Genomic DNA, 72,089 nt, shown 5'->3' with positions numbered 1-72,089 from the left:
TTTTGATCTATCTGGTATGTTTCGCGTGACATCTTTAGGAGGATATTTACATTGTGTTATCTTTGTCAATGAATTTTATCATAAGACTTGGATTTATTTCTTGAAGAATAAGGACGAAGTGTTCACATGGTTCCGCTCTTTCAAAGCCTTGTTCGAAAATCAAACAAGGAAGAAGATCAAAATATTGAGGACCGATAATGGAAGTGAATATGAATCAAATGAGTTCAATGAATATTTTCGAGAAGTTGGCATTAAGAGGGAGACTACTATTGCATATACTCCTAAGCAAATGGAGTTGTTGAAAGAAATAATTGTTCCATTATAGAAGCCATGTGTGTCATGATTCATGATCAAATCATTTTGAAGTTCCTACGGGGAGAAGCTTCCAACACTACCGTGTATGTTCAAAATAGATGCCCTCATCAAGCATTGGACTCCAAAGCTCTCGAAGAAGTTTTCACGGTAAGAAACCCGATGTTTCTCACTTTAGAATTTTTGGTAGCCTCGTATATTTTCATGTGTCGAAAGAAAAGAGAAGCAAATTGGATGCATCTAGGAAGAAAGGAACATTTGTGGGCTACAGTGAAACCTCAAAGGCATATAGAATTTATGTGCCTGGTCAAAGAGAAATGGAAATAATTCATGATGTCACCTTCGATGAAGATGCTTCCCTTGGGAAGATTAGGAACCTTCCTATTCCAAGGAAGGGCAAAGAAGCAGATATAGGAAAGCAGGGAGAACTGCAAGATGAGCTAGTACACGATGTTGAAGGACCGATGGATCGCATTGATCCATCTCCCCATGAACCCTCCTCCTCAAAAATGAGACCCTCATGGCTTAGGGACACTTTCGAAGATGCTAAGAGACATATTGCACCAAGGGGGACTTCTTTTGAAAGTAAGAAGTTGAATAGGTACCAAGGGTACTTAGCTACCATGTGCACCATTATTTAAACTAAGCCTTGCACATTCAAAGAAGTTGTGAAGCACCAAGTTTGGAAGGATGCTATGAACGAAGAGTATGAGTTGATTATGAATAATGATGTCAGGGATGTGGTCCCTTGACCCAAGGACAAATCTATTGTCACCTCGAAATGGCTCTACAAGATCAAGCATGGAGCTGATGGAAGCGCTGAAAAGTTCAAGGCCAGGTTTGTTGCTTGAGGCTTCTCTCGAAAGGAAGGTTTGAACTATGATGAGATATTTTCAGTTTCTCGATATACCACCATCCATTCGTTCATTTCCCTTGTTGCCTCACAAGGATGGAATTTACATCAAATGGATGTCAAGACCACCTTCTTGCATGGCTCACTTAAGGAGCAAGTCTATGTTGAACAACCCGAGGGATTCAAAGTTCAAGATCGGGAGACACATGTATGCACGTTGAAGAAAGCCCTCTATGGGTTGAAGCAAGCTCCCTAGGCTTGGTATGAGAGGATCAATAACTATCTGATGAAGTTGGGATTTACAAGAAGTGAAGTTTATTTGAACCTTTACTTTAAGGATTAAAATGATAGGCCTCTCATCTTGGTACTTTATGTGGACGATTTGTTTCTAACAGGTGCAGTCATTCTAATTTATCAATGCAAGAGGGAGTTGGATTCCAAATTCAAGATGAAGGACCTAGGATTAACTACTTCATAGGCTTGGTGGTCTAGCAAAAGCTAGGTGATATTTTCCTTTCCCAAGGAAAATACATTGTGAAGCTACTTGAAAGATTTGGGATGGTGGATTGCGAGTCCGTAACTACTCCGATGAAACTTAACTTCAAGAAGCTATGTGGAAGTGTTGATGGGCCCGATTTAGGAAATCCTTTTGAGTATCATCAACTCGTGGGGGTCCTGGTGTTCTTGGTGAAATCGTATTCGGACAGATGCTTTGCAGTGAATACATTGAGTCAATTTATGGTCGAGCCTCATCACATGCATTGGATTGCTGCCAAGAACATCTCGAGATATCTTCGGGGAACAATCACCTATGGACTGAGATACGCTGCCGGAAATTTGAGGCTCCATGGTTATTCTAATATTGACTAGGTTGGCAGTGTGGTGGATCGTAAGAGCACATCAGGATGTTTCTTCTCACTAGGTTCTGCATCAATATCCTAAATGAGCATAAAGCAGAAATCGATTGCTTTGAGCACCATCGAGACCAAATATGTTGCTGCTAGTATGACCTCCTGTGAATTTTTTTGGTTGAGGAAGCTCTTTAGTGAGTTGTTTGGGCATGTTCTGGATACCACCGTGATCTACTGCGGCAACCAAAGTGGGATTCATCTTTCTAAGAATCCCTTGTTTCATGACCGCTCCAAGCATATTGATATTAGGTACCACTTTATCTGATATATGGTACAACGGGGAGCAATAAAACTCCATCACATTGGGACTGATGAACAGGTTGCAAATATTCATACGAAGCCCCCGGGGAAGGTAAAATTATTAACCTTTCGTGAACGACTTGGAGTTGTGGAGAGACCCTCTTATGAGGGTCCCGTTTGAGTTCGATATTGTGCTCTGAGAACTCTCAAGGGCTTGGGGTACTTCTTGGAGCTATGAGCGACCATAGGGTGAGTGGTTCACGTTCCCCTAATGGTGCGTTGTGTACAGGGTGAGTGGCTCACCTTCCCTTGTGATACCCCATGATGGTCGATATATGCATAGGATGAGTGGTTCACCTTCTCCTATGGCATATGAGAAGCATGTGTGGTTCACCTTCTCCTATGGCATATGGGCAAGATGAGTGGTTCACCTTCTCTTGTCAATACATCCTACCCATGTAGTCCGGGACTCATGGGAAGTACCTCTCATATGGCCAATGAGCTGGGAAATGAGGATAGGAACCATAGTACTACCGATGGACGCTTCGTGTACTATCGTACTCCCTATGCTAAGATGTTTAATATTGATCTGGGATCAATGGAGACTGACTTCGAGTCAGTGAAGAGTGGTATGATACACTCTCGATCATTTATTCTTCATTATTTCTCCATGGTTCAGAAGAGAAAAGCGAGGATGACAGGGATGGTACATATTGACAGATGGTTTGACAGGTGTATTTCTCCCTAGTTGAGAGGGAGTGTTAAAATTGGAAACTAGGTCTAAACACCACCTTGGACATCTCATATGGTGGGGATGATATTTTTATTGGATTCCTCTTTTCGAGATGTGTAGGATTAATCTAAAGATCATCTCATTCTGTCAAGTGGAAATGGAATTATGAATTTATTTCTTCTATGGACAAATTTTCAAGGTCAGCGAGAAGTCTAATATAGGCTCATGAAGCCCAACAGACGTGTGTCTTCACCCTCACCGTTGTGTATAAATAGAAGAGGCACTTTCCTCATTTGGACACACATCAACTTGGGTCATACAAATCACAGGAAGCCTGTTCTTCTTGACACGTGCTAAGGTTTTCCTAGGCATTTATGTTTTGTGTTAACAGAGTTGCAGCCATCTTTGACCAACATTGACCAGGGATCGTTTAACTTCATTTGAATATGATTTTTGTGGGAGAATCTTTGTTTGGGCAGTCCACATATTCTGGCATAGATACCAAGATTTTTTGGGCACTTTGACCAGTGTTGACTGTAGCCCTTTGACTGCAGAAGTTGACTATGCATTGACCAGGTTTGGCCATATTTTTTAGGACTATTTTGGGTTGATTTGGACTACCTTTGGAGGCCAAGTTGACTGGGTTTGATTGAACTGTTTTTGAGGAGATTTATTATTGGTTTGACCAGAATTGATTTTCTGGTTAGGGCACCATGTTGACTGCAGTTTGACTAGATTGTTTTACATTGATTGGGCAAGTAAATTTTGTATATTGTACTCTCTCTGTTGAACTTTGGAAGAATAATAAAAATATTTGATCAAAAGGTTTTCCCCACATTGAGGTTTCTCCCTGGCATCCGCCAAATATTGTGTCCTCTTGTCTCAGCTTGTCTTTTGTTTATTGTTTATATTCTATATAAATTTACTATCAGTGTTAATGTGATTGCTAATCTAGAAATTGATATTGGGATAATAACAAAAATTGAAATAAATTTCCCTTAAGCATAGAACATACCATTGTTATCTAAAAGTGACAAGATCTCATCCAAAACCCAACAAACTTAACATTTTTCATGGATCAGGATTTGTGGGATTGCAAAGTTTCCATTTGATTATGTCATGCGTGAGGGTATGAAATTGGCATTTGATCAAGAGTATGAAACCCTTTAAGTACCTTGATGTTGGTGGCATTGATTGTTGAACTTCAGTTGATGTTGTTGGTATTGATTGTTGAACTCCTCTACCATGGCCTTAACAAAAATGTACCCTTCACTCAAAGGAAAATAATTAGTTAAGCATGCGAATCTTCTTCTACCATATTGTAAGGTTGAGGAGATGAACCCTTCACTCATACTAAAACCATTGGTTATGCATGTTAAACATTTTCAGTATCTACCATATTATAAGGTTAAGCAATCCAAGTCTGAAGACTTTGAGCTAGATGATGCTTATGTAGCTCTTGTTAATGATCTCATTTCTAGTGTTGTTTAATCATGATGATTTTGATGAGTGATCATGTTGATCAGTGATTTGTAGTTTTGATGTCTAGCTTTGTTGCTATTACTACTAAGGTTGCAAAGTCTAGGGAGTCAAAATATTAGCCAAATGATGTTTATGTTGCTCATTTTAATGATCCCATGTCTAGTAGTGGTGATGATTTTGATCATCATGAGGAGTGATCATGTTGATCACAAATATGTAGACTTGTAGTAGGCTAGTCGCCCCATATCTTGTAGCATTGTTTTTGTATTCTATAGGCCATTTAGAGTCTCATTGATTATATATTTTGTTTTTGATATGTATTGCACTAGGTGCCATTTTGATATATTCACCTTTACTTGGTACATATTGCATATTTTGTCTCTATTGATTTGGAATTATAGATTTAATGTTAAAAAATGTAACTAGTGTCGATCTTCACAATGCAATAAAATGTAATTTTTATCATTAATATATTTATTATTATTTTATTTTAGTCAAATCATGTTCTTCATGTGTATAGATTCAAAAAAAGTCAAAAAAAATGTTTTTGAGTCTAAAGAAATGTACTTGAGTCAAGTCCAATTTCGAATTTTGTAAGAAAAAAAGAAATATTATTATTTGAGTCCACACCTCAACACGAGACCAAGTCGACCCTCCTTGGACAAGTCAGCCTTAGAGGCATTTATTTGACCCTCCTTGACATGTATATATATGAGTCAAATCGACCTCTTTGAGACACATTCATTCAACTTCACAACACATTGATTTCTATGTCAAGAAGCAAAGAAAAGGTTTGTCAAAATCAAAGGAGAGAAAAGTCAAAAAAGGGAGAAAGGATAAGTTTTCTACCCTAATTATGTTCACATGCATGAAATTCATATGATTTCTAAAGCTATTACATGGCCGAAATTTAGCCTCCACTATAAATCCGAAATGTTTTTATTTTGACCAAATTTTAATGAATTTGACTAGCGTTGGCTTTTGTTGACTTTCACTTGTTGGAGGTGACTTAGAGGGCTCACTTCGCATCTTTGTGGCAGTCTTGGTCTTCATCTTGAGTCTTGGATATTTTATTTTTTATCTAATTCTATAAGAGAAGGATTGGTTGGGTTTTCCCCCTTGTCATGTTTTCCCCTGGCTTGGAGCCCAATTTCTTGTGCTCTTTGTCTCTTTGTGATATTTATGTTTTGAAGTTTTATATAATTACTTGATGAATAAGGGAATATAAGAAATAAGCCAACAAAATTCACAAGTAATTATCAAGTTGAAATCAATTATTATCTTCTAGTAGTTGGATTCTCAATATTTAAATCTTAAAAATAGTTTTCTAAATTAAAAGAATAGTTATTTAATGTATTTTTTTAGGACTAATTCATTGAGATCTGACCAATTTGGTTTTTCTAGATCTTATTCAAAATTTGGTTTGATCAGTGGACCGAGTTAGTCACTGGTCCCAGTTTTAAATACTATGGTTACAAGATAAATAATGAATTCAATCTTGGTTGCCAATTATGTGTTCCATTCTTATCAGTTGTGTTCCATTCCTTTCTCCTTCCCATCTTGAATTAACTCTTGCTTGCTAGTTATGCATTCCATTCATATCATTTTCCCTCCTATGCAGTGTACAATGAGAAAAAGAAGCCTCTACAACATTTTGTTTGGGGATAAGACAAGAAACGAGCTTTGCCTTTGATTTCTTAGGACATTTACACTTTAAAAAGGCTGGATGGTTTGGATTGGCTAATATTTGTGTTCAAGGGTCTATGCTAGCAACCAAGTGGGTTGTCACAATGATGGGAAACAATGCACCTCAACAAATACTTGTGCAACACCACCTTCAAAATGCTACACATTTAAATAACATATATGAACATTTGGTCTTTGTGAAATAATTGATGCAATTTAAGACTAAAATTGTAGGGTCCAATGTTCTCACAACAATATAGCATCTTCAGTTGTTAGTATCCAAATGATTGCATTAAGATTATTTGGACTATCCTCCCAAATGAGATCTTTATTGCATTATCATGTTGCATATTTCCGATGAATAAAGGATATTTTGGATTACTTTCCTCTTTTCGTAGGAAAATTGTTAGCAACTAATGGTATCATACTTGGGATGATCAGTAGGGCAAGAGTATATAATAGTGGTATCCTAGTAGGTCCTTAACTAGCATCCCTGACTTAAGTCATTGACCAATCCACTTCTAATGCATTATGTCCCATGCTTTTAGAAGACTCTTGAGTTAAGCACAATTTGAATGTCCATGAGCTTATGTGGAAGGGTTGGAAATGGTATTATGGAAAACTATTTATTGGTTACTGTTAAAATTTGCAACTAGGGATAAATTCCGCTTTGGACAACTCATTTGATAGAGATGATGATTGCATTGATTTCCTCTTTTCAAGAGGACCAAAATCGACCTAAAGATCATCAAATTTATATAAGTGGGAATGTGCTTTTGAATTGATGCCCACACATGTGCAAATCGTCAAAGTCAGCCACATCATCATGTAGGCTCATGAAGCCCAAGAGACATGTCACTTCATCCTCAATGACTTGTATGAATATAAGTGACCTCCAACCTCATTTTCCATCATCTCATCACTCACACATTCTTCTCTCTTCTTATCTCATTAACTCGTACAACTATTGGTTATATCTTTTCTCTCAAATGTGTGGCATGGAGAACGAATTTTCTGGGCAGATTGCATGGCCGAAATTTCAGAGTTGTTGCAGTGTTTGACCAACGTTGACCAAACACTTTGACTCATCCTATGAGTGATATTTTTGTGGGAAATTTTCATTTTTGGCAGGCCATACTGCTTGGCACTTTTGGGCACTTTGACCTGTGTTGACTGCAAAAGTTTGTTGGCATTATGATAGAAGTGTTGTCCTTGATGGCAACTCACATAGATGAAAGTTCACAGTACAATAGGTTAACAATGAAGGATTACATATCAAACTCCAGAGATTTAAGAAATAGAGTGGTTTAAGAAGTATATGTTGGTTCACTTTGTCCAAGTAGCGTATACACGCGGTCTCACAGAAAAAAAAGAGCACATACGTATGCACGCACTTTCACAGAAGGAAAAGCGCATATGGAATGGAAAATCAAAGTTTTGGTTCGAGGTATTAATCTAAGGTATTTCATCTGAAGTATTGGTCCGAGGTATTTCATCTGAGGTATTGGTCAAGGTATTAGACCGAGGTATTTGGTCTGAGGTATTAGTCCTAAGTGGTTTTGGTCCACGGTATTGAGAAAGGCCTAAAACTATATAAGGAGGAGAAGATCAAAGGGATAGATGTGCAAGTAATGAATATCTTATGAAGAGTGAGATCAAAAGCAAATATTCATGTTATGGGTTTCTGATGCTTTGCTTCATCTAAAACAAGGATGAATCTTAGTGGTTGATCAGAGATGAAATCTAATGATGGATCAGGATCATAAGACCTGAAATGAATTATCATTATTTGGTCTAATCGTGGATAGTCTAGATATGAATGGTGACACATGATTTACATTGTAAATGTTCTGATCTGGGTATGACTAAAGATAGGAATAGTTGTGATGTTTTAAGTTAGTATTTGCAGATTTGTATGCTGGTTCTCTTTGATAAAAGCGCGTATACACATTGGTTCGGCACATCAAAGAAGCATATACATTATGAAATATGATGTTTGAAGTTGCAATTGGTTCTGGTTTTTGATGCAGAGTTATGGGTTCTGCTCTGTGTTCAGGTGATAGTGTTCTGGGTTCAGATCTGAGTACTGGTTACAATGATTTGTTTGTTCCAGTTGATTGGTTGAATTTGATTAAGTTTGAATGAATGGTTGATTCAGTTGTGTCAGAGGTTCAGTGATTGTTTCATTCAGTATGTCAGAGCTTTCAGTGATTGATTGATTCAGTTGTGGTTGATTCAGAGATTGATGATTGAGTTTCAATGATTAGCTGATACAAATGTATTTTATGGTTGTATTGCAGTGGTGATTGATTTTGAGCTTCAATGTTACTGATGGGTCCAATATGAAAATTTGATGAAACGAGACCTTCAAATTGTGATGCTGTGTTCCAGGAGTATCCAATCTGAAAATTTATGAAACGTGGTCCCTAGAGGAAGATAGAAGGTCGTAGCCTTTTGTAGGGCAGAGCCTACGTATTGGTAAACATATCGGTGAGTACAAGAGCCATGAGATTGGAGCTCCCTTCCAGTAGCAACTGGAAAACAATTCAAGGTTCAAGCCTTCTGTAGGCTAGCATCTACGTACTAGTAAATGGATTGGCTAGTACAAAAAAGTGAAGGGGTTGGAGCTCTCTTCCAATAGCAGCTAGAAAATGAGTGAAGGTTGGAGCCTTTTGTAGGCCGATGCCTACATACTAGTAAACGAATCAGCTAGTACAAGAGCTAGGGGGTTGTAGCTCCCTTCCAATAGAAGCTGGAGAATGAGAGAAGATGTATCCTTCTACAGGTGGGTGCCTACATACTGGAATGAGTATGCACTAGTACAAGATTGTAAACAAGTTTTTCTTATATTAAAAGAAGACAGTGGCAGGTGGTTTTTGTCCCACATTGGGTTTCCACCTTAAATCTTGGTTTTCATGTGTGTTGTTTATGTGTGATGGTTTATTCTATTATTACTGCACATGGTTACTATTTATATGGTTAATGAAGTATTGATGCACTAATTAAAGATCAACATATGATGAATTAACTGAATCATAAGTTTGTTGGATATACGCTGATTGTTTTAAAGGCAGTGGTGTGTACACGAGTTACCTTCATTTAAGTAGCGTATATAAATTTGAGTATGAAAATACAAATTTATTGATTTGATAAATATTGATTCACCTCCCCCTCCCCCCCTCTCAATAGTATTTCCAACGATTGGTATCGGAGCAGGTACTTTAGCAGAAGCTTGATCGCTTGAAGGAGATCCGTAGAAACAATGGGAAAGAAGCTAAAGAAGAAAGCGCCTCAAAAGAAGAAGACATCTCAAAGGAACAGTAACAACAGGAGAGACAATGGGCCATCAGGTGGAAGAAAGCATTTAGATTCAGAATCACCTCAGATTGAATATGAACAAGAAAAAGAATATCATGTACAAATTTTTGGTCTTCTGGTGATACTTTTCTCTGTTCATGCAATGTTTAAGATATTGAAATTGATAATGAAAGAAATATAGAGGAAGAAGTTAAAAGACTCACAGATAAAATTAGAGATCATAAAGACTATTTGACAAAAGGGAGTGTGCTTTCAAAGAAGAAGTTACCATATTAAAAGCTCAGTTGGAGGAAGGAAACAAAGTAAGGAAGCAGTACAAGGAAAAGGAAGATCAATGTCAAAAGTTGCAGGATGAAATGACATCATTAAGAAATGAAGTAAATGAAAAGAGCACAACAATCAAGAGACTTAAAGATAGATACAGCTCCTATGAAAGTCTTGAAGCTAAGATCCTTTCTCTAAAAGAAGATCTTGAAAACTCATATAAGCATAATGAAGAAATACCTCAAGCAGATGAAGAACAAGAAAATGAGATTCTCAAATTAAGGCAAAAAGTGGAAGAAGGAAGAAAGGTTGAAGAAATCATGAAGAGGCAATATCTTGAAAATGAAGAACAATATCAGGTTGAGGTAAATATGTTAAAACGTAAAGAAAAGGATAAATTGTTACGATTTAAAGATAGTAATAAGATTTTGGATAATATTCTTAGTAGTCAAAGGTCTCCTACCATCAAAATTGGTCTTGGTTTTCATGAATCTATTGAAGGTGAATCTAGCTCACAAGATGAGGTAAGGAAATCTAATGCAAAATCTCAAATGTTTAGCACCGTTCAACTCAACAATGATGAACCTACTTTTAGCAAGTTCTTTATCCCAAACCCCTATGTCCAGCCCAGTAGTGGAAAAAAGCCAAGGAATTAGTCCCAGGTGAGAGATAAAGGTTGGAACCCCTCGTCCGATAAGTGAAACCCAAGAGGAATAGTAGTAAAATAGAGCAAGCTCGTAACCTCACTTCATAGAATTTCTCACCACTGATAGGAATTTCTTGCTTGTCAGCATCGAGCAAGCGGCTTCCCTCCATAACAAACCAAAAAAGACAAAAAAATTATGATAAACTGCCCTGTATATGCCCAACAGGTGATTAGTATTATTGTAATTTCTCCTGTTATTAATCCTATCTGCCTGCGTGCTTATCCTGTCGATCCGCCTGTAAAGAAATCCTTTTGCCTTTCTCCTTTTTTTTTATTGATGCACGCAACCTCTTTGCTTGTTGTCAACAACGAGATGAGACGTCAACCCCATCAACAACCAAGAAAAGAAAGTCTTCAAAGAAAATCTTTTACTCCTAACTATGGAAGATATATTCGGTTATTCCCTCTAATGAATAATGTTGAATGTTTTATATGTCATAATTTTGGACATGTTGCAACGAGATGCAAAAGTAGAATGGTTCAAGACCGTCACACAGAAAAATCATCCGCTTCCAAGTACTTTAAGGGATATTGTTTTTCTTGCAATATGTTTAGTCACAAAGCCATTGACTGCTATAGAATGAATATGAAACATGTAAGATGTTATGCATGTCCAAGTTTGGACATATAGCAGAGGAATGCAGGAGCAAATTTCGGCCACCATACCAAAAGGAGAAAACGTCATCACACTCGAAGATATGGAAGAAGAAGGAATTGTTGTCAGAAAGATGTGGCATAGCTCAGTCTACAAACATAACAGACCCAGGGGGAGCTAAAAGTGTAAAAATTCAGTATTCCAATTCTCATACGCAATTATCATGAAGATAATTCACGTATATACGCGAGTTAGAAGTTGCACAGTCGTGTATATGCTTTTTTGAGGAAAAAGTTGTGGGGTAGACTTAGGAAAAGGAATCTAATATGGTTCAGTCAATTATCAGTGATCTATTCTGTTTGATGATGATTACAATATGTTGATGATATGTGGAAGTGTTCTTTACCCTCATAAGTTGTTGATAATTTAATGAATAACTGGATGATGATGATGCCTTGATGATTCTCACTGACAAATGCAATGATCATATCTAACAATGAACAAATGGCACAAGTTCAGGGGGAGCATATGCTTCTAATAATGCATTGTTGGCATTATAATAGAATACCTTGGTACATGATGATACTTATACTACTTGATTCACATAGTTGCTTTGATTCAGATTACTCTTTTGATAATGGACATATACAGGTTGTTGATCTTGATGATGATGGTGCAGATCATATATGGTGTGTGATAGTTGCTGATGACTATCATGGTCTTGTTTAGATTGTTGTTCCTTGTTATAAATGTCATGTATATCGTTTGATGTAAAGGTCATGAAAAGACATAATTTGTAACCCCACTATGCATGGGAAGGATGATGTAATAATTGTTATTTCGGTCATGTTTAAACATTTGGTATATCCCCACTTGGTTGGGTGGATGAGTCAAATTCAATGTATCCCCACTTGGTTGGGTGATTGATGTATGTATGATTCATTGGTCTTAGGGAATTCATTCTCAGTTGAGTTATAGAGTCATGTTATTCTGAAAAATATCTTTGTAGACTCTGCCTGTACTCAGGGGGAGCATGAACAGCATAATTTATATCAAAGGGGTAGAAAATATTGGTCCGCCCTTTGCCCTTGATGTCAAAGGGGGAGAGTGTCTTGGCTTTGTTGTTGCCATCAAGTCCAAAGGGGGAGATTGTTGGCATTATGATATAAGTGTTGTCTTTGATGGAAACTCACATAGATGATAGTTCACAGTGCAACAAGTTAACAACAAAGGATTACAGATCAGACTCCAGAGATTTTAGAAAGAGTGGTTTAAGAAATATACGTTGGTTCACTTTGTCCAAGTAGCGTATACATGTGGTCTCATAGAACAAAAAGAGTGTATACGTATGCACACACTTTCATAGAAGGAAAAGCGCGTATGGAATGGAAAATCAAGGTTTTGGTCCGAGGTTTACTCTGAGGTATTTGGTCCAAGGTATTGGACCGAGGTATTTGGTCTAAGATATTGGTCCTAAGTGGTTTTGGTCCAAGGTATTGAGAAAGGCCTAAAACTATATAAGGAGGAGAAGATCAAAGGGATAGGTGTGCAAGTAATGAATATCTTATGAAGAGTGAGATCAAAAGAAAATATGCATGTTATGGGTTTCAAATGCTTTGCTTGATTTCAACTAAGGATGAACCTTAGTGGTTGATGAGAGATGAGATCTAATGATCGATCAGGATCATAAGTCCTGAAATGAATTATCATTATGTGGTTTGATCATGAATATTCTAGATCTGAATGCTAACGAATGATTTACACTGCAAATGTTCTGATCTAGGTATCACTGAAGACTGGAATAGTTTGTGATGTTTTAAGTTAGTATTTGCATACTTGTACGCTAGTTCGCTTTGATAAAAGTTCATATACACATTGGTTCAGCACATCGAAGTAGCGTATACATTATGAAATATGATGTTTGAATTTGCAATTGTTTCTAGTTGTTGATGCAGAGTTCTGGGTTCTGCTCTGTGTTCTGGTGACTATGTTCTAAGTTCAGATCTTAGAACTAGTTACAGTGATTTGTCTGTTCCAGTTGATTGGTTGAATTTGATTAAGTTTGAATGAATGGTTGATTCAGTTGTGTCAGAGGTTCAGTGATTGTTTGATTTAGTATGTCATAGGTTTCAGTGACTGATTGATTCAGTTGTGGTTGATTCAAAGATTGATGATTGAGTTTCATTGGTTGGTTGATGCAAATGTATTTGACGGTTGTATTGCAGTGGTGATTGATTTTGAGCTTCAATGTTACTGATGGGTCCAGTATGAAAATTTGATGAAACGAGGCTTTAAAATTGTGGTGTTGTGTCCCAGGAGTATCCAGTCTGAAAAATTATGAAATGTGGTCCCTGGAGGAAGATAGAAGGTCATAGCCTTCTATAGGTCGGTGCTTATGTACTAGTAAACATATCAGTCAGTACAAGAGCTAGGGGGTTGGAGCTCCCTTCTAGTAGCAAATGGAAAACGAGTGAAGGTTGGAGCCTTCTGTAGGTTGGCACCTATGTACTAGTAAATGGATCGGCTAGTATGCCAGGGGGTTGGAGCTCCCTTCTAGTAGCAACTAGAAAATGAGTGAAGGTTAGAGCCTTCTATAGGTCAGCGCCTACGTACTAGTAAATGGATCGGCTAGTACAAGAGCTAGGGGGTTGTAGCTCCCTTCCAGTAGAAGATGGAGAATGACAGAATGTTGTATCCTTCTACAGGTGCATGCATGCGTACTAGAATGAGTCTTCACTAGTACTAGATTGTAAATAGGTTTTTCTTATATTAAAAGAAGACAAAAGCAGGTGGTTTTTGTGCCGCATTAGGTTTCCACATTAAATCTTGGTGTTCATGTGTGTTGCTTATGTGTGATGGTTTATTATGTTATTACCGCACATGGTTACTATTTATATGGTTAATGAAGTATTGATGCACTGATTAAAGATCAACATATGATGAATTAACTGAATCATAAGTTTGTTGGATATACGCCGGTTGCTTTAAAATAGTTGTGTGTACACATGAGTTACCTTCATTGAAGTAGCATATATAAATTTGAGTATAAAAATAAAAAATTATTAATTTGATAAAAGCTTATTCACCCACCCCCCTCACAATATTATTTCCAACAAAGTTGACTTTCGTTGACCAAGTTTGACTGTTGTTTGGTTGATTGTTTTGACTATTGTTTGGATGATTGTTTTGACTATTGTTCAACCATCTAAGGAGACCGGGTTTGGCCGAGCTCCAAAGAGGATGCTTTTTTGTTACGTTGACCATCTTTGACTTTCTAGTTAGCGCTGAATTTGACTGCAGCTCACTGCAAATTTGACAGGGCTACTTTGACTTTGATTTGACAAGTCAATTTTGACTTTTTGTACTCTCTCTCTCTCTGCTAAAAAATTGATATAATAATAACAATTGATCAAAGGGTTTTCCCCATTTTGGGGTTTTTTTCCCTAGCATCAACCAAATCTGGTTTTCTCTTGTCTTGCCTTTTCTTCTGCATTTTTTTATTTCATGTTCTATCTACATTTATTTTCAATGTGATTAATGGTTAAAGTGATTTGTATTGGAATCTAAATTGGAAATTGTCATTGGGTTGCTAAAGGACATTGATGTAATTGTGCTAAGCATAGAACATACCATTGTTAACTAAAATTAACATGGTATCAGAGCTCAGGTGAAGAAAAATCCCAAGCAAGAGAGATCTATTGGACAAGTTACCATGGAATCTACATATTACTTCAACACTGAGGACAAGCTCAATGAAAAATTTGACTATCATGCATGGAAGATGACTTTGGACTTGACTTTGGAAGGGCATGATGCAATGGACTATGTGCAGGAAAAAGTGGTGGACTTTTTGCTGCGAAGATGAAATATAAGAATTAGGGGATTTTTTAGGTCTAAAATGGGCATCCTAAGGAAAAAATAATAGTGGAAATAATAAAATAAGATTAGATTACATTATCAAATTTTAGAGGTAAAAGAGACAACTATTTTTTCAACTCATATTTTTAATTTATCTTCGTATGGGTTTACTCAAATTTTGAGCGGAAACACTCGTTGTGTTGTGAAACCAGCTCACAAAAAGATAGAAAAGATAAATCAACGCCTTAGAAATAAGCCTCTTCGAGGGGGAAACCTCTTTTACATTACACAAATGAACAATTCTTGGATGATACAAATGACAAGACCTCCTTTCTATATATAGGAGTCTAAGGGTTCATAATATAATCAAAGCCGACATAAAAATAATAATGTAAGGGCACAATAATAAAAATAGTGGGCTTCAATGGGGCACAATAATAAAAATATCGGGACTACATGGTCACAAAAAATAACAAGGGATTTGTACTAATAACAATAATGGATTACACTAGTATTATAGGGACCTAACATGCCCCTCTCCTTCAAAAAGTCTTGTCCTCAATGCTTGAGTAGTTATTGATGCTTCTATATAAATTCTTGTCCTCCCATGTAGAATCTTCAGCGGGTAAGTTCTTACACTTGATGAAATACTATGAAATTGATCTATTTCATAGCTGCCGATTTCTCGGTTCTGTGACTACTTTAGGTTCCAATATGATTTTTCCTTCCTTGTCGTTCTCGCAATACAGTTTGAACTGGGATCTTCTGCAACTTTTGAATGAGTTCCCACTCCTTTGGGCATATGGATATCTGTAAGGCCTGATGTTTGGAGGAACACTTCCTAGAATCAAATGAATAGCACAATCATGATCACAAATAGGTGGGAGGCCTTTGGGAGTCTCAAATACCTTGGAATGATTGTCCAAAACATTTTGGAGATCTAGAGAACTACATGATTTCAATGTGGGATCCTCTAGTGAACATAATTGTGAAATTACGCCCCGTTGTTCTTTATTTAGAAGCTTTGTCACGTTGTTAGAGTTGATTATCTTTCCCGGTTTCCCTTCGATACCCCTCAATTCAACTTCCTTTCCTTCCCAAAAAAATTCAAGAAAATTTCTTGAAAATTAAAAGCTATCATACCCAAAGATTGTAGCCATTGGACACCTAGTAAAACATTAGCACCACCCATTAGAATGGAAATAATTGGGCTATTCAATACATATTCTCCCATGGATAGCTTGATACTATGGAACTTTCTAGAGCAATTTATGGTTCCCCCACTTGCAACCATCACTTGACACTCTGGTGTTGGATATAGAAAGCAATTCAATTCCTTGGCTATCTTACAATGAATAAAATTATGGGTATTGCCCGAATCAATCAACATTATTACCTTTTTCTTCCTAATATGTCCTTCTATCTTGATAGTTTAAGGAGTGGTAATTTCTTCCAATGCATTACAAGATATGGTCAGATTCATTTCTTGATGCTTGATGTGATCTTTCACTTCTTGAACATTTTTCTTCTTGATATGTCCTTCAATATTGATAGTTTGAGGAGTGGTAATTCCTACCAATGCATTACAAGATATGGTTGGATTCATTTCTTATTTCTTGATGTAATCTTTCACTTCTTGAACTTTTTTCTTCTTGATATGTCATTCTATCTTCACAGTTTGAGGAGTGGTAATTATTTCCAATGCTTTACAAGATATGGTCGGATTCATTTCTTCTTTCTCTAAGGTGGGTTCTTGGTGTCTATCCTCTTCTTTTGATATTTCTTGATCCTTTTCTTCCTCCTCTTCATAAACTATGTAAAATAATTTCTTCTCAGCACACTTATGACTAGTGTATTTTCTATCACAATTGTAACAAAGCCCTTTTTCTCTTTTTTCTTCCAATTGTTGTGGTGTAAACCTTGTAGGGTTTGGAAAGCTAGGAGAAAAAACACTTCCATAATTATAGTCTTGAGTGGTGGGATTCCTTGTTTACATAATTTCGCTTTCAATTTTCTTGCCAACCTGAATGCCTTCACCAATGAATCAGGTTCCCAAAGACGAACTTCGTGTTGAATGTTATCATTTAAAGTCCCTATGACTACACCAATCATTTTCTTCTCTGGAATATCATTTACCCTTATATTCAATCTTTGGAAGTCCTCAATGTGCTCTGCCATTGAACCCTTTTGTTTGAGATTTATCAATTAGCTAAAGAAGGTGTTTCTCTTTGTATCCTCATAATGTGCTATCATTTCCTCCGTGAAAATTGACCACGTGACAAATGCTTTACAAGAACAAAGCCCTTTATACCATAAAAATTGATTCGGTTCTAAATAATTAGATGCAATATGTACCTTTTGTAACAGTGGTGCACCACGTAGATCAAAATATTTCTCCATCTGTAGTATCCAATTTACCAGATCCTTTCCATCAAACTTCCTCATCTTCCTTTTCCTTGATTTTAGGAGCTCAATCTTGAAATGACTGTAACTATGTACTTTCGGATCTTTAAGTTCTGAAATTGCGATCTGTGGTAGCTCTCTACGTCCTCTCTCCAATGCCACTCGTTTGATCAAAATTAGATTCTCAAAAAAATATTTATGCACAATCTCCCAAGATAACCTGATTATATACCTTTTCAAAAGAGTGAACTTGTACAAAGTGCCATGTGTCATTGTTTCCACCTACGAACCTGAAATTGATACACAAACCTCTACAGGAAGTCCTCTTTCTATAACTTCTTACGAAACTGCCATCTGATGCTCATATATAAAGTTATGACAATTTTCCCAAGGTTACATGTTTGAGATGTAATTTGGGTGTCTGCCGAAACCCTAAATTTTGTGGACTGTATCTCTGCAAATATAGCGAACCAAGCCCTGAAATTCAGGTCCAAGCTTCAACAAGTTTTCGAATCCAATGGGTTTTAATTTCAGAGGCTAAAACTTTGTAGAAATATAATTATAGCGAAAATTCCACGATGACCTGTTTGAGATGGAATTTTGAAGCTTGCCAAAAACCCTAACTTCCTCGGAACATATTTCTGAAAATATAGCGAGACAAGATCTGAAATTCTGACGCGAGCTTCAGTTTGATTTTGGCTCAAATGGGTTTTCTTTTAGCTTCTAAAACGTCGCCAAACAAAAGTTATATCGAAAATGCCACGATGACCTGTTTGGAGCAGCAAAACCCTAGAATCCAAAGCTTTGATACCAAATGTTATGAAACCAACTCACAAAAAGATAGAAAAGATAAATCAACGCCTTATAAATAATCCTCTTCGAGGGGGAAACCTCCTTTACATTACACAAATGAACAATTCTTGGAGGATACAAATGACGAGACGTCCTTTCTATATATAGGAGTCTAAGAGGTCATAATATAATCAGAGCCGACATAACAATAATAATGTAAGGGCACAATAATAACAATAGTGGGCTTTTATGGGGCACAATAATAACAATATATGGACTACATAGTCACAACAATATAATAAGGGGGTTGTACTATTAACAATAAGGGATTACACTAGTATTATAGGGACCTAACACGTTGGATGCAGAATTTGATTCTTCATCCAAGGAGTACCCATGTTACATATTTTTTATGGACCCTCCTACACGAAAAATGAGAAATACATGAAAAATGTGATTGCAATCACGTTTTTTCATGTATTTCTCATTTTTCATGTAGTAGGATCCATCAAAAGTATGTAACATGGGTTCTCATTGGATGAGGAATTAAATTTTGCATCCAACGAGTACTCCGCTCGAAATTTGAGTAAAACAATAAAGAGATAAGTTCAAAATACGAGTTAGAAAAATAGTTTTATTATTTTATTATTTTTTAATATTTGTACCTTTTTACCCCAAAAATGGTGAATCATCCCCCATGGTTGACATCATCATCTTGAATCTTATTGGTTCTTATAAAGTTTATTTTAGTTGTACATTTTTCATAGGAGGCCCATTTTAGACCTCAAAAATCCCCTAATGAAAGGTGAGGTCAAAGCTAAGAAAATTATCGTAGACTCGATTCAAAATCATTTGGTTGTTTATATTTCTAATTTGGGAACGTCTAAGGAGATGTATGATAAGCTGGTTGGGATGTTCAAAGTGTACAATGCAAATCAAATCCTCTTTCTCAAGAACAAGTTGAAGGACATCAAGATGAATAAAAGGGAATCTATCTAATCATACTTCATGAGAATAACACAAATCAAGAATGACCTACTATCTATTGGAGAAGTTATTGTTGATAGGGAGTTCACTCTCATCGCACTTGGAGCTCCCTCAAGAACATGGAATGTGGTTAACACCACCATTATCAACGGTGACATGATACCTAGTTTCAATGAATTATTGGCTAAATCCACTCTAAAGGAGACAAGGATGATGGAGAGAGACAAGCCCTCAAATGGAAATGAACCTACTACTTTCTCCACTCATGCAAAGAAGAAGAATAATGCTGGTCTAAGGAGACAGGGTCTAGGATTCAAGCAGAGATTCAAAAAAGGAAGAAAAAAAAGGTGTTACAATTGCAACAAGTTCAGCCACTATGATAGAGAGTGTCCTCACAAGAAGAATTCTCCAAGGGATGATGACAACACCAACCACAACAATTTGAAAGATAATGGCAATCAAAGGAACAATGGGTTCAACAACAAAGGAAACAGGTATGCTCCCGCTACTCGAAATGGAAATGTTCGACCTCCCAAAAGGACAAGAAATGTCAGGTATGATGAAAGTAATGTTGTAGAAAATCAAAATGAATTATATCTTATTTCCACTCTATCTACTGCCTCTCCTTCAAATACATTGGATCATTGGTTGATTGATACTTGAGCCTCAAGGCACTTCACTGAGTACATGGAGGCCCTCTCAAAATTGGCTGAAAAAAAGACTAATTTGGAAATCATACTTGGATATAATGCCACCTACCCCATGAAAGGGATAAGTATTGCCACTCTTCACTTGAATCAAAGTCAAACCATTCATCTACAAGAAGTGTTGTATGTGCCCGATTTGAAGAAGAACTTGGTGTCTATTTTTGTGATGGAAAATAAAGGCTTCAAAGTAGCATTCATTGATCGAAAGGTACATATTTAGCAAAGAAACCCTAAAGAAGCATTCTCTTGGATTTAGGGTGGATGGTCTCTATCAAGTTGGATAAAGTCCTTTGGAAGCCTTTGCTAGCGATACTTCTCTCCAGTCTGAGTTATGGCACCAAAGATTTCACCATCTACATTACAAAGTCTTGCCTGGGGTAAGAAATATGGTCACGGGTATGCCCAACTTCAATATGAACCATGAAGGTGTTTGTTAGGGCTGTGCAACTAGGAAACATACAAAGGGACCATTCCCATCTAGTGAAAGCAAGACTACCAATATTCTTCAATTGGTCCATTCTGACCTATCCGGTATGTTTTCTGTAACATCATTGGGAGGATACTTATACTATGCAATATTTGTGGATGAATTCTCACACAAAACATGGATCTATTTCTTAAAGAAGAAGGATGAAGTGTTTAAATGGTTTCTTTCTTTCAAAGCATTAGTGGAAAATCAAATAGGGAAGAACATCAAGATATTGAGGACCAACAATGGAACCGAATATGAATTAAATGACTTTAATGAATTTTGTAAAGAGGTTGGCATTAAGAGGGAAATAACTCTTCCATACACTCTTAATCAAATGGCATTGTTGAAAGGAAGAATCGAACAATCATGGAAGCTACTCGTGGCAAGCTCCGTGATCAAGGTCTACGAAAGTTCTTATGGGGGGGTGTTGCCAACACTGTCGTGTATGTTCAAAATAGGAGCTTGCATCAAGCATTGAATTTCAAAACACCCAATAAGGTTCTATCTAGTAAGAAACATTATGTTTCTCATTTTAGAATATTTGGTTGTCCCGTATATTTTCATGTGCCTAAAGAGAAGAAATAAGTTGGAAGCATCTAAGAAGAAAGATATATGTGTTGGCTACAGCGAAAATTCAAAGACATAGACTCTGTGTATGGTCAAAGAGATGTGGAAGTAAGTTGTGATGTCACCTTTGATGAAGACACTTCCCTTGCGAAAGCTAGAGATCTCCCTCTCCCAAGGGAGAATGATGATGATGTTTCAAAAAAACAAGATAAACCTTTAACGAAGGAGCCTATGCTCAATGTTGAAGGCCCGATGGATCCCATTGATCCACCTCCTGGTGATCCCTCTCCCTCAAGGAAAATACCTTTATGGCTCAAAGATACTCTCGAAGATGTTGAAAATCATACTACTCCAAGAGGGACATTTCGCAAAAGTAAGAAGCCAAACAGGTATCAAGGGTACTTGGTTGTTATGAGTACTATTGTTCAAGTTGAACCATGCATGTTCGAAGAAGTCGTAAAGCACCAAGTATGGAAGGATACAATGAATGAGGAATATGAATCTATCATGAAAAATGATGTCTAGGACGTGGTGCCTAGACCCAAGGACAAGTTTGTGGTCACCTCAAAATGGCTTTACAAAATTAAACATGGATTTGATGGGAGTGTTAAAAAGTATAAGGCCAAGTTCGTTGCTCGAGGCTTCACTCAAAAGGAAGGAGTGGACTATGATGAGATATTTGCATCGGTTGCCCGATATACCACTATCTGATCTATTATCGCCCTCATTGCCACTCAAGGATGGAGCCTACATAAAATGGACATTAAGACTTCCTTCTTGCATGGCTCGCTTAAGGAGCAAGTCTACTTGGAACAACCTCAGGGGTTTGAAGTTCAAGATCGAAGGACACGTATGCAGGTTGAAGAAAGCCCTCTATGGGTTGAAGCAAAACCCCTAGGACTTGGTACAAGAGGATTGATATCTATCTTATGAAGCTAGGATTTACAAGGAGCTATGCTAACCAAAACCTATACTTCAAGGTTGTAAAGGACACGCCTCTCATTTTGGTCCTTTATGTAGATGATCTCTTTCTAACTAATGTCGACCCTCTCATTTATCAATGCAAGAGGGATTGACTTCCGAGTTCAAGATGAACGACCTAGGACTAAAGCACTACTTCCTAAGTTGGGAGGTCTGGCAAACTCTAGGTAAGATTTTCCTTTCTCAAGGAAAATACATTGTGAAGCTGCTCGAGAGATGTGGGATGGTGGATTGCAAGTTTGTGACTACTCCGATGGAACTCAACTTCAAGAAGCTATGTGCAAGTGTTGTTGGGCCTAAATTGGCAAACCCTTCTGAATATAGACAACTTGTGGGGGCCCTAATGTTCTTGGTAATCTCTCGTCCGAACATATTCTTCGGCATGGATACATTGAGTCAATTTATGGTCGAGCCTCATCACATACATTGGATTGTTGTTGAGAATGTCTTGAGATATCTTTGTATCACAATCAACTATGGACTGAGATACACTATCAGGAATTTGAGGCTACATGGATATACTGATTCTAATTGGGTTGGCAGTGTGGTGGATCTTAAGAGCACATCTGGATGTTGCTTCTCACTGGGGTCTCCTTTAATTTCCTGGATGAGCAGGAAGCAGAAATCGCTTGCTCTAAGCACTACCAAGGCCGAATAATTGCAGCTAGTATGCTCTGTTGTGAGGTTGTTTGGTTGAGGAAGCTCGTTAGTGAGTTATCCAAGATATTTTTGCTTATAGATGTGTTAAAGAGTTACATGCATAAATTGTAGCTTAAACATAGAAATTTAATGTGCACATGAGAGAAGAGGAGAAACACATAAAGCACGAAAGAAGACAACAAGAATTGATAATGGAGTTCACCTGACTTGGACTACATCTCCGGGCCCTTCTCAATCAATGGGGAGTGCTTCATTCATTAAGTGGCATGAGAAAAAAGAGTACAAGCATCAATTACAAAAAAAAAAGTCTTATACCTCCCTACTAAAGAATGGCTGAAAAATACAAAACTCTGATGGAGAAACAGACAGCGCCATTGCGTTCATGGCGTCGAGAAATGTTGAAACCATATAAAATTTGTGAAAATCTGACAGTGTGAAAATTCGACCCTCTTGCAAAAATCTGCCTCGAACTGCGTGCATTGCCTCCTCTGCGTGGGCACACCAATAAACTGCGTTTAAATAATAAAAATGTGACAAACTTAACAAAAATTCTATTGTTGAACGTTGGTTGAAGATCCGGTTAATATGGAGGAGGTCGGGCGATCAAACCTCGCCTCCTCCTCTTTTTATATAACAAAATATTTTATTTCTAAAAGGGTCGGGTTGGGCCCGCCTTGGGCAGCGCACTCACCCCACCTGTGTTAGCTCCGTGCATTGCTTTAAGATGATGGTTTCGAGATCGGGTCTGTGCCCCAAGGCCTGGCCCACCCAAAAACTCTGTGTCATTTTAACAGTGTTGTGGTGTGGGTTCCGTGGGATGGGTTGTGGGGTCACAGGATCATTGTCGCCCACCCCGCTTATTTGTTGTTTCAACAGTTCCGTGCGAGGGGTCAGGGCCCACCCCTCCACTAATATATATATTTTTTTATGCAGATAAGAGTTGGGGTGGCAGGGTTGGTGGCCCGCCACCCCTTTTTTATATATTTTTTTTGTTAAAACAAATTGTACATTTTTTAAAATTCAGATTTTGACAGAAGGAGTCATTTTAACTAGGCGACAATTTCGCCCGGAATCTAGCCGGAGTTGGCCGGATTTTGTCTGCTGGAAAAAGTCGAAATTGTCCCTGCATTAATCATGCCCAGTGATCAAAAAGTCAACCCAACTTTGACTACCTCTATCTCCTTCATTCGGACTTGGATTGGAGTGTCATTTGCACCGTTGGAATTAGGGTCACGAATGCTTCGATCTAATGTCAAGTTAATCGCCTTTATGCCACTTTGAATTTTGAGCCTTTTCCATGCCACTGGTGTCTAGAGATCCAACTGAATCAATCCTCCCCATTGAGGAGCTTCTGGACCCCAAAATCATTTACACTTAGCACACTATTTATATCCTTTCAACCCACACTTTCGATCACCTACACGCAAAACTAGTACATTTTTTTTTGCAATCATGCACACCACACATGACTTAACAACCCGTCCTTGCCAAGAGTTTATAGCACACACTCCTTGGCCAAAGATTACATAAAAAGTAATCAATACCTCAACTACTAATAAAGAAAGGCCAAAATATCATCGTTGTGTTTTGAAGTGATAGGAAACACACCACTTTGACATTTACTTGCAACGTATGATTTATAATGGTGGCCATAACAAGCTACTACCTTAGAAAAACCAACTTAATAAAATAGACCACTGTGAATGGGGTGGATTCATTTGTTGAACATGTTCTCCTTTCAGCTCCTCCAGCGATGTTTCCAGAGCATTAGACACTTGGTTTGTTGGTGTCCCTCTTTGTTGCAATGGCTACAATGATTTTTTTCTCCAAACTTTTGGGGCTGCCTTGGGGCATTTTCCCCTAGTGTTCCTCCAGTAATTCTTTATGGGGCCCTCACTATCGCTGGACTGTGAGGAGGGAATTTTATCTTCTTTCGTTGGTTGGTTACTAGCTATATTGGAGCTTTCTCCCATCTCCTTTCTTATGTATCTGAGTCCTGCACGACGCGGCAATTCCTTGACTTCAATGGGGTTTATGATGCCTTGGCCTTTGATGTCAAGGCCCTATCCCTGATACCCCATCTTCTTCAATAGTTTGGATCCAATCCCTGTAGTATGTTTTTCAAAAGCAGCTAATTCATCATCATGAAAATCATATGAAATCGAGGAGTCGTTTTTTACCTCTGGATAGCGATGTTGTAGCTTTTCCAAGGTCTCATTCTTGGTTTGCAACTAGCCTAGTAATCTTTGTTTTCTTCCCTTGCTTCTTGTAAAAGCCTGCTTAGCTCAGCGTTCTCTTCTTGGATGTAGTGGTTGATCTCCTAAAGTTCTTGGAGTCCTGCTGCGCGGAGTGCCTTTTTCATTATTTCTGTTGAAATCCTTGATTCATGGCCGGAATCAGACCCCAAATATATGGGTCCTCCTGCCGTGATCCCAAGGGCTGCAAACTTCGTTTCATCGCCGGAATCGGACCCCAAGTCAATGGCCCTACCTCCTACAAATCCTGCGGTTGCGACCTTCTCATCTTCCTCTGACTTAGAATCTTGGTTTTGTTGCATGGTGTGACGACCTTATGCTTCCCCTTTTTTTCATTCCTTTCAGGTCTTAGCTCAGGGTGCAACTTCCAGCAATTTTCTTCATCATGCCCCTCTTTCTCACAATGTGTACAAAAGGGATTTGCTCCCCTTCTCTTGGCTGTTGTGGCTCTCTTTGGGTGGTCATCTCGTTCAGGTGTTCCCTTGTTTTCCAGATGAATGGCCTTTACACTAGCCGAGTCAATGGTAGTAGGTTCAAACAATAATAATGAATGTCTAATGTAACTATGTAATGATCCAATGTACTTAGTTACTACTTCAAGTGAGTCAAGTGCAATGCCCAAATTAAGTGCGTGTTTTCTAAACTCCTTGGTAAAGCTTTGAACATCCTGACCTCTGCCTTGCCTCAAGTATTGCCAATCCATTAAGGCCTTTTGCTTGTAACCCAAGGGATAAAATTGTTCCATTAATGCAGAAATAAAACTAGGTCATGATGAAAGAAGATTACCCACACTCTTACTGCTTCGCAATTTTCTCTCACACCAGACGAGAGCGGTGCCACTTAGTTGAAGAGAGGCCAACTGAATCTTTTCCCCATCCTCTTCGATCTGTTGAATTATGCAGTAAATCTCAATCTGCCTAATCCAGTTATTAAGCTTTTTTGCATTACTTTCACCATTATAAATGGGAAGATCAAATTTCACATCTAATTTAAAGAAAGGTGTCTTAGATGCAACCCTTGAATTTCTACGATGATGGTGATGAGACGAAGAAGAGCTCTCACTCGTGGAAGCAGAAGGAGGGGGTTCTTCTCCACCATTTCCATGCACCGAACCTTGTTCTTCTATATCTCTCTCTTCTGCTTTCTCCAGCCTTGAAAGCAACTGACCAACATTTTCTACCATTATATAGAAGGTTTTGCAGAAATTGCGCTCCTCTTCATGACAAGCTTCTTCATCTGCCATATTTCTCCTTCGATGTGCACGCCCCGCTTCGGGATCGAAAGACTTTAGTTTCCCTTCACCTCTTCAAAGCCTGTTTCTTGTTAGTATGTAATTCCCATCTAAAAAGACATGCTCTGATACCACTTGATCCAAGATCTTTTGCTTATAGATGTGTTAAAGAGTTACATGCATAAATTGTAGCTTAAACATAGAAATTTAATGTGCACATGAGAGAAAAGGAGAAACACATAAAGCACGAAAGAAGACAACAAAACTTGATAACGAAGTTCGTCTAATTTGGACTACGTCTCTAGGCCCTACTCGATCAATGGGGATGGCTTCATTCATTAAGTGGCATGAGAAAGAAGAGTACAAGCATCAGTTACAAAAAAAGGAGTCTCATACCTCCAAACTGAAAAATGGTCGAAAAATGTAGAACTCTGATGGAGAAACGGACAACGCCATTGCGTTCGTGGCGTCAAGAAATGCTAAAACCATATAAAATTTGTCAAAATCAGACAAAGTGAAAATTCAGCCCTTCTACAAAAATCTGCCTCAAACTGCGTGCACAGCCTCCTCTGCCTGGGCGCACTGATAAATTGTGTTTAAATAATAAAAATGTGACGGAATTAACAAGAAGTCCATTATGGTGCGTTGGTTGAAGATCTGTTTAATATGGAGGAGGTTGGGCAGTCAAACCTCGACTCCTCTTTTTATATAACAAAATCTTTTATTTTAAAAGGGTCAGCTCCGTGCATTGCTTTAAGATGGCGGTTTCGGGATCGGGTCCGTGCCCCAAGGGCTGGCCCACCCAAAAACTCCGCATCATTTTAATAGTCCCGTGGTGTGGGTTATGTGGGATGGGTTGTGGGGTGGCAGGGTCATGGTCGCCCACCCTACTTATTTGTTGTTTCAACAGTGCCATGGGAGGGGCCGGGGGTCATGGCCCACCCCTCCACTCATATATATATTTTGTTATGCGGATAAGAGTTGGGGTGGCAGGGTTGGTGGTCCACCATATATATATATATATATAAAACAAACTGCACATTTTTGAAAATTTGGATTTTGACCGAAGGAGTCGTTTTAACCAGGCAACAATTTCACCCGGAATCCGGCCAGAGTTGGCCGAATTCCGTCCGTCGGAAAAAGTCCAAATTGTGCCTTCATTAATCCTGCCGAGTCATCAAAAAGTCAACCCAACTTTAACTGCCTCTATCTCCTTCATCCGAACTCGGATTGGAGTGTCGTTCGCAACGTTGGAATCAAGGCGACAAGTACTTCGATCTGATGTCAAGTTAATCACCTTCATGCTACTTTGAATTTTGAGCATTTTCCATGCCACTGGTGTCTAGAGATCCACCTAGATCAGTGAGCTATTTGAGCACGTGTTGGATACCACCATGATCTACTGTGACAACCAGAGTGGGATTCGCCTTTTAGAGAACCTTGTGTTCCATTACCACTCCAAGCACATTGATATCAAGTACCACCTTATCCAGGATATGGTACAACGAGGAGCAATAAGGCTCTAACACATCAGGACAAATGAGCAGGTTGTAGACATCCTCACGAAGCCCTTAGGGAAGGTTAAATTCTTAGCCTTCCGAGAGAGACTTGGAGTCGTAGAAGGACCCTCCCATGAGGGTCCCGCTTGAGTTGGACATTGAGCTGTAGGAGCTCTTGGAGGCTTGGGGTGCTTCTTGGAGCTATGAGTGACCACAAGGTTAGTGGTTCACCTTCCCCTATATGTGCATTGTGCACAGGGTGAGTGGTTCACCTTCCCCAGTGATACCCCATGATGGTTGACATGTGTGTAGGGTGAGTGGTTCACCTTCACCTACGATTGATGAGATATGCATAGGATGAGTGGTTCACCTTCCCCTGTGACATATGAGTGGGATGAGTGGTTCACCTTCACCTATGATTGATGAGATATGCATAGGATGAGTGGTTCACCTTCCCCCGTGACATATGAGCGGGATGAGTGGTTCACCTTCTCTTGTGGGTGCCTCGACATACATCCTACCCATGTAGTCTGGGACTCATGGGAAGTATCTCTCATCAGGCCAATGAGTTGGGAAAATTGGATAGGGACCATAGCACTACAAATGAACGCATCATGTACTATCGCACTCCCTATGTCTAAGATGCATGGTGTTCAACAACTTGATCTAGGATCAAGTCTTATTAAGGTTCTACCTCTAGGCTGACTTCTAGGATCAAGTATGATTGAGGTTCTACCTCTACACTGACTTTTGTAAGTGGAGAGTGGTAAGGTCTTGTGACGGACTCTCTATCGATTCTTCTTCATTATCTATATCAGTGTTCAGCAAAACATAGATGAGATACAAAGATGGTACATGACAACAAGGTGGCATGATGATCAATGATGATGGATGAATTGGTAGGTGTAATTCTCCCTAGTTGAGAGGGAGTGTTTAAATTAACAACTAGGGCCAAATTCCACTTTGGATAGCGCATTTGATGGAGATGATTGCATTGATTTCCTCTTTTCGAGAGGACCAAAATTGACCTACAAATCATCAAATTTGGATAAACAGAAATGTGTTTTTGAATTTATATCCACACGTGTAAATTGTCAAGATCAGCGACATCATCATGTAGGCTCATGAAGCCTAAGAGACATGTCACTTCACCCTCAATAACTTGTATAAATATGTGTGACCTCCAACCTCATTTGGCATCATCTCAACATTCACACATTCTTCTCTCTCCTTATCTCATTTGTTCATACAGCGATTGGGTATATCTTTTCTCTCACACGTGTGGCAAGGAGGACGAATTTTCTGGGCAGATTGCAAGGCTGAAATTTCAGAGTTGTCGCAGGGCTTGACCAGCATTGACCAGACAATTTGACTCATCCTTTGACTACAATTTTTGTGGGAAATTTTTGTTTTTGGCAAGTTGTATTGTTTGGTACAGAAACCGAGAAAATCTAGGCACTTTGACTTGCGTTGACCGCAAGAGTTGATTTCAATTGATTGAGTTTGGCTATTGTTTGAATGATTGTTTTGACTATTGTTTGACCATCTAAGAAGGCCAAGTTTGGCTGCCTTTGACCGAGCTCCAAAGAAGATTTTTTGTTGTATTGACCATCTTTGACTTTTTGGTTAGGGTTGAATTTGACTGCAACTAACTGTAGATTTAACAAGGTTGTTTTGAATTTGATTTGAAAATTCAATTTTGACTTTTTGTACTCTCTTTCTCTGTTAAGCATTTGATATAATAAGAAGAATTGATCAAAGGGTTTTCCCCATCTTGGGGTTTTTTCCCTAGCATCCACCAAATTTGGTGTTCTCTTGTCTTGGCATGTCTTTTGCATTTTTTTATTTCATGTTCTATCTACAATTATTGTCAATCTGATTAATGGTTAAAGTGATTGCTATTTGAATCTAAATTGGAAATTGTCATTGTGTTGCTAAAGGCTATTGAATTAATTGTGCTAAGCATAGAACATACTATTGTTAACTAAAATTAACAGTGACCAATCCAAGGAACTCTATGCTAAGATTCATCCAGCTTGTTCAATAGCAAAACCTCAGAATAAGAAGCAAAATGTTAGGAGGTGGATCATAAGTGTCAAGGTATCGACATGTTCCTCGCTTCTTTTATTACTCAAATGCTTGAATGGTTTGTCCATAATAATAGATTGATAGTTGAGGATCAATTACATCACACTAGTCTTATCGATGAATGTTGTTTGTTCCACTACAATCTTGAAACAATTAAATGTATTGTGTGGAATTTTCTACATGCTAAAACCTTTTGGCCTTGATCAGTTTTGAGTATAATCTGCTCCTTTTTTCCTCCTCTTAACTTGGAAATTTTTTTTTAGGGAAAATTAGATGGTCAAATGAGTGGACTAAAATATGAGGGATGTGATCATACTAGCAAGCATATTTTTTTGGTGAAACCACTAATTTGTGCACTTTTTGCAATAAAACTACCCCATTCTGCTAGGGAAAAGTTTCTACAGTTAAACCAATTTGGCCAATTTGGCTTTCCATGTTTCAACTAGGATTTCCATTTTTGTACTAAAGATGGACTTTAGGGCACCCTTTTTTTTTGGCTCTTTGATGCACTGAACTCAAAAAATAAATATATATATATATATATATATATAATCCCATCTACATAAGAATGTCTAGAGTGAGAGGAATTTCTAATATATACACAGCGTTATTTTAGAAGATAAAAAATCACTTGGATGTAACCACAACGTTGAACTTTGACATTAAAAAAACGGTTCAAGGATATTAAAAACACCAACAATATCATCAAGTATTATCAATGACCATCCTTGCATCTTTAATTACGTTAAACAGTTGTCTTGATTTCCTCTCAATCTAAAACTAACATGAATACAGCATTTCACCACTGCGTGCTCAAACCTGTCGAATCGCAGCAGGGTGGCGTTTCCCAAGAACAAGGTTCGAATCTCACCGCCTTCTCCGGCTCTCTAATTCCAGCTCTGGTTAGCGAGCAGCAAGTGGAAAACAAGGCATACGACCTCCAATGACATAGGCGAACAGAGTGGAGTGGCCTACACAGCCCGTAATTTCAGTGGACATATTTTCTCTTTAGGAGTCAAATGTCCATCGGGAACTTCGTCGTTGATCGATATTCTGAAACTACCTTGAATGGAAATTTTCGGAAGGACTAACATTGTCATCGCGACGTTGCGCACATTAATAAATAAACCATAGAGATTTACAGTTTCACCCTCTATCGCAAGCAGTGCAAAGGACATCACTAAACCATAAAAAAATTCCAAGAAAACAATGGAAGAATTATTGAGCAGCTAGGTTTGAATTGGCTAGAGGTTTTTGTCCAACCATTGAGCAGTGTGGTGAGCAGCGTGGTCAGCAGTATGAGCAGAGCAGAGCAATGTGAGCAGTGTGAGAGCAGGGAGTTTTTATGCAGCTGAAGTATTGAGCAGCGAGCAAGCAGCAGCAAATGCATTCAAACATGACAAAGGAACCAGAAATTCCAGAACATATGGAGACAAATGATTTAGGACAAGTGAAAATTGCCTCATCCGCCAAAGCTGGGAAGTGGGTTTAGGTCAATGCCAAACAATATCGGGGCATTTGAAAACGAAGAATAGCCCGTCTAAAATGGGAGCAAGCAAGAAAGAAACGGTCTCAAAAGAAAAGTAATCTAGCCCTTCTCAAAAAGCACTCAAACAAGTCTCAGACACAAGCACGTGGCAACAAGAAGTCCAAAGGAAAAGTCACTATTGATTTTGTCTTATATAGTCCCACATCCACACCTCTCACCTAGTCATATGATCTTTATGTGAAAGAATTGTTAAATGCAAAACAAAGGTTAGAGGTTTTAGAAGCTAAAGGGCAGGAAAGAGATCATAAAATTCATATAATAACGGCTGAGAACAATGCGTTAGCAGAAAGAAATAAAATTTTAAAAGAACAAGTGGCATTGCTACAGGAAGCTCTCTTGATAGGGAAGACGGAATGGCAACGCATGAAGACGGATGTGCAAAACATAAAGAAATCTATAGTGGAAAGTATAGAGGTGGTGAATGTGAAATCATCCCAGGATAAAGAGAAAATGATTGTCCAAATAAACAACCATGAAGAAAACGCAAGAGTAGAAACGAAAGGAGATTCCACCAAAGTTTCCAAAACTTGGGCTCAAGTTATTAACAAATTTGCTAATAAGGAAGGAGAAACAAATATTCAAGGTGACAAAAAATGCAAGATAGTGAAGGCAAGGAAAGACAAAATAGGGAAACAAACATAATTATTAAAGAGGTGAAAGACTATGGGAAAAATGAATGTACTCTTGACCTTGCAAGAGGCTTCTTGAAAGACAAGTTGTTATGGCAAGGACAAATATGTCAAGCATGGAGGGGGGTAAGTTTAACAAGGAGAGAGCCAGGCCCATAAAAGTCATTATGCCTAGCTTGTGTGATAAATATATTATTCTAAGCAAAAAACATCTTTTGAGGGGTTCTCATTTTTTCCCAGAAGAAGATTTAACTGTAAAACAACAAGAGAAAAGAAGGAAGGAGATTTTAAAGCTTAGGGCAGCAAGAGATGAAGGAAATAGAGCATGGATTTATAAAGGCAAAGCTGTGATAGCGCAATTTGGACCTCCTTCCAGAATAGAGCAGCAAAATGGTAATAAAGGAGAGACAACAAACTCTTCAATAGAAAATCAGAAAGCAAGGTCGGTATGGGAAAATAGGGACAAAGACTCAAATGTGAGTCTTGCATGTCAAAATAAATAGCAATCAAGTCATAGCCAAGTTTCCTTAAGATTAGTTTGTTGGAACTGCAGAGGTTACCCATGGAGACGAGGACCTGGGTTAGGGCCTATTGCGGAAAATAGAGACATAATTTGTCTCATAGAAACACATGAGCATGAAGGGTGCAAGACACCTTTGTTTGAAAGACACTAGAAGATGGCAGTGTGGAACAAGGCAGCAGGGAATGGCAAAGGGCACGAGGATATCATGGTCTTAGTAAGGGAGAAAGAAGGTCATCTTATTCAGTTAGAAAAAGAAGACTCAAATAAGCAATTCATTTGGTTTAAAATATTATAAAATGGAAACCACATCAGAATTGCAGCGTGCTATTTTGCGCCACAAGTTTCAAAAATTTACAAAGGTAGAGGGCTTGACCATAAAGATCCATTTGCAGCTTTAAAAACAGATATTGCAACATATTCGCAGCTAGGTGAAGTCCTTATAGTGGGTGATTTCAATGCTAGGACTGCAAGTGAGCAAGCTAGCATTCTTTGTTGTAAAGATGATTGTGACCCTATTTGGCTTACAGAAGAAAGTAATCATCAGTGGGAAAGAATTTCAGAGGACAAGGGTTGCAATCTCTTTGGTGAACAATTGTTTACTCTATGTGGGGCCTTTGATTTAGTCATTTGTAATAGCTTGACTAGATGGGCAAAGTCCGGTAATTTCACTTGCAATACTTACAATAGAGAAAGTGTGGTAGATTATGTAATTTGCTCGCATGGTTTGTGTGAAAAAATGGAAGAAGTTTTGGTTGGAGATCAGCTGTGGGATTTGAAATCAGATCACAAGCCAATTTATTTATGTTTCTCTAGGATTGGAAAAAAACAATTAGAGTCAAAAATTCAGCATGTCCAACAAAATCTCCCACGGGGCAGAATTCCTTTGACGCCAGAAAATTGTAATACGTTCGAAATGACGTTAGAGAGGCTCTTTGAGAATGAGAAAATTACAAGTCACAACCTTCATAGTCATGAATTAACACATTTAATTCAATGTGCACTTGCAAATTGCAAAAAAACAAAAATTAAGAACTCTGAAACAATTTGCTTTTCGGTTAATGCTTGGTTTGATGAGGAATGCAAAAAGGCAAGGAGAATGTGGAATGAGTCAAACAAGGATAACATAAAGCTCAAATCATACAAGCAGTTATTAAGCAAGAAAAATGTTGATTTCATGGTTTCAAGGAGGGAAGAATTAATCTTCCTTGGGAAAAATAATCCCAAATTATTTTGGAAGGAGCTCCAACCAAAAAAGATACAAATTTGAAATAATATTACAGCTTCTAAATGGTTTGATTATGCAAGACAACTCTATGAGCAGGTTCCCAAGGTTGACCCTCCCCCCTTGGTCAACACTGATACTAAACTCTTCACAGTATAAGAGGTAGAGATGGGTATCAAGAAGTTGGGCATTGGAAAAGCAAAAGACTTAGCTAAACTCCAAGCAGAATATCTAAAGTGGGGCTCAAAGATTCTTGCACCTCACATTACAAAAATCTTCAACAACATCATACAACAAGGGCTCCCCACAGATTGGTCAACTAGTCTGGCAATACCTATTTTCAAGAGTGGTGGGCTCCCCACAGATTGGTCAACTAGTCTGGCAATACCTATTTTCAAGAGTGGTGACGTTAATAATTCCTCCAATTATAGGACCATCATGATAAACCCTTTGTTTGCAAAGCTATTTGGAAGCATGCTAGAAAACAAAATTAGCAAGTGGGCAAAAGAAAGAGATAAGTGTGCTAAAAGGCAAGCAGGTTTTAGACCTAAACATTCCGCAGTTGATCATTGCATAACTTTAAGGCACGTCATTGAAAAAAATTGGGAGAAAAAGGAAGAAGCCTTTTGTTGCTTTGTTGATTTCAGTAAAGCATTTGACTCGGTTCCTAGGGATAAACTTTGGCAGAGAATGGAGGAACTTGTGGTTCCTAAACATTTGAGAGCAGTTGTGCATAAGTTCTATGAAGATGTGAAAGTCAAAATTAAAACTTCGGCAGGCATTTCTGAAAGTTTTAGAAGCGATATCGGGGTCAAGCAAGATTGCCCACTGTCTCCTACCCTTTTTGGTTTATATATCGACAAGCTTGAGGAGTGGTTAAATTCGCAAGAGGGTGATGGTATCTATTTGTGCAAGTTTGTTATAAGCCTTCTTTTGTATGCAAATAACCTTATTCTGATTGCTAAATCGGCTCTTGGTTTGCAAGAGCACTTATTATTCCTTCAGCATTTTTGTAGAAGTGTGGGGATGCAAGTCAATATCAGTGAAACGAAAGTAGTCTTCTCTAAGAAAAGAAAACATAACCAGTGTCAGTTCTACTTTGAAGGCAACATTCTGGAAGAAGTTGCGGATTACAAATACCTCAAGATTGACTTCAACAAAAATCTAAGCTGGAACGGTTGTAGAAAGAAAAGAACTTTGGGGTGTTGGAAAGCATTTTATGCTTTTCAAAATAGGTGTAGAGAGGCAGAGTTATGGGACTGGAAGACCACTCAAACTCTTTTTGGGCTTCTAATGATTCTGGTGATTCTCTATGGTTGTGAACTGTGGGCTAGCAGTACCTCCAACATGCAGTGGAGACAAATTGAGAAAATTCAGAAGCGTCTGATTACAAACAAATTTAAGTTAAAAAGTGCAGTTCCTTATGATATCGTGTTAAGTGAAACAGGGACTACTATTGAAGCAATTGCTATGGTGCGAGTCATAAGGTATTTAAAAAAAAATGAGCAAATGGAAGATGGTAGATGGCCTAAAGTTGTCTTTAATGATAGCTTATGCAAGAGCTAAAAAACTTGGATGCAACAAAATAACAAATGGTTTAGTAAATAGAGTATTTGCTTGAACGCGTGTCCCATAAACAGCGAAGAGATAAAAGCTTTTGTTATGGAAAAGTTCCACAAACGTACTTGGGAGAAGGAGCTAGTAAGAAAGAAAAATTACTATATTGAAGTGTTTAATCCCACTCATAATCATCAATCAAAAGCATACATAGAGGCCAATATATCTTGGAGAGCCAAAATTCTTATTGCTCAGTTAAGGACTAATTCTCATCAACTCCGTTGTGAAACAGGGCACTGGAAAAGGCCAAAGGAAGTGTGGGAGGAAAGGGTATGCATTTTTTGTTCTTCTGGAAAAGTGGAAATAGAAAAACATTTCATTTTAGAATGTGAGGCCTTCAAAGACAACAGGGAAAGTTATGCAAATACGCTGGCAGCGAGCTCTTGGGATAATCTATTTAGCGAGGGGTTTGTCGAGACGTTGGGAGCATTTATTGTGAAGCTTCATAGAAAAAGGGTTGATCAAGCAGATGAAGAAGCAATCTATCCCATAGGCTATCTTTAGCCTCGTGGACATTAAAATAAGTTCTTTCCTCTTTCTTCTTTCTCCAAACATGCTGGCACATCGTGGGAAAAGATCTCTATAAAATGGTTCAAAAATCGCAAGCCTGTCAAAAAATAGGAGGAAGTACAAATTCCTCGTTCCTTGCTCTCATCCCCAAGGAAAAGGGCGCCACTTCCTTTAATAGATTTCGTCCCATCTCCCTTTGTAACATTGGTTACAAACTGATCACCAAAATTATTGCTAACAGGTTGAAGCATATTCTCCCTAAAATCATTCCAGAGAATCAAGGGGGCTTCATCCATGGAAGACAACTGGTGGACAACTTCATTTTAGTTCAAGAGGCAATCCTGTCAAGCCAGCAGCGCAAAGAAAAAGGTATGGCTATCAAACTGGATTTAGCAAATGCTTTTGATCGTGTTAGACATAGCTTTCTCTTGAATGTTTTGAAAAAATTTGGTTTTGGGGAGAGCTTTACCAAATGGATCCGGGCTTGCATCTCGGAACCATGGATTGCTCCTCTAGTCAACGGTAGATCTGTTGGATTCTTTAAAGCTTCAAGAGGGCTAAGACAGGGCTGCCCCTTGTCTCCTCTTCTGTTTGTTATTCAAGATTCCGTTCTCAGTTTCCACCTAAATAATAAAAATGCAAGATCAAGAGATTTCAGGGATTTCCATTGCGAGGGGGGTCCAAAACATCAACCACGCCCTGTTTGCAAACAATACCCTCCTTCTTGGGGCTGCTTCAATACACTCTGCCAACAGATTCAAAGAGGCTCTTGATTAAATTTGTATGGAGTCTGGAAGCAGTCTCAACAAGGGAAAGTGCCACACTTACTACTGGAATACATCGCCCACTCTGCTTAATTCCATCACCAGATGCTTAGGATTTGTTGCCTCCTCAAAATGGATCTCGTTCAAGTATCTGGGGCTCCCTATCTTTCTCAAGCGTGCCTATAGCAGGGATTGGCTTCCTCGGGTAGAAAAATTCAAGATCAAACTCCAAGCATGGGGATTTAACTAGCTAAATATGGCGGGCAAGTTAGTCCTTATCAAAGCCGTTCTCATCAGTCTCCCATTATTTCAGTTCTCAGTGCTTCTAGCTCCAATTGGCATTCTTCAGAAAATGGACCAGCATATTAGAAATTTCTTTTGGAAGGGAGGTAAACAAAATGAGAGGAGAATCCCTCTTGTTAAATGGGAGACTGTCCTCAAGCCTCAGATGGAGGGAGGGCTTAACTTCAAGAAACTTCCCCTGCAGAACATTGCTATGGGAGCCAAGCTCCTCTGGAGAATTATCGCGCCCAAGCCTGGCTGGGCTCAGCTAGCGCTTTGGAGAAAATACTTCAAAGGCGAGCGGATTAGATGTTTGGATGGGCCTCTCCCACAAGGTGTTTTGCCTTTTGCTAGTCTCTGCTCCAAAGCTGCCCCGTTGATCTGATCCAAAGCTTACTGGATCCCTGGAAATGGGAAAAAATTAATATCTGGACCGACCGCATCATGGACCGCGATCCAATTGGTGACTGTCCATCCGTGAAGGCGTTGAGAGATTGGCTGACGGCTTCTGGAAAAACCACACTGTGGGATATATCCTCGTGGGATGGGATGCATTGGGCTGGCTAGAGCCTGATCGACCTGCCTTCGGATCTCCTCCAGGACTCCATCCGCCTCCGCGATTTGCTGAATGGGATTGCCCCCTCTCACATCCGCAGAAAAGGCAGGCGAGACTGGGGCGCTCTTTCAGCAGGCTTCACAGTTGCCCAGGGATATGCAAATCTCGCCTCAATTCCAAACGTACCTCCTGATCCGGCTCCATGGAAGGCTATCTGGGGCATCCCCTCGCTGCCCAAAATCAACATTTTCTATTGGCTCCTATGCCACAGAAAAATTCTAACCGATAACAATCTTCAAAGGCGTGGATTCTATGGCCCGTCCAAGTGTTTCCTATGCAAAGAGTATGTGAAATGTGCCATGCACCTCGTCTTAAAATGCAACTTCACTATGCAGGTCTGGAGAGAGCTGATGGACCATTGGAACCCCAAATTTGAGCTCCCTGCCTCCATAACAGATCTGTTCGCTAATTGGAAAAACAATTATCCCGGTCCCCCCCCCCCCAAAAAAAAACAAAGTGATTAAAGCGGCTTGGTCTTCTCTCCTCAAAATTTGCTGCTGGCAGATCTGGCTAGAGCGAAACAGCAGAATTTTCAGAAGCATCCAGCACGATGCCAAGGTGGTTGCGGCCAAGGTAAAGATCTAGTTAAAAGAATGCCTGGGAGATCAAAAAGACGACTCGAATCTCAGTCAGCTAGACATTGATTGGGGGACCTCCTTGAACCTGCAATTTCACCAAGCCGTCAGAAGCATGGTCTCTCCCGAGGAATGGCAAATAAGGGGAAAAATAAGGAGGATTTTCAAGACTGGATCTCCAAGCAAAAGGTGCACTCTCTCTTCTTTGACAGGGCAGCAAAAGGAAATCCTGGCAAGGCTGGGGTAGGAGGAACTGTTAAAAACACTGAAGGCATATCGATCCACAACTTTGCCTGGGGTCTGGGGATCAACTCCAGCATCCAAGCTGAAGCATTGGCCCTCTACCAAGGTCTCAAGTCGCTCTTGAATCTGGAAATCAAGGAGGCAAATATTTTTGGGACTCCCAAGTGATCATAAAACTCATGGTGTCCAATTCTACACCTCAGGACTTAAGATTAGCAAGGCTGATACAAAGAATCAAAAGCGTGGCAAAGCTGTTCCAAAAACTGAATTACTTTCATGTTCTGAGAGATAACAACAAAGAAGCAGATCTTGAAGCTAATAAAGCTGCACTTCTTTCCGCCGGGGCAGTGATATGAGACGGGGACAAAACATGGGATCCAATTCCATAACTCAACTCAGCTGATATGTTTTATTGTTTGATTTTAAATCAGTTTGTTTGTATATTCAAGCTTGGGAAAATCGCAGAAATAAACTACATTGCTGAACCCAAAAAGAGCTGGAAGGGGAATACAAGCCCCATAGTACCTCAGAAGGTCGATTCTACTTGGATCAGGCTCACCCCTATTGTAATCAGAAGTCTGGTATTTAGGTCATTCAATTAATACAATCCATAACCGTTCTTGTGAAAAAAGAACATTCAATTAATACAATCCATAACCGTTCTTGTGAAAAAAGAAAAAAACATAACATGAAGAAGATACCTGATACAGTACTAACCAGATGAATATGGATCACCAAACTAACATCTGCAATATTTATGCAACGGATTAAATACCTTTCAAGGGAGAACAACAAAAGCTTTCTTTAGATTCCAAAGAGGTGCACTTTCAAAAATCCAAAAAAAAAAGCATTACAAATGTGAGATTGCGACACCAAAGCCATTGAAAAGACTTTGATTTGTGTGTTGCATCCAAAGAGTCTGTCCATGAGGACACAACATGCGACATTTAACATTGAAAATGAATATTAAATAATTAAAGTAGAACTGGCTTGCACCAGTTCGGAAGTAGCGACATCTCGAAAAAATTGTCAACCTGTTAAAGGTGCCACGCCCATTTATTTTGCTTCCCATATCTTTTTTTATCTTCAGCAGTAGAGTCAAGGACTGCTTGACATATTTAAGTGGGAGATTCATTATAAAAATTTCACTGGAGGACAATACTAATCATCTGCTGTCCATTTTTGGGACGTATTTTGTCTATAGATATGCCTTCTTATGTAAAAGAGATTTGCTTTACTGCTCAGTTACAATTAGAGCATAAGATAAGCTTCCAATGGTTGTTGTACGTCACACTGTCACAGAAGCCCATTCAAGACTCTTGATTAATTGATAATAGTCACACACAAAGTGAACAATTCAGTTTCACAGGCCCGAAAACCTTTCTGTGATTCAATAATTAAGACGATTTGAGAGATCAGAGATCCTACAAAAAGGATCTGCACCAGCGAATGGGATTTCTAAAATTCCCCACCCTTTTCAACATGCAACACTCTAAGTTTAGTATATTGTCTGCCATTTCAATTTACTTCGACATTTTGGCCTTAGCAAAGAATACTCCTGCGAAAAGTCCTGCAAAGTGGCAAGACATGTTGTGAGAAAGAGACTGATCAACAGAACCAGCACATTATACTACTCACTAATATAAATGATTGAAAAAGAAACCACCTACCCATGAAAATCATGACTCTAGTCGACACCATATATTTTTTATTACTATAAAATAAATTGTGATACCATTTTCTAAATTCAGAACATGAGAATCCATGTATAAGAATCATGAGAATTTAAATCCAAAATGGAAAACAAGTCTCTTGTCCAACAATGAATTACCGAAAAGTATGCTGAATAAATTTGGAACATTTATTGGAACTTTAAAGAGCAATATCCCAGCGAGTGAGATAGGAATCTTATTCAATGATCCCACCAAACTGCATACAACAAACATTACGTAAGTATTGAAAAGAACAATAATCGTCCAAAAATACATATTCTCAATTTACTCTACATGCATCTTCCAGTGTGAAAACATGTCAAAGTCAAAACGGAATGCGAACCTATATGTTGTAGGTCCAGTCTGATGCAAAAACCACATTGATGTGAAACTAATCGCTAGGCCCAGCAATCCACTGGAAGTTGCCACAACCCAGAACACTGGAATCCTAAGTACGGGCCTGCTTTGAAATTGTAAATCAAATAATGAGATTATTTGTACTAGAAATATCCATTCCATTCACATATTATTGAAATTTGAAATGTTTGTATTATTGTTCAATCTGGAAACATGTAATCAAGCCAAAGTCACAAGATGCGGACTCGAGAATGACTCAACAAACTGAAGAGCAAGAGTTTCATTAGAACTCGCGAAATACTTAGCAGACAACACAGAATATAAAGAACTTCACAAAATATGAAAAGAATTACAGAAACAAACAAACAAAAAGATTTTTCTATGACAATCCTCTTGAAAGACATCAAAATAAAGGCATGTAAAATTAAATGGATGTGAATGTTTACATATGTACTTCAAAGTCCAAAAAATCATATTTACAAATTCTAGGTCAGAAGTCATTGGAATGTGTTTTTTGGACATGTATATCATGGCCAAGTTCCTCAGGTCAAACTCAGCTCCGTATTAATAACTGGCAATCTAAACACCCCATTTCTGTCATCTACTCCAGAATCTAGCAAAATACCGCAGCCAGAGTTCTGACAGATCCAGTTGTTTTTAAGCTTTTAAAGGTACTAGGTCAATTCAGAGACTGCCAAAATCCCCAAGGAACAGTTCTATCATGAACGCAACTGTGACTCTGGTGGAACTATGGTCAGAGCCAAAGTTTCCGCTGGATTTCCACCAGAACTTTGGTCAAAAAGAGGGGCGTTTTGAGTGTCCCTTATCCTACTTAGCATTTTACAAGACTCGGCCATCCTCTGCGAGTCTTGCAAGACTCCTCCAACTTTTGATCAAACACAAAATTGTAGCTATTTTGACCAAGTTGACCGAACCTTCCAGTCACTGGATTAACCTTCCAGTCGCCCATTTTCTTGGCTGAGTTGAGCCAATACAGCGAGTACTCGGAAGAGAGCCAACTACTGAATCAATGAGTCAAGCACACCACTTCTGGACATTACATGTGCAAAAACTGGAATTATGAGAAAAATGAGCAGATTATGACAGAAAATGTTCAGATACATGTACGGTTCTCAAGTAAAACTACTGTTTGATAAGATAAGTTAAGATAATTATTAATGTCTGATAAATGAAAACAAAAGTAGGTCAATGGGACTGAAGGGTACCACCAGTATGAATACAATGTGAGAGTGCAAGAACAACTATTAGAAATGTCAAAAATAATATAAAGAAAGAAACCTACGAGATATAGCATTAGAACATATGTATAAATCTATAAATCTGTGGCCCACGGGGTGTAGAGTAGATTGTGACAGGGTGTTCTGTTAAGGCACGTTGTGATGTAAAGGTCATCAGTTTGAAATTCCATAGGAAAAATCCAGCCATGCTAAGCGCTGATGTGGTCCAGGCTGGGTGCGATCCCTGGGTGATTTTGACAGCTTAGATGCCCCTAGGTCATGGCTACTCAAGCCATAGATTAGGCTTGTCAATCATCTTAAGACTCACAAAACCTAGCAAACAAAAACAAGGTCTATAAAACTAAGGCAAAGTCACGGTGTTATAGAATACTAAATGAGTTTGTACAACTCAAGTACCTATAAGACTCCAGAGAGAGTGTGTGAGAGAGTTGAAGCATTAAATGCACATTACAAATAAAAGGAAAGACCATGCTTAAGAATAAATAGAAAAAGAAGACTTACGAAGAATATAAGTATTCCCATTCATTGGAAACTATAATTAGTGAAAGTCCCAAAGGTAGTGAAAGTAAATTGTTCAGCAACACCATTGAGAATTCATTCAAATTTCCTGATTTTGTTTGTTGCTTTGCCACATCCATAACTCTGCGCAGTGTTAGCTGCAGACAGACGATGAGATTTTGTAATTAGCTTCATACTTCAGAAATGTAATCAACAGAGAACTATAAAACCATGTCAAGTCGAAGTTTATAATATTATGTGCATAAAAGTTAGATAAACAAAAAATTAATATATTTCTGAGCTTATCTTCTTTAGATTACAGTTACAAATGATGTTGAACTCATAGAATTTAAATACCAAATAGACTTGCAATTTGACAAGGTTATATTCACCAGCATAGATCCATCTTAAGCCCGGATCTATCAAGCACTGACAGGGATTGAATCCCCTGATGTGCAATCCTCTTTAAAGTGCAAAACTTGAAAAAAAAACTTGCACCTCGAGAGCTTTGATCCCTCTTCAGGCTTAAGATAGATCTATGCTGGTTCTTTATATATGTGTATGTGCATGCGCACATGCCATGTGTCAACTCCTTGCTGAACATAAAAAGAATTTCACATCTCCTTGATTTTGAACAACACACCAATGAAATGTTATGGCCATAAGAAATTTTAAAACATAATGGAAAAGTATAAAAGGATCTATCTTCCTCATAATGGAAAAGTAAGTGAGAATAGTTTTACTTCAATTTATTTATTTCTCTCTATATAAAGTCAATATAAAATAATGTTACTTGATATGGAAATTGAAATTTATTTATTTATTTGTTAATATTTTTTTTAAATACCGCAAGAAAGGAATTATCAATATTATTTTAGATCTCACGTGTAAACTCCATATTTAGTGAAGGTATTACACATCTCTTTCATACTAAAAACTTAAAAAGTACAAAGCACTCGCGGACGAAATTAGAAATTTTTTACTAAAATTTATGTAAAATTATGTTATTTATAGTGGACATTGAAATAGTCTATTCATGACCAACATTCAAATATTTTTCCGTTATTATTTATTAATACGTATGTTCGATATTGAAAGTTTTTTGTTGTTATTTTTAAATTTTGGTAATGTAGGCATTTTTTTATTTCTTTTAATTTAACGTTATGGGGCATCATCTCTCCCATACGGGGCCGTAACAAGCATAATTGAAGTACATTATGTGTTTATTGGAAACCCCAATTAGATCATATGTTATTTTTTCAGTATACATGAGGAGCTTCAATTTAAAGTTTGTTTTTAATACAAATTAAAAAATATTAAAGGATCTCTCTCTGGAAGAGAAAACTGAAAGAGCGATAATAAACATACACTGAAGCCACGACATAAGTTCTAAAGTAACATGTTTAAAACAACCACACCAAACCAGAAACAAATGCTGTCATAATATGCATCAGGCCAGATTCTTTAAGGTGAAATACAACAATAATTTCCATTGTTGTGTGTTATTTTTATTGCTTTCATGTTCTCGTACAAGCATTATTCATATAACTTAAGACTTTGACTGAAACTGTGCTTAAGTCAGAAATTGCAGCTGTGGAACTAATGTGTAAAATTCTATGCCAGACAAAGCAAGATTTTTCATGCCCACTTAGGTTTGATTTCATCTAATTTTGCAAGTTATGAAAATGGGACCAGTATGTCTCAGAAATATAAGACTTCTGTGATGCAGTGAATATTTCTTCCATAACCATGGAAACCAAGAAAACCGGTTCATGTAACTCAAAACAATTAAATTCAACTCGTTGTCAATTTGAATATATCTGAAGACTGAGACACAAAGTCATAGTCATCTGTGCAGAACATATAGGCAAAGATACCAACAACCAATCAGAACTGAGGCCATTAATAGGGGTGTAAGAGCCATTGTCAGACTTGGAACAGGAAATCCTGTTATTATGGTTTTGTAACTATATTTTCTTTCTGTTCATAGAATCTTATTTTAAGCGAAAGTCCTCATAAGCCCTAGGAGCAGGGGCCGAGGTACCTGAGAAGGAGAAATAGGATAGCGAGACTGCTATTCTGTGGAAGAGAGATTTCTGAGTGTGTTGGTTGAAGTCTGTTCAACAAGGAGAAGTGGACAGTGCTGGTTGGAAGGCTGATTATATAGTGATCTTGAAGGGCAAAGACCACTGAGAAGCTGAGTTGATCTGGAGCTAATATATTTAAGGTATTTGAACGAATAAACACATTGTGAGCAGCTGGTATGCAAAGACATTAAAGCAGCAATCTCTATGTGACTAAAAGAGGCAAAGGACTTCCAGGTGTCAAGAGCAAGTGGACATAGACGGCTGGAAGCTAGCTACAGCAAGTCAAGTTTTGTTCTTGTTCTTTTGGGCAGATTGAGGGTCAAAAGGAGCTGACCTCAAGCCCTAGTTGTTTGTATCAGGATTTTGTAAGGGCCATGATCCCTGGTACAGGATCCCTGTGTTTGTGTACTTGATTAGCCATAGACCTGACCTCGGGTATAAGGAAAATCCAACAGTTCCTTTCCCAGGTGCTTGAGTTGTATAAGTTTAAGGAGACATTGTAAGAGTTAAAGAATGGAAAATCTTTAGGACCTGATGATCTGTCTCTGGAATTCTACAAAGAATTTGTAAATGTGGTAGGTTCAACATATTTGCAAATGTGCCAAAAATTATAATGTAGTGGTGGCATGGGGGAAATGATTAATGTTGGCCTTATCAAACTAAATCCTGAAGGGGTCAAAAGGGAATTGCTGGGTGGTCAATATATAATTACTTTTCTCACTGGTTTCTCAGAAAATTCTAGCCAAGCCCCTAGCCAAGTGTATAGGCTTATTAGTATCCTGTATAGTGTTAGATACCTAACACTTGGGATTATAGTATTTTTGTAATTAAATATTAATTTAGGAGGTGTTGCCTCAAAATCTAGCAGGTCTTGTGAGGGGGCTCGCAATACAAGAGCTAGACCAAGGGACAACACTAAGAGGTGGAGGCCCACTGTCACCACAACACACACCTCCTGCTCTTTAGTGGACTTTCACCATAAGGAAGGCTTCTCGGTATTTGGTCACCTAACAAATATTCTATGTCCATGGCTCAAAGGTGACAAATGGATAGGCTCAAGAAAAACACTCAACTTAAAGATAAGGCTCAATCCAATAATGACAAGGAATGGCATGCACTACAAGAGGCCTATCAAAGGAATTTATGACCTAGGGTTTAATGAATAAGCAAGGATAAAGGCTTATCAAGGTACAAAATACCTAGAAAAGGATTGATAAAGATTGATTTGATCAACAATTGGGGCAACAAGCCTTCAAGAAGCCCTAAGTTGAAGCCTAGGGTTAGGTTAGGGTTAATCCTAGGAAAAATTACCTATAGCTTGTGACATCAGCCCTAAAAAGGAAAAATTAACCATGGAAAGGGATGGATTTTGATGCAATAAGACTCAAACCACGTGTATAACCTCACCAAAGGTCAATGCACTCCTAGCTGAATTCAGCCCTATGCCCTAGCCTTGAAGGGCCAAAATGTGAGGGAGAGAGAAAAAAAAAATTAAAAGATGGTTTTCAATGATTTGTGATCACCTATGTGGATTTTAGTGCTTGATTCTTGGGCGATGGAGTCTAAGGGAAACCTACTAATGGAAATATCAAATCCTAGTATGGGGTAAGGGAAAGAAAAACCCTAGCTACCACTTTGTAAGGGGATAAAGTCACGAAGAGAGCTTAACATGAAGATCATTCAAGGGACGTCATACATTATTAGTTAAAACATGCAATACTTTTCCAAGATTCCATAGAAAAATATTTGGCATAATTAGCACAAAGAAACTATAATATCCCAAACTAGGAAATACAATGAATATCAAAAACATGCACTAGGCTACAGCGAGAAAATCCATCCATGCAAACACAATTTTACACAAGCATAAATAGATCAGTAAATCATAGAATAAAAGCAACAGATCTGAACCATTTTATTAAATATTTCTTGGAGTTGAATACAATGGAGTAGAATGATAGAACCCAGGCTTGCTATTGCAAGCATGCAATACCAAAGTGAATATCTAAGCAAAATCCAACTAGAATAGGCCCAATTTGTCCAAATGAACTACCGAGAAAATTTTGGTTGCTAGTGCTACTACTAGAGGCAAACTCTGAAATAATCCCACAATAATGCTCCAAAAATTTTGAAAAAAAATATAAGGCTCCCCACACCCAATCCAATGAAACCCAGAAAATCTCAACCTGAATCCACCGATCAGTGAAGCCTCAAAATTGTGTGTAGCTCCTCTCAGTGCCAATGAGCTACAAAAATCGATCCACAGTAAAATGCATAATTTTCCCAAAGGGAAACTCCTCCAAAACCCCACGAAATTCCTTCCTCAAACTCCTAGCCAAAATCAGCTCCAATATCTGGCACAACAATGTTGCTCAGCCCCTGCGCAGAAAATAGCCAGTAAACCCCAGCGCAAGCCCAAAGAAGAAGAAATTTGGCCCACAAATCTCCAACACTTCCAGCCTAGAAATTTCTCAAAATCAACTCGTCCTTCTCAAAGGAAAATCTCCACAAAATAGCCATCTCGGAAGACAACAATTGCTAGCTCCTCAAACCCCAGCGAAATCCTCCACTGTGTCCTCTAGAAACTCACACAAGCTAAACAAAATAATGCAAAATCCCACACAAAATATTGAAATCTCCCCACAATCTCTCTTCTTGAGTGGCACTCGAAGTCCCCTGAAGAAGAGTTGAATTTCTACCTAGAAATCCCTTGTGCTAAAAAGCATTGGTTGACTTGTCTAAGCAGCGCAAGCAAACTCTCCATTCTGAAAATGAAATGCCAAGATGATGTAAAAATGAGGCTCTTCCCTTCCTTTTATAATTGTTGCTCAATCATCAAATCTAACAGGCTCTAGCACTGGATCATTGAGATCCATGTTGGCCAATGCCAACTCAATAGTGGTGTCCAGACCCATATCATCAGGAACAGTGTTACTTGGGAGCGGGAGCGAAAGCGGGAAGCAGGAGCAAAAACGGGAGCGGGAGCGACATATTCAAAAGCTCTTGGTTTGGTGCTCTTGATTAAATACGAGTTCCATACCCTAATACATGACAAATTCAATGGAAACATTACAATCCCCCAATCCTAAAATCTTGAAAAACTGATAAGTCTGCTGGATTTTGAATGAAATCTAAAATTCTACTTTCTCCATATGAAATCCAATGAGGTCGGAACCACTCTCAAACATCCTGAGTCATTTCATGGTAATGTTAAAAAATAAAGTAAAAGGATGAAAATGAAGATTAAGGAGAATGTCACTTTTACTTTAAGAATTTAACATTACCATGAATAGCATATCAATACTAGGGCCTAGACTTGATCATGAAGCTGCCAAAATGCTTTACTCCTTGCTCCAACAGCACAAATCACTTGCCAAATGACAATTTTAATGAGCAAACACACCCTTTTCATTCCCGCGCTAAGCTTAGTGAGTCCTGGAAACCGGACACATGTCCTAAAATCGCGACACGGTTTTGAAAATCGTGACACGCCCTCAGACACGACGTGTCCTGTGATTTGGACACGAATCCGGACTGAATCGTGTCGGATTCGCTGGATTCGGGATTCGCAGGGGGTTTAGGACGAATCTGGTGACTTAGGTTTCAAGTTAGCGTATTATTATTATTTTTTTTTTGTATGTATTAATATATAAAAGGTTCGAACAAAAAAAAAATCGATTTTCATTTTTTTAAAGATTAGGTGTTACTTTCAAGTGTAGTTTTGTTTTATTTTTTAATAAATCAAAAAATCTCATATAAAAAAATAAAAAATAAAAAAATTCATAAAAGGTTTTTTTTTTTTAAAGTTCCTTTTTATTTTTTTTAGAATCATAGTTTAGAATAGATTTTAACTTTATTTAGATTTTAGTTCTTCTATTTTGATTTTTTTTTAATTTAGAATTTTAAAAAATAAAAAAGACTAAAGTTGAAAAGGGTTAGTCTTTAGGTTATATTTAATTTAGATTTAAGTTTAGATTAGATTTTAATTTTATTAGGATTTTAGTTTTGTTTTATTTTTAAACTTAAAATTTTATAAAAATATATAAAAAAAATTTAAAAATTTTTGGAAAGATCAACTAAAAATCGAAAATTCCTTTTGGTGTCTTTTGTGGTATTTATGTTCCACTTCTTTATAGTTAAATGCGCTTAAATGTTTATTTAAAGATTAGCTATTGAAAAGTGGTGAATCATTTTGTGGGTTGGTTAGCATTTGAATTTCATGGTTGAGTAATGAATTTTGATCTTTTGAAATTTAATTGCTAGAACATTGCGCATCTATTGAATATTTTGCATCTGGTGAAATTAATCGTTGCTTGGATTATATAATGCTCGTGACATGTTTGATATTTTGTAAATATTTTCAAGCAATCATTAAATTACTTCATAAGCAGCAGCGAATTAATTACTTGGTTTTCATTGACTTCATAAGGCACTGGTCTTAAGCATTTAAAGATCTAAATCAAATTCTAAAATCGATCAAATGCTTGTTTTTCCCTGCTGTGTCTCCCAACCCAACTGGTTCCTAGTTGGTCTTCCTTTTTCCCATAGGGTCTACCCCCCTTAGCCTGCTTCAGGGAGACGGCTTAAACGAAGAGATCGGGGATCAAGGTGACAGCCCCCGGTCTGAGCGTTGTCACGCTGCCTGGACAATCTGTGCGACAACATTTTTTGGCACCGTTGCCAGGGACATTTTATTCTCGGCGTTTCAACGACATTCATCTTCTCATTTCTCATCATTCTCATCTGTTAATTTCAGCCGGCAACGACAACATTTTTTGGCGCCGCTGCCGGGGATAGAGTTTTTCTATCCCTGGCGTTTCAACGACATTTCATCTTCATTCTTCTCTCTCATCTAGAATCTGGAATCTTTTCATTTGAGCTGGCAAGGTCAACATTTTTTGGCATCATCTCATCTTTTCCGCCATTCATTAGCCTGTCAAACGGCCAACATTCTTTGGCGTCATTTGATCTTTTCATCACCTTATCTTTCGTCATATCAGCAACTACTCTTCAGTTCGTTTCTTGTTTGGGTGGCGACTCCATTTCTTTTATTTTTCCCAGACAAGAAGCCTCCCTCATATCTGCTTGTTTGTTGCTTTTTGGATCCTAGAATTAGATTCATTGTTCAAGTGGCGACTCCACTTCTTTCATCTCTTGATTTTCTTGAGCAGAGATCTCTTTCTATCATCCATTTGGTCCCTCATTATTCATCATGGATTATTCGTTTACCCCATGTCATTTTACTGATGTTCTCCATGATATTCCGGAAGTGGCCATTTCTAAATTACCTTTGTTCTTGGGTGGTGATTCAGTCGCTGTTAGAAAGCATTTAAGCAAGTTTACTCGTATAATGATCATATATTGTAGATCTCCTCAGTATGATCATGAAGATGTCAAAATGCGTCTATTTGTCCTTTCTTTAGAGGGTGATGCTTTGAATTGGTTTAATAATTGTCCTGAAGATTCTTTCACTTCTTTACAAGACATTGTCAATGTTTTTAAAGATGGATATGGTTATCAAGATAGCTCGCCTTGTGCACCTAAAATTGTGCAACAAATGAAAGTAATCTTATGAAGGGTCCAGCTGTCGAAGAAAGATTTCAAGACAATTCTTCATATCAGAATGTGCCATCCACCTGTACCATTGCAGATCAAATCCATGATAGTGGAAAAGCATGGACAAATTGTAAAATCAGTGTCAACAATGAAAGGGAAAATCAAAAGAAAATTACAGAGGAACTAATGTGGCTAGTAAAAAATATGGAGATCAATCAAACTAATTACACCAATGATATGAGAACTTTATGCACCCACCTGGAAAAACGTGATAAGGAGATGTAAATCATCAAAATTAAACACTTTGATCACGTAACTAACATGCAAATTCAGCGTGCCAAGGAAATTGAGACCATGAAAGCTAACCATGACAAGGAAATTAATTTTATGCAAAGCAAGTTATCAAGCTTAGAGGAAAATATGACGATCATGGAACTCAATCATTCAAATCAAGTGACTGCCAGGGAAGCAAGTTTTCAGGAAGAAATAAGTGCTATTCAGAACAAGTTGTCAACTATGGATGATGAAATGACCATCATGAGATTCGATTATAATAATCAGTTGGCTACCCTGCAAGCAAATCATAAGAAAGAGATAAACTTTATGCAACATTGTTGGATGACCATAAAGGCAAAGGACGACAAAGTAATAAAAGATATGGAAGCTAATCAGATATGTCTTCAGAATAAGTTATTGACCATGGAAGAAGACCATGCCAGGGAAATCAGTGCTATGAAGGTTGAACACTCTAGTCAGATGGATGCCATTACAATACAGGTTCAGAAATTTCAACAACGGTCAGAGGATGAAAGAAACCAAGGAATGCTAATAGATCAAAAGCCTCCTTATCTGCTGCAACAAGCTCCATCTTATTGTGAGGTCCTTTGTTCAATTGAAAAGTAGCTAATTGAAGGTGACCTAGATAAAAAGGAAATTAATAGTTAGGCTGATGCTCACACGGTTAATCCACCAGTCATAGAAGATCAAGTTATAACTCATGGCCCCTGTGAGACTCATCCATCATCCTTAACAGAGCAGATGCAGAATGAAGAAAGACATGTCACGCATATCTTACATACTTCATCTGAGAGCTTTGAAGCAAAAAGTTCCACGTCATTAGTGATACAGCCTGCCACAAAGAAAAAACGCAAGAGAAAGAGAATGAGAAGAAGATTTGATGCATCAGATGGTCGCGAGCAACTTGATTTTTGGATAGGCAAAGTTCCTACCGTATGTAGAATTGGACATGGCACATCCGAGAAGCAGCCGACAGATTTGCCTGAAAGCAGGCAAATGCTCAGTATACACTATATTGAACACATCTGATGCCATGGGGCATCCTCTGTATTTCTAACCCTACTCCTTGTTTTTTCAACATTTTCATTTCTGTTTTAGGACTAGATTTACTTTTCATGTTACTGGATAGTTAATAAATGAAGAGCTTATATCTTTCCTGTGCTTAATGTTATATGATGATTTTTGGATGGACGCTACTTATGTTTTGTTGTGTGTTGCATGGATGCAGATTCTGGATTCTCACATTCCTACAATGCAGCAACGTGTCCCCAAGTAGAGCCAGATGTTGACCACTACGTGTCAACTACCCATAGCAGTACACCCCCTTTTTCGCAAAAGGGATAGCGCTTGATCAATGTGTATGTGCCATTCGACTATCATCATCAGCCCAATCATGTTATGTTGTAAACCCAGTCTACATGTGTAAATTGTAAATAATCTTAGCAGATCAGTGTCGTGTATGTATTTGCCTAGGTAAACCTAATTTTCTAGTGATGATCTACATTCTGGAAGGTTTTTTGTCTCACCGATCCATGATCAGCGGAGTTTTCCTTCAGCCTAACCCCAAAGCCGGAATGGATTTTGTCATTAGAATCTTAGGGGAATCCTAGTGTGCTAGGTCGAGTCTATGTAAAAGTAATTTGGAAATAATTCTGACTACTTGGTTAGGTTATTACAGAGTGCTTGATCTGCTAGATTATAGTTGTGCCACAGAACTAGGTGGTCTATGAGGGTCTATGTCAAATGGGTTTTCCCCCTTAAGATATAAAATTGTAAAAGTCATGATGTAAAGTGTCTTGAGGGTTAGAAAATGTTTTATCCCCTCATAAGTCTTAGGTCCTAAGTGTTTTTTCCAAAGGCTAGGTTCGAGGGTCTAATAAAAATAATAACAAAATTAAAAAATAAAATAAAAAGTGAAAATAAAATAAAATATATATAAAAATTTGAAAAATAAAATAAAATAATAATAAGTCAAAGTTTTGAGGAAATAAATGCAAAATTTTAATTTTTAAAATGCATTTTAAATTTCGACGGATGAGATTAAAATAGATTTTGATCCTCATCGACGGTCAAGATCACTTTGACATGGACCACTCGAACTAGCCGTTGGGAATTTTTCTATTAAATAGGGTGTCAAGGGTCATTTGAGATCATTCGATCTTAGAGTCATGTGCTAGAGAAAGCTCTCTTGTAATCATTTTTCATGTGCAATAAAGAAAGACTTTGGGGTTGAAATCTTGTTGGTGTTACTCTTCCAGAAATGTTGTAAGATGTTTTATTTATGTGCATGATTTTATTTTCAGCAATTGATGATAGTTTTATGAAGAGTGATTTTAAACACAAGTATCTTGTTTAGTCACTAGGGTTTGAATGATAGTTAAATTTCTTAATATGATGGTAGGTATCCCCATTAGATTTGGATTTTAGTATTGTTTTCTCCCTCTTTGTTAATGGTTGAAGTAATCTGTGCAGGAAAATCTAGATTTCGAAGTTTACCAGGCATTCGAGGAAGTTCTTGGCTTAACCAGCCAACTCCCAGATTGCATTTTCTGAAGAGCCCAGCGAGTTTTGATCCCAGGCTTATCATTAGAATTTCTGTTGTGGATGCATCAAGGGTTTTCTAAAGCACCTCACATTAAATTTAAAATTCTGAAAATATTTCTGTGGCATATTGACAAATCTGGCTAGTTAGAGCCTCTAAACTGTGAATACTGTAATTATTTAGATGGTTTTAGTGTTTTTAATTTTGTTTCTTGCACATTTTACTTCTAGGTGTTCGGTTTTTGCAGGTTGCAGGTCGGAAGAAAACATTTTGTCCGAAGCCAGATCTAGGCCCTAGAGGGTAAGATTTGCCCTCCTTGTGGGGTTTTTATAAAGGAAATCTGAAGCAAAAGATTCAAATTTTTTTTTAAAGTTTCTAAAGAATCAAGGGGTTTTCCAAGCTATCTGTTTGCTGCCTAAGATTTTATTTTACAGGAAATTTTTTTGAAGAAGAAAAAAATCAAGCTGCAGGACTGCTTCCTCACTTCCATGCAGCGTTTTCCTTTGGCAGCCTTTCTCCCCTCTCTGCGTATTCATATCCAAGCCCCATTCTCCTTCACCGCTGCCATACCTCCTTCAAAACCTGCGTATTGTCCTTACTCCCCCACATCGCATTCCACTGCTACCTTTTCCCCTTCACCATCCAGCTACACACCCGCAGCCATCTCTGTGTATCCACGCTGCCCGCCAGCATTCTGGCCATCTGCGTGACTGCTCCATCAGACCTGAGCTCCTCACACTGCCAGGCCTGCGATATTTCCACGCTCCCTTCATCATCCTCACCTGCAATCCACTGCCACTACCCACGTCCTTTCACTCCTCGGACCTGCGGATTTCCTCCACTCCGGCAACAAACCCTCGCACAGCTACTCCTCACGCAGCTCCCTCTCTCCCTGCGTCCATTCTTCAACTCCCACCATATCACGCTGTTGTCATTGCAGCTCCACGCTGCCTCAAACCTGCGGCTCTTTCCTCAAGTCTACGCAGCCTGTCCGTCGTCCCATCGCTCAGCTTCTCCACCCTCAATCGGAACCACGCTAACCTGCAAACTCGTCAAAGCTGCCATCGCATTTCTGCTCCTAGCCGTCACCTGCACACAACAATACAAATTAAAAAAAAAATGATTCTATGCGTGGGTAGGTTTTAGATTAGTTTTTTTTATTTTGATTTCTTTTTTGTTAGTTTCAGGTTAGCGTATTATTTTTTTTGTATGTATTAATATATAAAAAGTTTGAAAATAAAAAAAATCGATTTTCATTTTTTTTTAGATTAGGTGTTAGTTTCAAGTTTAGTTTTGTTTTATTTTTTAATAAATCAAAAAATCTCATATAAAAAAATATAAAAATAAAAAAAATTCATAAAAGGTTTTTAAAAAAAAAGTTCCTTTTTATTTTTTTTAGAATCTTAGTTTAGAATAGATTTTAACTTTATTTAGATTTTAGTTCTTCTATTTTGATTTTTTTTAAATTTAGAATTTTAAAAAATAAAAAAGTTAAAAAGGGTTAGTCTTTAGGTTATATTTAATTTAGATTTAAGTTTAGATTATATTTTAGTTTTGTTTTATTTTTAAACTTAAAATTTTATAAAAATATAAAACTATATAGAAAATTAAAAAATTTTGAAAAGATTAAATAGAAATCGAAAATTCTTTTTGGTGTCTTTTGTGGTATTTATGTTCCACTTCTCTATAGTTAAATGCGCTTGAATGTTTATTTAAAGATTAGCTACTGAAAAGTGGTGAATCATTTTGTGGGCTGGTTAGCATTTGAATCTCATGGTTGAGTAATGAATTTTGATCTTTTGAAATTTAATTGCTATAACATTGCACATCTATTGAATATTTTGCATCTGGTGAAATTAATCGTTGCTTGGATTATATAATGCTCGTGACATGTTTGATATTTTGTAAATATTTTCAAGCAATCATTAAATTACTTCATAAGTAGCAACTAATTAATTACTTGGTTTTCATTGACTCCATAAGGCAGTGGTCTTAAGCATTTAAAGATCTAAATCAAATTCTAAAATCGATCAAGTGCTTGTTTTCCCCTGTTGTGTCTCCCTACCCAACTGGTTCCCAGTTGGTCTTCATTTTTCCCATAGGGTCTACCCCCTTTGCTTGCTTCAGGGAGACGGCTTAAACGGAGAGATTGGGGATCAGGGTGACGGCCCCCAGTCTGAGCGTTGTCACGTTGCTTGGACAATCTGCACGACAACAGTTATAAATATGGCAACCCGCTCCACATTAAACACTTTGCTCACTAAGATTTCGACCGGTGATTTTTCGTTTAAGAGTGAGTCGAGCATTCTGTTGCATGAATTGGGAGGAGATTGAACAAGAATTTCTTACACGAGGGCTAGGATTCCTAGCGACTGCTACACCGCCAGTGCATGTTACCGAGCCAAGGTCCCCAAGGAAGCAAACTACTATTGCAAGCACGTAGAAGCAGAAGTGGCCACAGGCGCCTCCAATTAGGCAATTGCCAACAAAAATTACTAAGGAACAAACAACTAATCAGAGGTTGGACAAGCAAAAGCAGTTGATGGAGCCCCAAGATTCAAATGTGGAGGAAGTGGTCGGTGTTGTAGAAGATATCAACGTAGAAGATGTGGAACCAATCTCTATGTTGCCACCCTATATGCCACCACGAAAGTTGACCTCAAAGGTTACCAGGGACCCAGATGCTATCAAATTCAAAGTCTTTACACCATTGTTACCGGATGAGGTGCCGATTGAGGGAGAGTTGTTGGCAAGGGTGCCACAACTACGCATGGAGGATTGGGATCTTAACGATCGGAGCAAGTATCCCCAGTTCGAGCCCAGCAAGTACCTGAAATCAGTTTACTATGAAGAAGTTGGAGTAACAAGGGTCAAACCACTGCTATGGGAAGCAGGAATTTAGCGAGATGGGTTGTTGAATATGATCTGTATTCCACACTTTAGGCGCAGCAATATCAACACAATTTGTGTGCACCAGTTGTTGGCGTTGGTGCATGATGCATGTTTGTGGTCGGGGCCGAGGATCCCCATTAATGGTATGTTGATTAGAAGAATAATTGTGCTTCCCTACCAGGGAGCAAACCCCGCTAACGCATTTGTTGGAAAATCTCAGGAGAGAAAGTTGGCTGAGACGATGAAGGAGTATAATCTGATCAGGAAGTCTCGGGGATTTCTCATTAGCTCCATTAATGATCAAGTTGTGCGTTTTTCCACGCACATTTTGGCCAAGAAAATAATGAGAAAGTGTCGGGTAGACGAGGTACCCATGCTGGTTGTATCATTGGTTGCGCAGTGCAGCAAGGGTGTCCAGTTTAACTGGGCAGGATATTTGTGCCAAGAATTTTTGGATGACTGTCAGGAGGCACAAGAAGAGGGAAAGCAATTCCACTACATGTGGTTATTGCTCTTGATAGCGTTGACAGCATGGAGAACGCCAGAGGAGTCACAGTTCCCCACTGTGGACCCTGACATCTGTGAGGTTGCGAAGTTTGCCTCGCTATGGGCTTCCAAGGAGCCGACCCGTGTTACAGAGAACAAGATGTTTTGGGTCTTGTTTGAAATGGATTTGCACACCGTGATCAACCAAAAGTCGAGGTTGTCACCAATTTTATTTGAACAATACAAAGAGATTGCAAACTTCAAGGTGGACTTTCACCATGTACACATCCGTGCCAAGAAGGACCTGGAGGAGGTATGGTATGAGCTGCCATTCTTGGTCACTGATGATGACATCGCACAAGTGGTGAGCAACTAGCCAAGTGATTGGCTAACTCCACCAATGAAAGGAGCAGAAAAAGAACAAGCAAGCACCAGTCGAACAGCAACAAATATTTCAGGTGCGCGGACCGAGAAGCAGCGAACCACGAAGGGCAACAAGAAGGGCCAAAAGAAGGTGACTGAGAAAGTCATAGTCGAGCTAGAGAAGTACATTGTACCGAAGACAAAGCACACAACCGAATAGGAAGAAGAGGCCACCAAAGGCAGCGATCAGGGTGGTGAAGACCCTTCTGTTGACACTGAGGAGGTAGATTCCCCTTCATAGTTAAAAGGCGCAAATCAAGTGTTGGAGGAGCACAGAAGAAGCAAAAATTGAACAGATCCTCTGGTGTAGAACCGATGGTCTTCACTGAGGGGGATATCGACAACAAGATTGGGGAGACAATTCGAGTAGTGACGGAGGACATGTGGGGGAACATTGAAGACCAGTACAAAGCAGTGTCTGAGTGTTGACAAAGGTCCAACAGGACCTCAAGGATTTGGAGGTTCAAGCGAGTGCAGTTCAAGCGAGCGTGACTCAGGCGAGTGCGGGTCAAGCCAACGTGGCACCATTTAGCACAACTGCAGTAATCACATCTGAGCTCCAAGTTGTGCAACTACCAGGTGGCACTCTACATTTTGAGACTGTCGAAGATCAGGAGCGCGCGCAACACTAGAAAAATCTGAGTCTCAATCTTGCGGCGCTCCCCATTCAGACCTTGCACGAGTTACATCAGGGAGTCACTGATGAACTAAAGATACGGGAGCAGCACACTCTGTTGGTGATTAAAGAAGTGAAAAATGACAACCAACAGATGTTCAAGGACAAGAATCAGGTCATCAAGGATCAAGATGAGGCAACTGCGCACAGACAGCAGCTAGAAGAGGCCATCACCAAAGCTTGCAGTGAGCTACCGAAGCTCCAGATCCAAACAAAGGCAACACCAAAAGAGAAGCTTCAGAAGATTGCGACAGCAGTGAAAGAATCAAAGGCGGAAGTCGACAAAGTAAAATTTGAGCTGGAAATGCAGATCGCGGAGTTGCAGATGCGGCTGCAGCTAGCAACTCCACCAGAGGTGAGCGAGCAGCATGCAACGGATATCAAGGCTGCTATGGAAGATATAGCTACTACAGTCAAGGACTATAGCCAAATCTTCGAAGACAGTATGGAGATATGGGTCTCGCTGCAGGAGGACCCACATGTACAAAAGATACAGGCAGAGATCCGCGACAAGTAGCAACAGTTTGATGAGATCAAAGTGCAGCGCAGACCTTATCACCTGCACAATGTCTCCAGGAGGGAAAGTTTTTGCAGGGACAGATTGATGAGTTGCGACGAAAGGAGTTGATTCTTTCAGCGTGGACGCAGCCATGGGTCGAGGAAGCCATTCAACTCTCACAAACAGTGGAGAACAAGCTGAAGAACATTAGGTAGAAGCAAAGAACCATCGGTTTGGCGACAGCAAGGTCGACAATAAAGACGCTAGTAGAGGAAATACGACAGGCCGCCACGTAGTGCACAGAGACAGTTCAACCTTTGATGGATGCATACAGTAGTCTCAAAGCAAAGATTCAGGACATACCAGCTGAGTGACTCGGGACGAGTCACATCTTTGTGTTGGGTCCTGTTGGGTAGGGTCCCCCTAGGTCATTGTTTTCTCAAAGTTTAGTAAAGAACCTGCATTTTGAGGAGAAAAATGAGTTTCGCGCAGTCTTTTAGGAGTCATAGGGGCTTTAGGGCAGGTCAAAGCCCCTTATTTGTAAAAGCATGGGATTGATTTGTATGTTTTGAGTTCCGCCTGTGGTTTGTGGACCATGGTACTGTAAGGGAAAAAGATATATAAGGGGTTGTCTTAGTAAGTGAAAGGTCAGAAATTGATGCCCACGAGGCTTTGGATTGACGGTGAATGGATGCACTGTTAAGGCACTCCTTGCGATAGGTCACCGATTCAAATCCCCCGTGGGTGCTTAGGTAGTATTATATAGAAAAAAAAGGTCAGAAATTGATTAATCAATTGAGTCTGTAGTTGTCATATCTTTCTATGTTCGAGCGAAGGGGAAGGCTCCTACAACTGTGTGCACGAAGACCATGGTAAGTCTATAATTGTGTGCGCAGGATAAGAAGGATAGTAATTGTGAAGATCTGAAGATAATAAAGAAGATTTTGAAGGCAGATCTGTGTACTCACATTTTGTGTTTTACTTTATTAAATTCCTATTGGCTCTTGTGTTGCGCAGTAAAAGATAAGATCAGAATTTATATCTAAATGTTGTTACAGTTAATTACAGTTAAGTTCCATTGATTTATGCATAGTAGATAGAGTTCTAGATCTACAAAATAGTCTTTTTGTATGAATAGATCGGATTAAGTATAATATTGAGTAAGATCGCGTAGCGCAAAAATAGATCTGTAAGTAAGACTAAGTCAATATCCACATTCCATATCCTTCTGGATGTGGAAACATGGTTCTAACATCCCCCAATATCGTCGTGGGTGAGACTGCGGTCTGCCCGAGCATATCGTTGCCGAAAGGGTCGATGATAAAGGGTTTTGTTGGTTAGCGCAACTAACTCTGAACCTGGGTCTGAACCCCTCAAGCCAATAGTCCAGGGTCCCAAATCCAGTTGGGGTGTCATCTCCATGGGTCTCCAATGGTCAACGCAGGGCCTCCTCTCTTCGACGCTAGGATTCCACTAGGTGCAACAAGCCCTCCTAGTCCTCTCATGGAAAACCATCCTCACTTGGGCTCTAAATCACGGCTTGTGTATCAGGTAGTGTCAAGGCGAGCCTAGGGGCATGTTGGGTCCAGTAGTGCCATCATCAAGAATCCTCTATGCTAAATCAAAGAAGATGAACGTCCTGGGTCCTAGGATGCTCTTGGACATGTAGCATCTACTTAAGTCATCATAAGGCCCACGCTCTCAACAATGCCTCTATTGGGTCATTTATTTATTTAAAAGGCCTAGTTACATGTGGAGTGGGTGCCCTCAAGACTTGGGTTGATGAGGATCACCTGACAAGACCAACATGAACTCAACTGAGAGCAACCAACTATTAGAGACTAAGATCATATCAGCATCTAGATTCTAGGTGGACCAAACTTAGATGTTAAGGGCATATTAATACTTCAAACTTGGATCACCTTCCAATATCTAACTAGACCAAGTCTCAAAAAGGTGTTCCCTACCTTGATAGAGGTGGCTAATGGTCAACACTATTGGGTGCTTCTAGCCCTCGAGGGGAAGTAACATTTCCAAGGTCCACCCCTCAATCAATAGGTGTTAGTGTAAATGTATGGCAATGTAGGGGAAATGGCTTCATGGCTAAGTGCCATGGTCAAGGGGACCAGCTGATGGGGAGTCGATATATGTATAAGCATGAGTTACCCTACTCAACTTGCTTTTTCCACCCTTCTAGTGCGCCTTTTACTTTCTTTTTATAATGCTTTGCATTGTGATGCATAGCTCCAGGTTTAAAGCTTGCTCTTTATGATGTAGAATTCAACATTACCCCTTAAGGTGAGACAGTTCATCACTCATCAGGGTTGGGACATTCAAGGTTTCCTTTTGATGTAATGGAGCATCATGTGCTCAAGAACCGGGTGACGGCCAAATGAGGAGTAGAGTTCATGCTAGGCTTTTGCCCAAGCATTATTTTATGTCCCGGCCATCTTTTTGCATTTCATCCAACATTACCCCTTAAGATGAGACAGTTCATCACTCACCGAGGTTGGGACACTCAAGGGTTCATTTTGATGTAATGGAGCATCATGTGCTCAGGCACTGAGTGACAACCAAATGAGGAGGGTAGAGTTCATGTTAGGCTTTTTCCCACGCGCTATTTTTTGTCCCGACCATCTTTTGCATTTTGATTTTCTTCTTTTTCTTTCATTGTGGCTAAATTATGCTTTTTCATTATTTTAGCTACAACAAACTCCAAGGCAACGTTTTCGGCCCTACTCAAGGAATGTGGACATAAGAGAGCACCAAATTCAATGTACCAATGATGACTTAGAACCAATGAAGTCATATAAGGGGTTTGTAATGTCACATGGAAAGTGTCAAGTATGGTGTAGGGGATAATGAACATGCTATCTCAATCGGGTTTCCCAAGTAGTGCCCTTCCTATAAACCTAAGGCCTCAAGGGAGGTCCCACTGGACTACGTCTAAAGATTAAACCCCTTGGTAAGGTGAGGGAACAGATTTATAGTCAAGATTTGTCAATCTTTCAGACCACCCCTATATCCATAATAAATGCCCAAAACAAACAAGCATAAGCACCCAATTGCAAAATTATCAAAGTATCTTTTGAATAGCAACCCACCTTCCTCCAAGTGGAATTGTTGGATGGTGAGAGGTATGTAGCTTATGCAGATAGCAGAGGAACATGGCATATTATCATCAAATAATGAGTATTAGGGGTTGGCTATCAGATGTAGGTGAAAATTTTCCTCCCATGACATTACCTATTTTGGTGGATAACATCGGGCTCCAACTCAAAGGCATAAGCTAATCATAGAGCTCATGATCCACATGCTCCAACAGGGACTTCATGAGACTCTAGCAATCCCTAGGCTTGTAAACCTGTTACCCACATATCCATGTCAACATGTTTGAGAGCATGTGCACTGGGTGTTGATTATCACCCTAGTTTTATGCGATGATAGTAAAATCCATATTGAAAACAAAATCTATCTAAATGCAAATTAATCTACAATGAAAACACACAACATGGGAATGCAAGATTTAGGATGCACACAGAAAATGTAATGCAACTAACTATATGCATAAGTAAATTAGTTTCCATCAAACAAAGTGAGGTGGCTCACCCTAACCAATGAAGGTAAGAGTTCATCATTAAGTTTAGCAATGTAAAAGTATCCAACCCCTACTTTTCCATGGATCCTAACCGAGATAGTGTCCTTATCCGTCATAACGAGATCACCTACTTGGTATTCTCTTTTTGGTTTTTGGACCTGTTCTCGCAAAATATAGCAGGACTTGGAAAGGGGTACCATACCAGGCTAAAACTAGACCAAGTGACAACAATGGGGTAGTGGCCCAATATCACCACAGTGAAAACCCCTACTCTTTACATATTTTCACTGATGGGAGTCTCAATATGTGAGAAGGTCACCTAAGATAGACATTCAAATGTTAGGTACAACGTGACTCAAATAATCACTCTACAAGTAAGACACAACAATGGCTCAAGGCTCCAATTGGAGGCAATTCACTTGCTCTATAGAGACCTAGGGAGGGCAACCTATGACCTAGCGTTTAATTAATTTGTTGAGTGTCGCAGAGACCCAGGGCCAAGGTGCAAGGAAAGGGTTTCCAATAATGATTTTAAATGAAACAAAGGTGCATGAAATCCTCAAACAAGACTCTAAGTTGAAGCAACACAAACCAAGGTTTTACCCTAGGGCTAAGAACTAGGGCAAAGAAATTTATGGATAAGATTGAAGTGGATGCCCACCAAAAGGAGAGATTTTGTAGAAAATAACCTCCTATTGATGTTTAGGCTCTCCAATCCCCAAAATGTTCCTTGCCTAGGGATTCGCACTAAGCCCTAGTTTATGAGTTTATCCTTGAAGACGCTAAAATTAGAGAGAGATGAATTTATGGAATAAGAAAGTGTTTGATCACCAACCAAATAGACTAGTTCCTTGTCCCTTGGGAGAAAGGGGTCTATGATCTGATAGGACAGCCAAAAAGTTTCTAAGTTGGCTGAAATTTTGGTGACCTAGTAACCAAAACTTCAAGTAATTATCTATGCAAAGGACAATGGATTTTTTATGGAAAGCCAACAAAGTTTCACCAATTAGGCATTCATTCACATGTTATGCAATGAGTAGAGCATGCAACAGATCATCTAGATACCAATCAATATATCTTCAACAAATTAGGGCATAATTAGCATAACCTAGAATCAACATTATTCCATACATTAGACATGTCGAAAATAGATATTCCACAATTAAGTTCACTTACGAGATAACATGCAAAAATTCCATCCATTGACCCAAAGAATAGCTCCAAAGATAAGAAAAATCAACTCCAAATGTCAAAATGCATTCATAGATTCCAAGTTCTCCACAAGAAAGAAGGTTGAATTCAACTAGAGAGGCCAAAAATCCCAAGTGTGTGATGATGATTTGATATAAATGATCTCTCCTCTATCTATATGAGGAGTCATAAAATCTATTTTAGCCTAATGCCCCCCAAAACAATAAAATAATGTGCTAATAACAAACTACGCCACAAGTCAACATGGTAGCCAATGATAAAACAAAACCCTTGCCCACACTTGTCAGTCATAAGAGAGAGAATGATGACATCATGCATGTGTAGGCCCTTCTAGGGCATGCATTCAAGGCTAGGGGTTCCATGTGAAGCGTAGAAGCCCTTTAGAATCATCTCCTAAGGGTTGGCCCTTAGGTCTCTGTCAATCTCCCTCTGTGGACCCCAGTTTTGATTTTGGGGCACAAAAGTGGTCTCATGGGTCTCCAGGTGGTCAAAATGCACGTCTCTACACCAACATTAGGGGCTTTCAAGGTAGTGCTAGCCCTCCCATGTCTCAAGGTGTGAGACCATCCTCCTTTGGGCCTTGGATCAACTACCCTCCCTTCATGAAGTACTAAGCCGACTGGGAGCATGTCGGTTCCAAGTACGTCATCCCATAAATATCATCAATGTAGGGAAAATTACTAGAACATTATGGGTATTGGAGGACCCCATGGCTCTGTGTGATGCTCCATTGTTGCTTGGAGTCCCATGGCTCTCAACGTTCCACCTGTGAGTGTCAATACGCTCCTCTAAAAGACCTGGGCCCCAATTAAGTTGCCCAAGTCATGGATATGGAACCACCTAACAATTACACACAATATAAAGTGCTAGCGACTACCTCATCAAGTACATTTTAATCATTTTTGCATCTAAGTGAATCGAGCTTGAAAGTAAAGGACAATTTAAAACTTCAAATAAGACTTCCCTTCCAAAATTAAGGCTTTGAACTCGCAATGTTATTACCTCCCTAGGTAGGAGTGGCTAATAGACCACCCTATTAGGTGTTTCTACCCCCCAAGGGGAAGTGACATGTCCTTGGTCCACCCTTCAATTGATAGGTGTTGCGTGAATAATGACAAAATGAAGGGAGGAAAACTCTATCACCAAGGGTTATGGTCAAAGGGGCCAGCTATGATGGGCTCCTCATCCTAAGTGCATAGATGTGGGGAGGGAGCAATCATGGATGCATTAGTTCCCAATTCAGCGTTTGTTTCTGCAACCCCTTTTGTGTGCCTTTTACTTTTCTTGGATTTTCTTTGTATTATTGCTCGTACCTCAAAGGGTTAGAGCTTTTTTTGTAAGATATATAGCAGTTATTATCCCCTTAATGGTGAAGCAGCTTATTGTCCACCAAGGGTTGGGACACGCAAGGGTTCCTTCTCATAATATGAAAAACAACATGTGCTCAGGGACTGAGTGATAGCCATAATGAGTAAGGTAGAGCTCATGCTAAGCTTTTGCCCATGTGCTAATGTGTATGTCTCGTCCATCCTTTGCATTTTGATCTTCTTTTATTTTTTCTTGTGGCCATCATATGCTTTTTCTTGTTCTCTTAGCTGCATCAACCTCCCAGGGCCAAGGTCAAAGCTCTCCCAGGTATGACGATGTGTGGTGCCAAATCCCAGAGGAGTATCATCTGTTTCTTTGTCTTGTAATCTATTCGCATCTTTCAGAATTCTTTGAGATGTCATCTTCATTGATACGAGATGATAGGATCCTTTGAGTGATAAACAAAATTTTCGAACCAAGAAAGAGATTGACCATCCTAAACTAATCTTTTGTGGAATCTTGCGATTATTGGATGCTTCGTGTGAATTTTTATCACAAGAGTGAATTGCACTGACATTAGTAGTCTTTGGAACATAAGTTTGTTGTTTGTGTTTTGAGTGATATGGATATGCAACTTGATTGAGTTGTCCGCTCTTGTGATTTGGATGTCGATAAGGAGTTCTTGTGGTTTGATTTTCCCTTATCATGTGTGTTGCAATTTCTTGATTTTCTTCAAATATTGATGTTGTTGAGTTGGTTACAGAACCTCCATTTGGATTTTTCATCGTCTGAATTGCAAAATTGAAATATGTTTTTACTTCCCTTGGCTTGTCATCTTCTTGAGTTGTGAGATTCACTAGGTCGGTATTCATTGCTTTTACTTCAACTTGAATTTCTACATTTGAAGATTCTGACTCTTCCTTCTCGATATGTTGTTGTACTTTGTTTTCCAACGACTTCCTGTCCTTCTTAAGCTTTTTAATTTTTGTCAGTAATTTCTCATTGTGGTCCTTGAGGTGAGTAACTTCTTCGTTTTTGCTTGTGATAATCTTTTCAACCTCCTTCTGCATATTTTGCATTGACCTTTGACTTTCGTGAAGGATTACCTTTGATATATCCTTTATGTATTCTGGTGTCACTGAATCTGGTTTCAATGCAATGTCCTATAGCGTTATTTTCTTCTTCTTGTGGAAAAATGTTTAAAACTTCTTCATATTTAAGATGAAGGACCCTAGTGTTTTCGTCCGGGGTGAACCCAAAATTATGTCACCTCAATTACCCCATAGGGATTGAACAAAAAATTGCAATATAAATGTATAGTCCCCAATGTTTAATTTTAAATCGGTTATGTCATATTGTTTTGTGTTCCATAGGTCTAATTTTCTTATTATATTTGACTCGGGAATCACCAATTGGTTAGTGAATTTAGGGTTTATATAATTTTTGTCTTTAGCGGGTGAAATAGAAATAGTGACATCTTTTCCTACCAAAGTTCCTTTAATTCTAAATACTACTGAAACATAGTTATATGAAGTTTTTGGAAAGCTTCCTCCCTTTATTTAAGGATTATAATCTGTCTTTTTTTCTTTAGTAACTAGCTCCATTTCGTATTAGTCAATAATTTCGTCTGATGATACTTTGATACTTTGACCAAGGAGTTTATATATATATATATATTGAAATATAAAACTGTATTCCCCTTTATTTTTATTTATAAATACCTTTTGGATATTTATTTATTTAAATAAACCCTTTTAGTTTTTATTCTTTTTAATAATAAAATTACTTCACTAGGCACTTTAGCTTTATAGCATTTCTCCTTAAATCTAATTGGCCTTTTATAAAACCTTTAGATGCTTATATAAATACCTTATAATCATTTTAATATAACTTCTATTGAATTCCACAATGTTGATCACCAAATATATTTGTAAGCAATGACTGTCAATTATGTCTAATTGGTAACCAATGTGTTCGACTTATTATAAGGTCGGGAATTTTGAAATGTGGGTTGTGGTAGTCAAATGTATATGAATAGTAAAATGCTTGCATATAGGTGCGGTGTCGTCAATTTATGGAACAGATTGTTTTTAATAAAACTTAACCGTTGTGTTGATTATTCATAGCCATCTATATATACAGAATCCAATTGTATGGATCGATGTCTAGTAATTTATACCAGTTTTGCGAAAATCGCAATAATATCGAAAAATCGCGGTTTTTTGAAAATGGAGATATTATCACCCAATTATTACATGAAATTTTTTTCACAAAAAATCGCGAAATAATCACGATAACTTGAAATTATCGCGATTATTACGAAAAAATCTTGATTTTTTTTTTTGGCCGATTTTTTGATGAGGAAGAGGTGACACAACCTACCCAGCCTACCCCTGTCACTAGTAGAGGACATGGTCTACCTCCTATAGCTCCTATTTCTTCAGCTTCTAGAGAACAACAGAGTCCACTGCCAACTCCAGCAGCATCTACATCTAGAGGGAAAGCTATTGCATTTTCTTGCAAGAGGGGCAGAGGAAATTAATGGTATTAGTTGTTTGGTTCATTTCATTGTATATGACATTATGACTCATGATATGAGATACATTATTATATATTTTGTTGACATTTTGTGGTTGAGTTGGGACTCGGGAGTCAAGACTGACTATTCAGGACATGATTCACTCTTATGTGTGATGTAGCACTAGAAATGATATTACACATCTTATATATTAGCTCTTTTATCATATTTATGTATCAATGTATTTATTTTATGTCGTAGATGCTTTAGATATTAAAAAAAATTGAAAAAGAAATTAATTTTTTGTATTTTACAATTATTTCCTGATTTTTACGATTTTTCCGATTTTTTCCCTCGCCAATATTATCTCGATAATGATTACAGCAACATTGATTTATACAATTGTGTATTGATGGCTTGTATAATGATCTGACTATTAGAGGAGACGATATTCAAGCTACGGAATATTCAGCGGGGTGGCGGATTGGAATGATGGGTTGCATGCGCACTAGCAGAGAATTTTGCAGCAGTGGCTGCAGGTGCAGAAGACAAGTTGTTGTTGGTTTGCGGTGCTGATTCCACTGGTCAATGGCGGCAGTGGTGATAAGTGTGGAAAATGGTGACAATAGGCTTGCATGCAGCAATGGGGGTGAGGTTGTGGTTCGCTAGAACAGACAGCGAAGGACCGAGGCTACTTGAGTGCAGTATTGCTAGAGATGTTGGCGGCATTGGCAGTGTTCACGGAAAGAGAAGGTTCTGTGGTCTGTCGACAACACGACCAATGTTGTTGGAGATGGCCTGTTGGCAGCATGAATGAGTTTGTTTTTATTTTTTTTGTTAGTTTTTTTAATTATATGTTTTTTATATATAATGTTTTTATTTTATTTTTTTCCAATTTTTTTGGTTTTTTTATAAAAAAAGTATTTTTATTTTTAAATATAAATAATTGTATTTCTTTTTAAATTCATATGTATATATACACACACACACACACACAGACTATGTCACAGGGTTCGCCGAATTTGAACCTTGAGGTTCGAAATTCGGCGAACCCAAAAAAAAAAATTCAAATTCATTCAAGTTCGGCGAACCTGATAGTCGAACCTGAAATTCAAACCTCAACGAATTCGAACCTGATAGTCGAACCTCAAATTCGAACCTGGTAGTCGAACCTCAAATTCGAACCTGAAGGTGAACCTAAAGACGAACCTGAAGCCCAATTTTATAATTTTTAAATTTTTTTTTGGGGTTCGAGGTTAGATTTCGGGCAGTTTTCGTCAGTTGTTTTAAGGTTTATGAAAAAAAACCATGGCCAGCACATGGTTTTCTCTTGTTCCAATTCCCACCAATTAGTTTCCCACGGTGGACACTGGTTTGGCTATATTTACCAATGTTACGAACATCAGCATCGGGATAAAATTGGCAAGGGTCTCAAAAACCAAAAAATCGTAAAAATCGAGAACCTATCGGTAAAAAATTGGCAAACATCAGCAAAATTAAGATACCATAAAAATATTTTTAAAAAACGGCAAACATCGGCCAGGCCAAAAAATCATGATTTCGAGATAAAATCGAGATGTTATCAAGAGTTTGCAACACTGATATTTACCATGGTTGTCGATAGATTTTCACAAGCCAATTTCAATATGACTGTGCTCGCTCTATTGTGCTCAGTGCTGCCGTTGCGTGCTGGATTCTCTACAATTTCCTGAATTCAATTTCTAGACGTTGCTTGTCCCCGCCGCCCAAAGCGTGAAGTTAATAGTGGTCGTGATTTGTGGCTCGTGGGTGCTCACTGCTACTCGTATAGTTTTATTGATTGATTTTGATTTTTTATTAATTTATGTCATATGTATATCTATAGTCGAACTTAATGCCGAACCTCGTATGAACCTCATCGGAAAATTCGAATTCGAATCGAACTTAATTGTTTCCGAACTCGAATTCGAACCCAAATCATGTGACATAGTATATATATATATATATATATATATATATATATATATATAGATATATATAATACTCTTCTTTTTTTAATGACCAGAGCCCTGGTGGCCAAATGGAGAACCTGGAGAACTTGTGTAGCAAAAGGCTTCAATCGCAACGGAAACGAAGTTGACGTAAGGTTAATGGCCAAAGGCCAGATCAGACTAGTTTTGTGTAGCAATTGAGCGGCCACAAGATTGAACAGCTCTAATACCAATGTAACGAACAGAATTCGTAAACTAGTTAAGTAATCCAAAATAATCGGAATATAAAGTCATCCATTGAGGATATATATATATTGAATAATGTATAAGAGAATTGATATGAGATATTACAAATGAAGGCCCGCTTATATACCTAGGCAAGTGCCTCTTAATGAATGGTCATGTCCTTAGAGACATGTCTTTTCATTGACTAATTGTTATTTAATATACTATTATTATGATTATTTATTTATTTATATTTGTATTATTTTTATATAAATTATATTCATAACAAACGCACCCTCCTAAAGCAAATAAATTGGACAAATCTTATTGCAATATGTTAATAATTTTGGGCAAATTTTATTAAAGACAATCTTCCAGGCTGATTAAATTCACCATTAAATTTGCCGCTGCATCAGATTCAAGGGAATTAGAATTTTTTTGGTAAAACCAACCAAATGTGGTAACTATGGTTGAGAATTTATCAAAATTACTTTAATAGTTGGCAGCAATTCAAAGCACTCTTCTTTGATCACCAGAAAAGGATACTTAAAATTTGGAATCATATATTTTGCAAGCAATAAAAAAATAATTTGCAAGTAGTTCATGAAACAATATCATACCGAATATGCTGCTGTCAGGAAACAATTCACAATTTGCCAAGCATAACCCACCACATGAAAAGAGAGATCTGTAATTCCTCCACTAATAGCAGATATCACCTGCAATAAATTATAACAAATCAAACAGGGCTAAAGATGGACAATCTGAAAAAGTAAATTACCTGTCACCAAACACTACATAGATACTTCCATATGGTGCAACTTTGCCATAAAAATAATTCATTACTTAGTGAGAAATGTATTCGAGTTCATCAAGCAGAAACAGAGGAAAACTATGCATTTCCTCTAACGCAAAACAACCATGTTGTTTTCATCTGTCCATATCGAGAATGTCTTGCTTCAATTGGACAAATGCAGAAGTAATATGGTGATCAAGGGTCCTTTTTGCCTTGGTCACTACTCACAAGTTCGCAAACGTCATTTTGAATCTGATGTACTTATCATAAGACTATCGCCTAGATATAAGCAAGGATCTTGGAGATCCCAAGATTGAAAAATTGTCTAACTTTGTCCTGGATAATATAACATCCTAAAGAAAACAGATTTCTTGTTGAAATATGTAACTAGGTTCGGTCTTCATAATGTCTTATGTAATCTTGATTTTATGCATTTGATGTAAAGAGAAAAAGAAAATTTATTGTTATTATTTTTATAGCATGGGTTTCATGTTCTAGGTCAATTTGTTTTTAGGTCAAGCACCCATTGTGTGCTTCTAGGATTTGTCATAGAGTCAAAGAAGTCAAAGAGTCATTGTCATATGTAAAAGACCCTATTGGGCATCTTGTATCAAGTCAAAAGAATTTATTGTGAGTCAAGAGTGTCAAAAGTCTCCCTCCAAGACCAAGTCGACCTGCAAGAAGATAAGTCGGCCTACAAGAATGAAGTCGACCTCATTAGGGCTGTTCAAGCTCCATGAAAGGCTATATATACAAGGCACTCGACCTCATTAGAAGATCATCCAAGAAGTTCGTAAAAGGACAAGAAAGAAACCTAAAGGGACAAGCGAAAAAGAGGAAAACCAAAAGAAGAAAAGATTGAAGTTTTTGAAGATTGTTTTGGGCTACATCCTCCCACACGTGCGAAGAAAATTAGGGCACACTTTTGTTGCAGCAAGACCAAAATTGCAGTCATCACATAAGGTTGAAGTTTGGGTTCACAAGATCAAGTTTGGAAGCCGAGTTACCAAGGAAGAAGAAGCTCTCTAAGCGAAGGAATAAGGAGACATATTTCAACATATTTCATCCACGTGTGAGCTAGGGTTTCTGCAGTAAGAACGAAAAATGGCAGTCAAAGTTGCAGGTCTGAACTTGAGATCAGAAGTGAAGTTGAAGCAGCTTGACTTGAGTTGACTTTCTTAAGGACAAGCTCATCAAAGGAGAGGTTGACTTGGCCTTGGAGGGGTCTTTGTCTTGGGTCTAAAAGGTCTTGGAATTCGTCATTTGAAGATTCTATAAGAAGAGAAGAATTCTTTTGGGTTTTCCTCTCTAGGAGAGGTTTTGGCGCTGGCTCACAGCCTATGTCTTGTGTCCACTTGTTCTATTGATCTTCATAGTTTGGTAGTTGTTTGATGATAAAAACACTATAATAATCAAGTAAATAAGCTAATTACAAGTACTACAATTTGAAGTAAAAGAACATCACAAGTAGTTAACAAATTAAGAGAAATCACCCTAATCTAGTTGTCATTGATTTCTCAACATGGTTCCAAAGCTAAGGTGACAAGGAAAGGCAGCTTGAAGATCATTCAATTGAAAAAGGGTACATAAGGACCGAACATAAGAAGAGCATCAAGGAAATTGAATCATCAAGGAGAACTAAGACCATCAAGGAGATCTAAAGACCCTATCATCTTGGAAGAAGAAGAAGACCTCAAGGACCCTACCTCCACTCAAAGAAAGAAGGACTCTACACATTTAAAGCATCTTGGAAAGTCTCTCACATTCTACATCCAAAGGAAGAAATAAGAGAAATTCATCATCATCTAAAGAATCTAAAATACTGAAGGAAAGAGCATATCTCGAACATCTTTGAAGGAAGAAGAACATCTCCCGTATTGAAGAAGAAGCATTGTCATTCATGAAGAAGGAATATCAACATCAAGAAAGGCATCTAGTGGAAGACATCATCATCAAAGAAGCTTCTTCATTTGACAAGTAAGTACTTTATATTTTGTGTCCCATTCTACAAACCAAATGACTATTGTCCGCAAGGAAAACAATAAACTTGTTGGGACATCAAACTACCTTGCATGGAACAAAAGAATAGATTTGATCCTCATAGAAAATGAAGTTATTGAATATGTCAAGGGCTCAATCTCCAAACCTCCACAAGAACAATCTCAAGCATTATCAAAGTATATGGAAGGAGAAGTAAGGGCTCAAAGGATCCTCATTGAATCAATCAAGGATTCTCTCATCCCCTATGTGGCAAAGTTGAAGACATCAAAAGAGATCTATGACAAGTTGGTGGAGTTGTTTTCTGTAAGTACTGCAGGGGAATAGTATCGTTAAGAATCGAATTATACAACATCAAAGTATCAAGAGAAGAAGGGGTAGCCTCCTATCTCATTAAGGTATCTCAAATAAGAGATCAACTACTAGAGCTAGGAGAAACAATGTCAAATCTAGAGATGACCACTCTTGTACTCAATGCATTACCAAATGGGTGGGGCAACTATGTATCAAGCATCTATGGAAATAAGGAATCCACTCCATTCAGTGATCTATGGTCATTAATTAAGATTGAAGAAATCAGATTAAAGGCAAAGAATGATGTTGGGTCAAATGAACAAACACAAGCATATGCAGCCATGACAAGGAAGTAAGGGAAATTTGGAAAGTTCGAGCCTCGAAAGAAATTTCAAAAGAAAATGGACATGTCCAAGTTTCAGTACTATGAATGTAATGAGGAATTGTACTAAACTCAAGAAAGGCAACAAGAAAAGAAAAGAAAGAAGTGAAGAACCAGAAGAAAAGAAGTCAAAGAAGGAAGAAGTAAAAGAACTCTACTATTGAAGGTCTCACATACATTTAGTTTATTTTCAGTATATAGAAGTTGGCAATTCATGGTAGGAAGCATTGAAATGGCATAATTCTAGAAGCATGAAAGGATAGACGAAGTAGCAGTTTGTATTGTTAAAGCAAGTCATCTAGCAAGATAGAAAGAGAAAACTATCATCACAACTCATCATCATTAGGAAAAAGCACTTGCGGATTAAGGATCAT

The 72,089-nt window shown here is 38.3% G+C and overlaps 1 protein-coding gene across 1 annotated transcript; it reads right to left on the bottom strand.

Moving 5' to 3' along the window:
* Positions 1-39,073: 39,073 nt before the first annotated feature.
* LOC149243064 (GDP-mannose transporter GONST2-like) lies at positions 39,074-68,979 on the bottom strand. Its single transcript, XM_089367759.1, has 5 exons — positions 68,866-68,979; positions 41,960-42,114; positions 40,186-40,302; positions 39,962-40,059; positions 39,074-39,700 (listed from the first exon to the last, which is right to left on the bottom strand). The coding sequence occupies exons 2-5, from the start codon at positions 42,094-42,096 to the stop codon at positions 39,654-39,656; spliced, it is 399 nt and encodes a 132-aa protein (XP_089223885.1). The 5' UTR covers positions 42,097-42,114; positions 68,866-68,979; the 3' UTR covers positions 39,074-39,653.
* Positions 68,980-72,089: the final 3,110 nt, after the last annotated feature.

The sequence above is a fragment of the Pinus tabuliformis genome, chromosome 8, assembly GCF_031772625.1.
Source record: "Pinus tabuliformis cultivar Carrire ecotype Pingquan chromosome 8, CPIR1, whole genome shotgun sequence".
Taxonomy (NCBI): domain Eukaryota; kingdom Viridiplantae; phylum Streptophyta; class Pinopsida; order Pinales; family Pinaceae; genus Pinus; species Pinus tabuliformis.
This window is presented reverse-complemented; position numbering and strand designations above follow the sequence as displayed.

What these genes read in the sequence shown, in the direction of transcription:
- LOC149243064 (XM_089367759.1), bottom strand. Translation starts at nt 42,096, where the DNA reads ATGGATGTGGCAAAGCAACAAACAAAATCAGGAAATTTGAATGAATTC. An exon ending in TGGGAATACTTATATTCTTC is followed by an intron (nt 40,303 to 41,959) that starts GTAAGTCTTCTT and finishes ATTTCAAAGCAG; the next exon opens with GCCCGTACTTAGGATTCCAG. An exon ending in ACTGGACCTACAACATATAG is followed by an intron (nt 40,060 to 40,185) that starts GTTCGCATTCCG and finishes TGTTGTATGCAG; the next exon opens with TTTGGTGGGATCATTGAATA.